At 45.8% G+C, this 72,089-nt stretch overlaps 3 protein-coding genes and 1 pseudogene across 3 annotated transcripts; 1 reads left to right on the top strand and 3 right to left on the bottom strand.

Annotated features, from left to right (window-relative positions):
- Positions 1-11,868: 11,868 nt before the first annotated feature.
- Positions 11,869-16,278, bottom strand: LOC124697957. The gene is made up of 10 exons (XM_047230485.1): positions 16,110-16,278; positions 15,922-16,017; positions 14,040-14,124; positions 13,406-13,527; positions 13,265-13,289; positions 13,107-13,190; positions 12,963-12,992; positions 12,767-12,872; positions 12,595-12,659; positions 11,869-12,121 (listed from the first exon to the last, which is right to left on the bottom strand). Exons 1-9 carry the CDS (start codon positions 16,206-16,208, stop codon positions 12,596-12,598), a joined length of 711 nt encoding a protein of 236 aa, XP_047086441.1. The 5' UTR covers positions 16,209-16,278; the 3' UTR covers positions 11,869-12,121; position 12,595.
- Positions 16,279-19,832: 3,554 nt separating this feature from the next.
- LOC124697955 (G-type lectin S-receptor-like serine/threonine-protein kinase SD2-5) lies at positions 19,833-22,384 on the top strand. Its single transcript, XM_047230483.1, has one exon. It carries the CDS (start codon positions 19,850-19,852, stop codon positions 22,262-22,264), a length of 2,415 nt encoding a protein of 804 aa, XP_047086439.1. The 5' UTR covers positions 19,833-19,849; the 3' UTR covers positions 22,265-22,384.
- Positions 22,385-27,120: 4,736 nt separating this feature from the next.
- LOC124697954 lies at positions 27,121-27,877 on the bottom strand. Its single transcript, XM_047230482.1, has 2 exons — positions 27,744-27,877; positions 27,121-27,513 (listed from the first exon to the last, which is right to left on the bottom strand). The coding sequence occupies exons 1-2, from the start codon at positions 27,783-27,785 to the stop codon at positions 27,310-27,312; spliced, it is 246 nt and encodes an 81-aa protein (XP_047086438.1). The 5' UTR covers positions 27,786-27,877; the 3' UTR covers positions 27,121-27,309.
- Positions 27,878-55,542: 27,665 nt separating this feature from the next.
- LOC124695318 lies at positions 55,543-56,618 on the bottom strand (annotated as a pseudogene).
- Positions 56,619-72,089: the final 15,471 nt, after the last annotated feature.

Raw genomic sequence — 72,089 nt, 5'->3', positions numbered from 1 at the left:
GTTGCTACCTGCTGTACTTGGTAGCTTGATCTTCTTGATGTTGAAACGAACCTCCCCTTCTGGCCTGCCTTCTCCACTCCCTGCTTCTTCTTCTTCCTAGTTACAGCTGCTGATTCCAGTGGTTGATCTGGTGTATTGTTCTAGTGGATGATGGTGTGTTCTTGCTGATATCTGATGGATAGATTGACTACTGAATGAACTGTTGGTGCAGCGGGTGTGTAGTTGTCCTAGGGAAGCTTTTGGTACGGTGTGGTCGTTGTTTATGTACTGCTGAGCGATGCACTGTGGGTTTGACGAGCACATGGCTGCGTGTGGTGACTGTCTTGCTTGTTGTGTGGCCCTTTATCCGGTGCTAGAGAACAACTTCCCTTTCTTCTCCTCCTAGCACTAGCAACGTCCGAGTGATCTTATCTCACAATTTGGCTTTACTTTTGGGTACTGCCAAGTGGAAATTACTTAAGCTGGGCTGCTACTATTACTTGACTATATTGTATGGATGCTTCTTAATTACATTAGTGGCTGGAATAACTCAAGTGGCATAATTATGTGTGCCTGTACTAAATAGATCAAGTGTGATTCAAGATTGATTAAGCTTTGCTTAATTATCAGTGGCTTATTTATATTTGGTTAGGGTCATATTGACTTTTCTATGTCAATAATGATCCATTTAAATGAATTTGTGGCTTCTAAATAGGAACTTGATTAGATTAGAGGGAAAGTAAAAATGTTGCCTTCTGTTGCCATTCCAATTGATCATAACTTGTTGCACAATATCCCTGGTTGCCTATTTGATGCCTAATTTATCATTGCTGCCTCCAATGGTACTATCTAGTAGTTCCTAAATCACAAATGTTGCCGAAGATGAATAATTCCCTCTAGTCACTTTTGGGGATTAGGACTGGTTCCTAATTTCCATTAATTGAGTTCCAATATTAAAATGCCTCATTTCATATGATGGCAACATTATAACCATAACCCAATATTTTCCTTTTTTCTTTGTTTTGTTTCTCTTATTGCAGGAAAAGAAGAATAAGAAATGTTGAGAAGATTTAGATTAGATTTAGAATTTCTTTTAGTTCCATTTTGTAATCTCACATTTCTTATGTAACTTGTAATATTTCAATAAGTGTTGTAATAATACTTATGTGAATTCTTATTAGTAATGTTTGATTCTTATTTATATTTGTTGTTACTTTGTATGTTATATAATTGTTTAGAATTCAAATTCTTATTTGAATTCATAGTATCCATATTTAATTTGAATTCAAATTTGTTCTCCCGAAAACACATGAATTCACACAGGTCATGTCGAAATTTTTCATGCCCACATCGATGACTAACTTAATTCCATCGATGTAAGAAACCTCAATCACTTTGATGGTTTTAAACAAAAACGCGAAAATTCCCCAGATTTTCTATACATGAATGCAATGCACACATCTGTGTTCCTCTATTTTGTAACCCCAATACCTGAGATATTACACCAACTGCTCCGCCCGCCTCCCCCATAGCGCCGTAAGCGCCGCCTCCCGCTGTCGACGCTCCTCCGCCGTCGCCTGCTGCTGGAGCTCGATCGACTCACGCCGCCGGCGCTCGATCGAGTCACGCCGTTCACGGAACAGCGCTGATGGCGTGTATTTCACACGTTCGTTGGGCAACCCCAAGAGGAAGGTATGATGCGCACAGCAGCAAGTTTTCCCTCAGAAAGAAACCAAGGTTTATCGAACCAGGAGGAGCCAAGAAGCACGTTGAAGGTTGATGGCGGCGGGATGTAGTGCGGCGCAACACCGGAGATTCCGGCGCCAACGTGGAACCTGCACAACACAACCAAACTACTTTGCCCCAACGAAACGAGTGAGGTTGTCAATCTCACCGGCTTGCTCGTAACAAAGGATTAACCGTATTGTGTGGAAGATGATTGTTTGCGAGAGAAAACGAGTAGAAACAAGTATTGCGAGTAGATTGTATTTCGATAAAGAGAATTGGACCGGGGTCCACAGTTCACTAGAGGTGTCTCTCCCATAAGACGAACGAGCATGTTGGGTGAACAAATTACGGTTGGGCAATTGACAAATAAAGAGAGCATGACAATGCACATACATATCATGATGAGTATAGTGAGATTTAATTGGGCATTACGACAAAGTACATAGACCGCCATCCAACTGCATCTATGCCTAAAAAGTCCACCTTCGAGTTATCATCCGAACCCCCTCCGGTATTAAGTTGCAAAACAACGGACAATTGCATTAAGTATGGTGCGTAATGTAATCAACAACTACATCCTTAGACATAGCATCAATGTTTTATCCCTAGTGGCAACAGCACAACACAACCTTAGAACTTTCGTCACATCGTCCCGGGTGTCAATGCGGCATGAACCCACTATCGAGCATAAGTACTCCCTCTTGGAGTTAAAAGCATCTACTTGGCCAGAGCATCTACTAATAACGGAGAGCATGCAAGATCATAAACAACACATAAGCATAACTTTGATAATCAACATAACAAGTATTCTCTATTCATCGGATCCCAACAAACGCAACATATAGAATTACATATAGATGATCTTGATCATGATAGGCAGCTCACAAGATCCGACAATGATAGCACAATGGGGAGAAGACAACCATCTAGCTACTGCTATGGACCCATAGTCCAGGGGTAGACTACTCACTCATCACTCCGGAGGCGACCATGGCGGTGTAGAGTCCTCCGGGAGATGAATCCCCTCTCCGGCGGGGTGCCGGAGGCGATCTCCGAGATCCCCCGAGATGGGATCGGCGGCGACGGCGTCTCGGTAATGTTTTCCGTATCGTGGCTCTCGGTGCGGGGGTTTCGTCACGGAGGCTATTTGTAGGCGGAAGGGCAAGTCAAGAGGCGGCACAGGGGGCCCAAACCACGAGGCCGGCGCGGCCGGGGGTGGGGCCGCGCCGCCCTAGGGTTTGGCGCCCCGTGGCCCCTCTTCGTCTCTCCTTCGGACTTCGGAAGCTTCGTGAGAAAATAGGCCTCCGGGCTTTTATTTCGTCCAATTCCGAGAATATTTCTTTACTAGGATTTCTGAAACCAAAAACAGCGAGAAACGACAGAATCGGCACTTCGGCATCTTGTTAATAGGTTAGTTCCGAGAAAATGCACGAATATGACATAAAGTGTGCATAAAACATGTAGATAACATCAATAATGTGGCATGGAACACAAGAAATTATCGATACGTTGGAGACGTATCAGCATCCCTAAGCTTAGTTACTGCTCGTCCCGAGCGAGTAAAACGATAACAAAGATAATTTCTGGAGTGACATGCCATCATAAACTTGATCATACTATTTGTAAAGCATATGTAGTGAATGCAGCGATCAAAACAATGTGTATGACATGAGTAAACAAGTGAATCATAAAGCAAAGACTTTTCATGAATAGCATTTCAAGACAAGCATCAATAAGTCTTGCATAAGAGTTAACTCATAAAGCAATAATTCAAAGTAAAGGTATTGAAGCAACACAAAAGAAGATTAAGTTTCAGCGGTTGCTTTCAACTTGTAACATGTATATCTCATGGATATTGTCAACATAGAGTAATATAATAAGTGCAATAAGCAAGTATGTAAGAATCAATGCACAGTTCACACAAGTGTTTGCTTCTTGAGGTGGAGAGAAATAGGTGAACTGACTCAACATTGAAAGTAAAAGAATGGTCCTCATAGAGGAAAAGCATCGATTGCTATATTTGTGCTAGAGCTTTGATTTTGAAAACATGAAACAATTTTGTCAACGGTAGTAATAAAGCATATGCATCATGTAAATTATATCTTATAAGTTGCAAGCCTCATGCATAGTGTACTAATAGTGCTCGCACCTTGTCCTAATTAGCTTGGACTACTGGATTATCACCGCAATACATATGCTTTAACCAAGTATCACAAAGGGGTACCTCTATGCCGCCTGTACAAAGGTCTAAGGAGAAAGCTCGCATTTGGATTTCTCGCTTTTGATTATTCTCAACTTAGACATCCATACCGGGACAACATAGACAACGAGATAATGGACTCCTCTTTTAATGCTTTAAGCATTTGACAACAATTAATTCTTTTCTCATTAGAGATTTGAGGATATTTGTCCAAAACTGAAACTTCCACCATGAATCATGGCTTTAGTTAGCGGCCCAATGTTCTTCTCTCACAATATGCATGCTCAAACCATTCAACTCAGTGTAGATCGCCCTTACTTCGGACAAGACGAACATGCATAGCAACTCACATGAAATTCAACAATGAGTTGATGGCGTTCCCAGATAAACATGGTTATCGCACAACAAGCAACTTAATAAGAGATAAAGTGCATAATTACATATTCAATACCACAATAGTTTTTAAGCTATTTGTCCCATGAGCTATATATTGCAAAGGTGAATGATGGAATTTTAAAGGTAGCACTCAAGCAATTTACTTTGGAATGGCGGGAAAATACCATGTAGTATAGGTAGGTATGGTGGACACAAATGGCATAGTGGTTGGCTCAAGTATTTTGGATGCATGAGAAGTATTCCCTCTCGATACAAGGTTTAGGCTAGCAAGGTTATTTGAAACAAACACAAGGATGAACTAGTACAACAAAACTCACATAAAAGACATATTGAAAGCATTATAAGACTCTACACCGTCTTCCTTGTTGTTCAAACTCAAAACTAGAAATTATCTAGACCTTAGAGAAACCAAATATGCAAACCAAATTTTAGCATGCTCTATGTATTTCTTCATTAATGGGTGCAAAGCATATGATGCAAGAGCTTAAACATGAGCACAACAATTGCCAAGTATCACATTACCCAAAACATTTATAGCAATTACTACATGTATCATTTTCCAATTCCAACCATATAACAATTTAACGAAGGAGAAACTTCGCCATGAATACTATGAGTAGAAACCAAGGACATATTTGTCCATAAGCTACAGCGGAGTGTGTATCTCTCCCATAAAGTGAATGCTAGGATCCATTTTATTCAAACAAAACAAAAACAAAAACAAAACGACGCTCCAAGAAAAAGCACATAAGATGTGGCCGAATAAAAATGTAGTTTCGGGGAGGAACCTGATAATTTGTTGATGAAGAAGGGGATGCCTTGGGCATCCCCAAGCTTAGACGCTTGAGTCTTCTTGATATATGCAGGGGTGAACCACCGGGTGCATCCCCAAGCTTAGAGCTTTCACTCTCCTTGATCATGTTGCATCATACTCCTCTCTTGATCCTTGAAAACTTCCTCCACACCAAACTCGAAACAACTCATTAGAGGGTTAGTGCACAATATAAATTGACATATTCAGAGGTGACACACTCATTCTTAACACTTCTGGACATTGCATAATGCTACTGGACATTAGTGGATCAAAGAAATTCATCCAACATAGCGAAAGAGGCAATGCGAAATAAAAGGCAGAATCTGTCAAAACAGAACAGTTCGTATTGACGAATTTTAAAATGGCACCAGACTTGCTCAAATGAAAATGCTCAAATTGAATGAAAGTTGTGTACATATCTGAGGATCATGCACGTAAATTGGCATAATTTTCTGAGCTTCCTGCAGGGCAGTGGGCTCAGATTCGTGACAGCAAAGAAATCTGGAACTGCGCAGTAATCCAAATCTAGTACTTACTTTTCTATCAACGGCTTAACTTGGCACAACAAAACTCAAAACTAAGATAAGGAGAGGTTGCTACAGTAGTAAACAACTTCCAAGACACAAAATAAAAACAAAGTACTGTAGGTAAAAACATGGGTTGTCTCCCATAAGCGCTTTTCTTTAACGCCTTTCAGCTAGGCGCGAAAGTGTGTATCAAGTATTATCAAAGGGTGGTACTTCTACAGCGGGGTGTGGGCTCTTCTCAACCAGGCATATTATATTAGATACATAAGTTTTAGCATCTCCCTTTTCATTAGTCTTAGGCGTGCTACTCTCATCAAACAAATTTTCAGGAACAAGCCAAGCATAGTTATTTTCTAGTGCATCATTCATAGCTAGGAGCTTGCATGGTATTGGTGCTTTGATCTCCCCTCCATCATCAATATTATTAGTGTATCTTATTCTATCCATATCCATCTTTTCAAGGAGACTAACAAAATTAGTAGGAGAACCAAGCATATTAAATTTAGCAAAGACCTTTCTAGCTTCTCTTGCTAGACCACCAAATTCTCTAAGAAGGGTTTCTAAAACAAAATCTTTCTTTTCCCCTTCTTCCATATCACCAAGTGTGAAAAACATATGTTGGATTATAGGATTGAGATTAACAAATTTGGTTTCCAACAAGCGAACTAAATGCGCGGCAGCAATTTCATAAGTAGGCGCAAGGTCTACCAAGTGTCTATCCTCAAAATTATCAATAGTACTAACATGGTTGAAGAATTCTTCTATATTATTTCTCCCAACTATAGACCCACGTCCTACCGGTATGTCTTTTGTGGTAAAATTAAAAGGAAACATGATGAAATAAGTAAAGTAAATGCAAGTAACTAATTTTTTTGTGTTTTTGATATAGCAAACAAGATAGCAAATAAAGTAAAACTAGCAACTAATTTTTTTGTATTTTGATTTAGTGCAGCAAACAAAGTAGTAAATAAAATAAAGCAAGACAAAAACAAAGTAAAGAGATTGAGAAGTGGAGACTCCCCTTGCAGCGTGTCTTGATCTCCCGGCAACGGCGCCGGAAAAAGAGCTTGATGGCGTGTATTTCACACGTTCGTTGGGCAACCCCAAGAGGAAGGTATGATGCGCACAGCAGCAAGTTTTCCCTCGGAAAGAAACCAAGGTTTATCGAACCAGGAGGAGCCAAGAAGCACGTTGAAGGTTGATGGCGGCGGGATGTAGTGCGGCGCAACACCGGAGATTCCGGCGCCAACGTGGAACTCCGCACAACACAACCAAACTACTTTGCCCCAACGAAACGAGTGAGGTTGTCAATCTCACCGGCTTGCTGTAACAAAGGATTAACCGTATTGTGTGGAAGATGATTGTTTGCAGAGAAAACGAGTAGAAACAAGTATTGCAGTAGATTGTATTTCAGTAAAGAGAATTGGACCGGGGTCCACAGTTCACTAGAGGTGTCTCTCCCATAAGACGAACAGCATGTTGGGTGAACAAATTACAGTTGGGCAATTGACAAATAAAGAGAGCATGACAATGCACATACATATCATGATGAGTATAGTGAGATTTAATTGGGCATTACGACAAAGTACATAGACCGCCATCCAACCGCATCTATGCCTAAAAAGTCCACCTTCGAGGTTATCATCCGAACCCCTCCGGTATTAAGTTGCAAAACAACGAGACAATTGCATTAAGTATGGTGCGTAATGTAATCAACAACTACATCCTTAGACATAGCATCAATGTTTTATCCCTAGTGGCAACGAGCACAACACAACCTTAGAACTTTCTCGTCATCGTCCCGAGTGTCAATGCGAGGCATGAACCCACTATCGAGCATAAGTACTCCCTCTTGGAGTTAAAAGCATCTACTTGGCCGGAGCATCTACTAATAACGGAGAGCATGCAAGATCATAAACAACACATAAGCATAACTTTGATAATCAACATAACAAGTATTCTCTATTCATCGGATCCCAACAAACGCAACATATAGAATTACATATAGATGATCTTGATCATGATAGGCAGCTCACAAGATCCGACAATGATAGCACAATGGGGAGAAGACAACCATCTAGCTACCGCTATGGACCCATAGTCCAGGGGTAGACTACTCACTCATCACTCCGGAGGCGACCATGGCGGTGTAGAGTCCTCCGGGAGATGAATCCCCTCTCCGGCAGGGTGCCGGAGGCGATCTCCGGGATCCCCCGAGATGGGATCGGCGGCGACGGCGTCTCGGTAATGTTTTCCGTATCGTGGCTCTCGGATGCGGGGGTTTCGTCACGGAGGCTATTTGTAGGCGGAAGGGCAAGTCAAGAGGCGGCACAGGGGGCCCAAACCACGGGCCGGCGCGGCCGGGGGTGGGGCCGCGCCGCCCTAGGGTTTGGCGCCCCGTGGCCCCTCTTCGTCTCTCCTTCGGACTTCGGAAGCTTCGTGAGAAAATAGGCCTCCGGGCTTTTATTTCGTCCAATTCCGAGAATATTTCTTTACTAGGATTTCCGAAACCAAAAACAACAGAAAACAGAAGCGGCACTTCGGCATCTTGTTAATAGGTTAGTTCCAGAAAATGCACGAATATGACATAAAGTGTGCATAAAACATGTAGATAACATCAATAATGTGGCATGGAACACAAGAAATTATCGATACGTTGGAGACGTATCAAGCGCCCGCCGCTCATCGCGCTGGCGCCGGCGCTCGTCAGCCCATCGCTGCTCCATCTCCTCCCGGTACCGGCGCCATCGCGCCTCTTGTCCCGTCGAGGCGTCGAACGCCGCAACGGTGTCGCACCGTCGCTCCCGCCACGCCGCCGCCGCCGCGGCCTCCTCGGCCGCGGAGCGAGGGGCGGAGAACGCCGCTAGATCCGCCGCCCGCTCGCGCCTCATGCCGCCGGCGGGCGTCCTCCTCGAGTGCCTCCTCGAGTGCCGCACGCCGCCGCCGGCTCGTCAATGGAGGAGACGGCGGTGGAGGAAGTGGCCATCGCCGGGCGGTTCGCCATTGCCACCGGTGATGGAGGAGACGGCCGTGGAGCGACAAAGGCTGTGTTTGTTGCCGGCGGGGTGTGGTGGCTACCATTGATGAGCCGGGAGACCTTTTATAGACGCCGGCGTCGGGAAGAAAGCGCGGGAACGGACGAGAAGAGGCGGGAAGATCGCGCGGGAACGGGCGGTGGCGTGCGAACGCCGGCGACGCGTGGAGGCCGCGCAGCGACCGACGAGACGTCTCGCCTCGCCCTCCGTCGCCATTAAGGCAAAGATGCCGCCGCGCGCGAATAACTTCCATCGCGAGGTAGGCGACGGTTAGGGTTAGTACTAACCGTGCCGCCGACGCGTCGGCCCCGCGCCTCCTCGCCTCTCATTTCGTTGTGTCCGGTGTGCCGGTGCGTCCCCGTGGGACGGGGACGGGCTCGGGGCGCCGGACACCGTATAGGGGCGCGCCGGACAAAAAAGGGCTTTGGGGGACGCGGCTGGAACGCTTATTTTGTCCGGCGCGCCCCAAATCCCTTTGGGGGACGGTTTGGGGGACGCGACTGGAGATGCTCTTATATTTTGGAACTAAATTTCGTATACATACACAAGGTACAGCATAACTCAAGTCAATCGTTTATTTCGTAATATTCGCATTCAGCACATTGTTAAACACGGCTCACGCAAATGGTTTAAGGAAACAGTTCGTATATGTACGGAGGAATGATGAAACCGTGAGGCGGGTGCAATGATCAGCGTGGGCGGCGTACGAGCGAGTGACGGGCTGGGGAAGGACAAAGAGCGGGTCTCGTTTTTACCCGAAGAAGAAAGCAAATACGAGCCGCGTAGGGCCACATCCAGTGTCGGACGTACGCTACGAACGTGCAGCGGAGGTGACGGGTGATCGTGACGAATCCAAAGTCAAGTCAGATCAATAAATTTGGAGCAGAACGGGTGACACGGCACGGACACTACTACGCATGCGGTTTCAGAAGCGCGCGGAGAGCGAGGCGGCGCGTGCCGCTGCGGAGTGGGGAGAACAGCGCCAGAGGACAAGCAGATTGACACAGAGTAGGGCAAGTAGTAGCCGGAGTCAAATCTCGGCGTGAGATCACCGTCAAACCGTGACACACCAAGTCTCCCGGGCCAGGCCATGTCCAGCCACTTGACCCGTTTACGACACTAATAATTTCGTCTGTTTCTGTCTATTTAAATCGACCGTAAATATTAAAATTTTATGAATCAGTATGCATCTCAAAACTGAGCGATGGCGATTAGCGTTTCGTCGAATCCTCTCGCTACGATTACCAATTCTCACAAGTTAGGGCATCTCCAGTGGCCTAGCTCATCTGATCCTCGCGTGTTCGAAACGTTCAGACAGGCCGTGCATGCTCCAGCGGGGTGTTCCAAACGATCGATCCATGAGATGCAATCCATAGGATCACCAAATTTGCGTAACCGATGCGTCAGCGTGAACAACGTGGAACGAGGGCCCGCATGGCAGCGGTTAACGACCTTCTTCATCTAGCCATCAATGGAAGCAGTGTGACTAGTGTTCTTGCTCTACCCGCGTCACCCGACGCTTGCGCTCGTTCTCTGGCTGCGCCGCTCGACTATTTCGATAGCCGACTACCTTCATCAATGTCAATGTTTCGTCCTACGCGTAGTCATCCACTGCCCTAGCCTTTTTAAGCTGGCCAGTGCGTGGCCATTTCTTCCACAACCTCATTTTCTTCCATTCCCCGTCACCACAAGAGGCATCCCATTAGCAACGGCTAGCCGCATAGGCTCGAGGGGTGGCTATCCAAGACGACCTCCAAGCGCTGGGCGTGGCCGAGGTCGCCAAGGAAGACGTGGTGGGAGAGGCCAGAGTCAGCCACCACCGTCGTCTCCACCAGCCTGTGGTTCGTGGAGGTGAAGTTCGACGACCAAGGGCGGATGTTCCTCCACAACGGCTAGAGGGCGTCCCGCGCGCACCCAATTGATGTCGGGCACTTCGTCGTCTTGAAGTACGACGGTCATAGCATGCTCACTGTCAAGGTATTCCACGAGACCATGTGCCGCCGCCACAACCACACCGACGAGGATGACTAGGAGAGGGCAAGATGAAGACGATGTATTATCCTACTAAGTTTTTATTAAGTTCTACCAATTTGATTCAAGCAAATTTGTCTCCAAATATGTCTGCAATTTTAAAAAGCTCTATGAAGTTGGCCAAACACTTGATCGAATGGATCATCCGATGAAGGCACAGGTTTGGCCGACCGGACCGCAGCTTAAATTCTGTCCACGGCGTGACTTAAACGGACAGAAACGAACCATTGAGCTACCATTTTAAATTGCCCAGCTGGAGATGAATCTGGTACTCAATGACTGTCAATAGCCAGTACGCTGACTAGTGACGACTCGGGAGGTCTACTGTCCTACCCTGCGTCGCCGTAGTATAACACTAGTCAGTGTGGTCACATAGTCAGTAGGGGTAAGACAAAATTAGCAATCCAATGACGCCTCGCTGCAGTTGTTGCTCCGCTCGGTCGTCTTCTCCACGGGCCCGGCTGCCCCAACTGCCCCACCAGCAGTACAGTTGATCTCAGTTGTAGTTGCAGTAGCCAGTAGGGGACTCGAGTAGCCGGGCGAGTACTCAACGCTAGATTTAGCTGGGTATATGACACATGAAAATACTGCTCGATCGTACAAATTATGTCTCCCTTTTGCGATGGCCTTTCTTCACCGGCTGGACTAGAAATGGAGTAAACAAGCGACCAGATGATAATCGTCGTGTCGAGTGGAGGGAAAACAATGATTCCGCCCAGATCCTGGACAGCGACAATTCAGCTGCACAGATGCACCGAAGTACCCAACGAGGGGCAAAGTGCCTTTCCCGCGAGGAAACGCAACAAAAGCCACCCTCACTTCACTGTGATGAGTGTGAGGCCATGTCTTTTTCGAGTATTTCCCAACAGTGCGCCAACCGCCAAGAGCAAAGCAGACCATGCCAAGACTGGGCAAAGAACCGACACTTCACTTCACACTGCCCTGTTCCATCGGCCAAAAGAGATTGGAGTAGAGCTGAGAGTGCCATGATCAGCTATCCCAGCCTCATCAACCGTTTTGACAACAACAAAAAAACTGAGACAGAATGCTAATACTAGGACACTAAATAGTATATAAGACTGTACTGTTAAATATATTTGGTTGGTCAATGAATACCACCCCGAGATGATAGAATAATATACTAACACTGAGAGCAGAATCAGCTAATATATATATAAATACGAATGGTAAAGCAAAATGCCATCATCTACAGGAGCAGTTAATGGAAGAATCGCATGAATAACCCCCTATCCAATCAACCCTATGGGCAGCACCTCCCCTTTCTATGAACTTTGTACAACCTGTTCCCCTTAGATCCTCGAACCCATCTCCCGAGCAATGAAACGGATAAGAAGCACCGCCTTGAGTTCTAAGATCGAAATGGTATTACGGCCCAGAGGAGGCGCAAGTCCTGAGCCAAGAAGAAAATCAACATGTACATCAAAGTCAGAACGATTGTATCTCGTGTGAAAGAAGAATCTGCGACTATATTTTGCCTCAAGACTGAAGCATATCAATCTTCATAGTGAAGGCGGAAAATGCACAGGAAAGACTGAACTATATACGTTGATTCTCGATACCTTATGGGTAAACTGTTCGCAACATTGAAGTGAAATACTACATGCGGAACATAGATGGCGATAAGATTTAGCCCCATGTTTTCTGTACCAATGTCTCCATCTAATTCCCAAGACAAAAAGCTATTTTGTAATGCCATAGTTCACACAGTAAACTAAATGTCTACCATGTTTTAGTCATGCACCGCTACATTAATATTTTGTTTTTCTAATAGCACAGGCAACGTCTGCTATAATCATGTATGCCATGCTACTATTCATGTAATGAGCATCAAGTAAAATATTGAAACAGAGAAAAGTAGGTCACCTCAAGACAATATGACCAGCCCAAGATATATCGACGCGCAGAGGAAAATAAATGAGATGAAGCCCCTGAAAAAGAGAATATCAATTGTTAACAAAAAAAAGCTTTAAGAGTCTGTATTAACTTCATACAACGTCATCAAAATAAGGAAAAGGCTGAAATGCAGAGCATATACCATATAACACCCCATCCAACGCCATTGCAGGGGCAAGGGCAGATTTCAGCAAATTTCTCAGCATCACTTGAGTTAACTCTTCGGGATATAGTGTCATCATAAATATCTAAATAATTTAATAACATTTAACTTAGAAATACAGTGCGCAACAACTATGATTCTAACATAAAATTATAAGGAAGAGGTTTTTCCTTACCGTAAACTGAAAACAAGCTATTCATAACACCTGTGACATATAAGAAAGCGTTAGAATGTATTTACAACAATAATTTTATGTACGAGAAACTTAGGGTGCAAAAGAAACAAAAATAATATAATTAGTGGGGGTCTAAGGTCTCACCTATGAACAGAATCACATACTTCAGAGCATGGACAGTTGTAAACTCTTGTATAACCCAGACAACAGCAATGAATATGATGAAACCTGGAAGGTTATAATGTAAGTAGTATGCAGGAGAGTAAAGTTCTGAATGAAGTTGGTGTCATATTTGTGCATACCAATGCAAAGCCAGCGTAGAAACCACTGCATAATCACACAAGATGGCAATACTTTAGAAAATTATCACAGTTACAGAGTGAAACAATCAGCAAAATACAAACAAAGAATCAAAAGTTGCAACAATAAATTAGCAAACTTACATTTTTGGCAACAAAAAGAACAATAACTAATGCAAGTATGAAGCAGCCTGATGCAATTCTTGTAGCAAGGATATTTGTGGATGAGAGTATGAACACCATTCCCCAAAATGAGGAACCCAGATCTGCAATTGGAAGAAAACAGTGGCATTAACATTATACCAAATTGTAACAACAAACACAAGTGGGACATGGCCAACAAATCTTGACACGGAAGTCCAGAACTCAAAAGAAAGATGAATTTGACTATAATAAATTATTGAAGTATTCAAATGTCATAAGAACCTAGATCTTTTTAGTAAAATTGCGCATAAGTTCCACAAGAGAGATTTAATCATTTATGTCCTCTAGAAGGTTCAACAAAATAAGCCTCTTGGATCTAATGTGTCAGTCAGGGAGGAGTTTCAGTGACAAAGGATGTGCTTGCCAATGCGGTGGATAGTAATTTGGCTTTTGCAACCAGCATTTTCTATTTTATCATTTGGCTAGCCAGCTTTTCGCTATTTTCCTACAGTATAGTATAAATAAGTTCAGCAGCCACAAACTAAGCCAAGGAACCCGTAATTTTCTCTTTTTGCTTGTGTTCATGCTGAGACTTGTATAAGGCAGGGGGGGGGGGAACGGTAAAGTGCTTTACATCCGGCAGGCAAGATTATCCAATAAATGCCACCACGAGTTTGTGTAACGCCACCCTCATTAGCATGGACCTGCATACCCTCAACCTGCGAAGCAAATCACATTAAAATTTAGTATCAACATGCGAATTTTCCTTTCATGGACAAAATTTTGAGGCAGCATGGCTAAGTAATAAAATATCTCAATCCAAATATAGCAACAGACTAGATATTTCTAAAAGGCAAACCTGAATTTCAAAATTAAAAGACAGGCCTATAACGGCTTCAGAAGATGCCTTTTAAATGTTATAAAATCAGTAATCATCATTTGTATCTTAACTATGGGGTTGTCCAAACATAGAATCAACACTCCCAGACAACAAATAAATGTTAGGTCAACCAACTGTTTAGCATGGGAAAAAGAGGAAAGAAACAAAGACAAACAGATACGTGGCACGTTATAAATCATGCAATAATTACCAGAAAAAAACCATCATTTATTCTATCCCAATGGCGATTCAACTCCGATAACCACTGATCAGAACTTACGATTCTTCCCATGCCGACATCAAAATACACTAAACAGGAGTTTCCACGTGCCCATATTTCACACGTAATCCTGCAGTAGTGCAGTTGTCTCTCAAGCTGCGCCTGCTGAAAGCAGTTGCATGTGATACTTAACATCCTGCGACAACAATCCAAGGAAGGACGGATTCAACACCTGCTATATACGAGCCAGTAATCTGAATGACCAGTTTATTTTAGCAATGTGGCACAAGAAAATGCCCAGGAGAGCATACATTCTCTTGAAAAATTACAACCTTTCACCAAAATCCCTCCTTACTTGCGAAATGGGTCTTGCGGTTCAAAGGAGGGGAGAAAAGGGTTAGCGGCCTTAGTTCTTTGAAGAAATGAAGTCCTGTTTTTTCTAGAGAGAATGGAAGGATTCATACTTCCATAGTATGTACTACTATGTGAGCAAAGCAAACACTAAAATTCCTAAATTTCAGAAGGAAGACCTAAATTTCAAAACTGAAGGACGGAGCTAGATAATGAGCGCCAGAAGGCGCCTTGTGACTGTTCTAACATCAATGATCATCATTTTTATCATAACTCTGGTGTTGTCCACACATATAGAATCAACGCTCTCCAACAACAAAAATCCAAGTGAATTGTCTAACATGGAATAAAGGAGGAAAGAAGAAACATGAACAATATCTTGCACAAGTTCTGCAATAACAAACATGAATATAGACCATCCTTTGTTATCCTAATGGTGATGCACCTCTGATGACCACTGATCAGACAACCGAATTCTGCACGTGCTGACATTTAAATAGAATAAACAGAGACGCTCATTTTACCCCTAATCATGCAGTTCTCTCTGTAGATGCATCTGCAGATGCAGATGCATGTGATACTTCACATGCTGCGCCAACAATGTAAAGCAGATATCGACTCACACGGCTGCTATCGTTGAGCCACTAAGAGAAATATATTCTTTTTTAGAGAAGGAAAAAAGGGGTAGCTGTCTTAGGTGTTTGACGGAATCCCATCTTTTAAAAAAGAATGGGAATATCCCTACTACTTTGAATGATGTGACCAAAGCAAACAGTAGAAAGACGCTATCGCATAAGGCTAGACGGAATCCATCCATGATCCCGATAGGTGAGTTGGTTGCCTTACCTACCTACCTGGCAACTTTTGGGTGAAACTACCTGCAAGTACAAATTTATCAAGAAAAGTCTGTGCCCACTTGAAGAAGCCTAAGCGGATTCGCTTCCCAGATTGCAATGCGAGCTTAAAGCGTCGGTCCGCCCGCACAAAATTAATACAGTGCGTAAATCCTAAATCGGCAACGAGATAGTAGTAGAAGCAGACCGAAAAGTGGGGAGGGGGGCTTACATCTCCGCATGTGAGCTTGCAGGCGAGGGCGTGGCTGGTCTCGTGGAGGAAGACGGTGATGAGCTTGAAGGGCGTGAGCAGGAACGTCCGCCACAGCTGCAGGGAAACCGCAATCCCCACAAAATCAGTAAGTAATACCATACATATATACAGAGACGGCGGCCCGAAGCAGCGGCGGGGGGACTCACGGCGAGGATGACGACGGTGGAGACGCCGACGGCGGCGATGAAGACGACCTGGTTGTGGCGGCAGCAGCCCTGCAGCTCCCAGTTGATGTTGAGCACCATGGCAGATGAGATCTGCGGTGGCCGACGCCGGAGGGGAACAGAACAGGGGAGCACACGGGGAAACTGGCGACTGCTGGTTCGAACTGGGTGAAATGAAACGTGCGGGCACAGTCACCGAGAGGGCCGGCCGGGTCGGGCGCCGAGTGTTTGCGCGTTTTGGGCCGAGCGTGTTTTGGTTGGTACAGCTGGGCGTGGTTGCTGGTCTCTGGCCAATGGGAGGGAGGATTTTACCACTGGGTTTTGTGTGGTGGCCCGGGCAATTATTGTGGCTAAATTACTCCGGTTAATCCCAGATCAGATTCCAGAGCTCCTTGAGATTGGTGGTGATGAGCTGGACGAAGCGACTCGGGTATGACTGGGTCGCCGGCACTGACTCACTCGGTAGCAACCGTGGTCCGACCTTTCTTCTTGTTTGCGGTTCCTTTCTGCGACATCTCTTCTGAAACAAGTCTCCAAACTGACGAGTAACCGAACTGCTGCAGGCTGCAGCCAGCGGTGAAGGGAGTGACAACTGATTTCCCCTCCGGGTGGTCACTGTCCGAGGGGTTCCATGTGAGGATTGACGGATCATGAATCGGTTAGATTGTCCTGTCAATATTATGCACCCTCGACTGAATAGGGCAGACACAAGTGATACCATCGAACGGCTTCTCCTCTGCATCCATACGGTGGAGTTATTCAGTTGTCAGTTATATATAGACCTATAACTTGGGACGTGGTATTAGAGCAGCTCCACAAGAGATCCCCTACTTGCGAAAATTATTCAGTGCCGGTTTCAGTGCGGAAATTATTCTATCCGTTTAAACCTCTACTTGCCAGTGCACCTTCCTTGCGACCACACCTTCCTTGCGACCATCGGCACGACATGCACATATCTGACTCTATCACCCAAGCCTTAGCCTCCACTAGTGTTTCTTTCTTCAAACAAAAAATGGAAATGAAATACAGCTCCCTCCATGTAATGTAGTCCATGTAGAACAGTTCAAACATTCATCAAACATAAATCTATACCTAATAATAAAGGAGCTAAGGTTTCTGCCAAAAAGTTTCGTCAACGCTTTTTTTTGGACCGTTTTGCCCTCCCACCAAAACGCATAATACGCAAACTACCATGGTACCGGTTCGGGTGTTCTGTTTCCGATTCCCCTCGCTTGCGCTAGCCTTTGCTGTCCATCACGCCGCAGGGCCATACCTACGTAAAACAATGGGCCGCAAGCCATATTCGCCCCGTCCAATTCAAATCCAAATGCCCTGTCCAATTGCTGCATTAGCTCTGACATGCCAAAATTTGTGTTTAATAGTCCCACCTCGCTCCATCGTAACAAAATCGGCTGATTTATATACGTTAACTTTCCTGAAATCAACAAGCCGCCTCACTAAAATTGGATTGGATTCAGAACGAATTAAGGCAATAACCGAGCGCGGAAGCAAAGGACGGCGAGAGATGGAAAAGAACAAATAAGAAATCAGAGTGGAGCACGGGCGGAGAGAGGCCCGAGCGATGAACTGCGGTCTCGAGCAAGAAGGCTTGAAGGGGGATGGCGGCGCTAGGCTGGGCGGAGACAGGCTCGACCGGTGAACCGCGGCGTTGCGTGATGCAGAGAAGGACAACGGTGTGGTGGTGACCGGCCGGCCGGCCGGAAGAGGAGAAGGCCAGCGCTCGGGTTGACAAGGAAGAGGATTGGAGGAAGGAGCGGACGTTTGGGACTTGATCGCGTTTAATAATTGGAGGCAGGGGGTGTGTTTGTTAAACTGACATTGGTTGCGAATTGCGATGGTGGGTCGTCTGACACTCTGATTTGGGCCGAAGGAGGTGGTGGCCGCTTGAGTACACGGTGTTCCTTCCTTATCATTTATTGTTTCTTGGCGCCGGCTTATTTATCAGTTCTCTATTTTTTAACTGATTTCAAAATAAAAAATTGTAACAAATTTAAAAACTAAACAAAAATAAAAATCCGTTAAATTCAATTTCCAAAGAAATTGAAATTCGAAAAAATTAAAATTTGAACAATATTCAAAATCCAAACAAATTTGAACGTTTTCACAACATTTTTCAAATCTAAATAGTGTTTAGTATGGACATTTTGAAAATCTAAAAAAAATTAAAAATTGAATTTTCCAGAAAACTATACTTTTAAAAAAGCTCAACATTTTAAACAAAATCAAAAACGAAAAAACCGGAAGAAACGAATGAAACAAAAACCCGGCCAAACTTTACAAAATCGGACCACACCAGAGAAAAAACCCGTATGCGAAGAAAACAAAGGGCTAACTGGGCCCAACCCAAGCGCTCGCGGCGGTGCGCGGCGCGGCGTATAGGTTTTTAACTCTCGGATTTGTCCCATTGAAGGCCATTTGGTTTGACAAAACATTTTCTATTTGTTAAAAACAAAAGAAAAAAAGGATGGATTTTTTAAATACAAATAAAAAGCAGGGGATAATATTGGCAACAAAGCATGAAAAGGCCGATAGTAGAGGAGATGGTGGCGGCGTGGCGAGCGATGGTCGGGACGATGGAGCCGAGGAAGAGAGGAATCACGCGACCTGCGGCACATCAGGAGGAACTGGCCGGTATCGCGAAGCTCAAGCTAGCGCCATGGAGCGATGAGGTGGCGGCGGGAGGAAGAATATCGCGAGAGAGAGGAAGGACGGCCTTGCGCGCGAGTCGAGAGGTATCAACACACGGATATAAACATATGAAAATACATAACCTTTGATTTAATATGACGCCGTAGCAACGCACGGGCTTTGTGCTAGTATAACAAAAAAAATGGTTATCCATCACAATACCACATAGCCAAGCAAATATCGAAGGTCTCTCTGCTTTGCAAGATTTTAAAGACACGGGAATATGAAAACTCAAAATTACAATACCATGCATACTCAAGCTTTATAGTTTTGGGGTTTTCCTATTCCATCATAGGAAAAAGTCTTTCCAAAGAGATCTGACAGTTTCTACAGGATTTAAACATATGGATCAAACAAGCGACATAGGAAAAAAATCTTAAAGCTTCAATCAAACATAAATGGAATGAATGTTACCCACTCCGAAATCAAGCATAGAATTAGGCCTTGCAAGTCCATGGAGAAATGAGAAATCGGATTGGTCCAGAGTTAGCTATTGCAGGAGGAATGAGTTCAGAGATGCCCACGGCTGAGACATCTGAAGCTGTGAGCATTTAGCAAGCTGCATCCAACAGACTTGCTTTTTTACTATGCTAAACAAAGGTTGAGACTTGTCAAGCATGGAGTTAACGTCACCGTCATACTTGCTAAATATTTTTGTTGAATGCAGCACATCATGCTCCCCTGCCTACCAGGGAAGATCAGTAGACCACACGCCCAGCCCACGGAGACCTGTAGACGTAGACTGCGTGGCCCCGCGTTGGACCGGTACAATCGCATAGCCAGCCAGTCAACGGCGCCTTGACGAGTCAGACCACCAGCCCACCTCCAAAAATCCAGAGACACTCCAAGTCTGCCAAATCTCCGGCGATCACGTCTGCCCCGTCGCCGGTCAGGTGCGATGACCATGTCAGCTTGTTTCTTCTCTGCAATCTCGTCTCCAGTTTCTTGCTGCCTTTCTCCTCGTGCTAACTGATTCTTCTTGTTTAATTGCAGGTTCCGTTGAAGCAAGTACCATGGGCCCTGCCCTTCTCTTCTTCCTTGTGCTTGCGGCAGTAGCACAGCTGCTCTTGGCGGCGCAGAACAAAACCTCGACGGTTTGGATCAACAATGACATTTTCTTCGACGGCCCCGTCTACATGCGCTACATCGTCAGCAGTTCAGTACAGTCACAAACTTCCTTTGCCGCAGGGTTCTTTTGTGTCTCCCCCTCCTCCTCCCTGTCCACGTGCAACGACGATTTCCTCTTTGCGGTATCCATTGTTGGTACTGGCGATGGCGAAGTCGGTGTGGTCGACACTCAGCCACCAGCGGTTTGGTCTGCCAACCGGGATCGCCCTGTTAGAGAGAATGCCACCCTTGAGCTTACCACAGATGGAAACTTAGTCCTCCGTGATGTCGATGGTAGCCACGTCTGGTCAAGCAACAGCTCCGGACAATCTGTACATGGCATGAAGATCACCGAGATCGGCAATCTGGTGTTGTTTGATCACAGGAATGCAACTGTGTGGCAATCATTTTATCATCCTACTGACACAATGGTCCCCGGGCAGTCACTTGTTGAAGGTATGAATCTCATAGCAACTACTTCTGCAACAAATACTGGGAATCAATTCTATATCACTGTACGCCCGGATGGATTATATGCGTCTGTTGAATCACAACTCTACTTTTCATATGCTACGAGCCAAAAAAAGACAGGAAATGCTCCAACAAGGGTCACATTGATGAATGGAGAACTCACAATCTCTGGGAGGGATGACTCTATCCCACTGCCAGAGTCTAACTCCAGTCAGTACATGAGATTAGAGACAGATGGACATCTAAGGCTGTATGAGTATGCTTTGTCAGCTGCCCGTTGGTTTGTGGCGTATGATGTAATGCAACTTGGTGACTGTGATTACCCGACAGTTTGTGGAGAGTACGGTGTATGCACCGCGGGGCAGTGCACATGTCCGCTTGAGGATAATTCAAGTTCAAGCTACTTCAAACCGGTGGACGAAAGGAAACCAAATCTTGGCTGCACACCGTTAACTCCAATCTCTTGTCAAGAAATACAACATCATCAGCTGTTGACCATTCCCAGCCTTTCCTACTTTGATTACAACCACCAGGTTGTGAATGCAACAGACGTCGATGAATGCAAGCAAGCCTGCTTGAACAGCTGCTACTGTATGGCTGTTTTGTTCAGATATGGACAGAGCGTTTCCCATGGAGAATGTGTGTGGCTGACCGAGGTCTTATCTTTGAAGGCAATACCACCTGGAACTAGTGGCTACTACTCCTCGATTTACCTCAAGGTGCAACTTAGCCCCTCTAATGAAAACAAAAAGAAGTTGATGTTAGGTGCTACACTTGGAACTATTACTACCCTTGTATTGATTGTCATTGTTGTCACTCTTTTTCTACAAAGGAGGATAAAGTATGAAGACAAAGATGAAGAATTTGATTTTGATCAATTGGCTAGAATGCCGACGAGGTATTCTTTCCAGAAGTTGACCGAATGCACTGAAGGGTTCAGTAGGAAGCTCGGAGAAGGTGGGTTTGGGTCGGTTTTTAAAGGGAGATTAGGTGAAAACAGAGTTGCAGTGAAGCGTCTGGAAGGTGCTAGACAAGGAAAGAAAGAATTCTTGGCAGAAGTCCAGACCATTGGCAGCATTGAACACATCAATCTTGTTGGGCTGATTGGCTTTTGTGTAGAGAAGTCCGAGAGGCTTCTTGTATATGAATATATGTCAGGAGGGTCGCTTGATAGGTGGATCTATTATCGCCATAACAATGCCCCCCTCGATTGGTGCACCCGATGTAGGATCATTATGGATATTGCTAAGGGCCTATGCTATCTTCACGAGGAGTGCAAGCGAAAAATTGTTCATTTGGACATCAAGCCACAAAATATTCTCTTGGACAATACCTTTAATGCCAAAGTGGCAGATTTTGGACTATGTAAGTTAATAAATAGGGATCAAAGCAAGGTAGTGACTATGATGAGAGGAACACCTGGATATCTGGCACCTGAATGGTTGACGTCTGCGATCACTGAAAAAGTGGATGTCTACAGCTTTGGAGTTGTTATAATGGAAATGATAAGTGGAAGAAAAAACATTGACAGCTCGCAGCCCGAGGAGGATGTTCATCTCATAAATATGTTACGAGAAAAAGAGCAAACCAATCAGTTGATTGATCTGATCGACAAGCATAGCGAAGATATGGTCTCACGCCATGAGGAAGTAATTCAAATGATGAAGCTTGCAGTGTGGTGCCTACAAAATGATTGCACTCGAAGGCCCTCCATGTCAACAGTGATCAAGGTATTGGAAGGTGCAACACACATAGAAACTTTTGATGCAAATTCAATCATGTTTGTTCAAGAGAGCCCATCCACAAACTCAGATCCGTCTCATGCATCCATCTTGTCTGGCCCGAGGTGAAGGCTAATGTGCATAAGAAATTTACCATGTACATTTTTGCTTTTGTATCCTATCATATTTGTGCATTGGGAGTGTGTTTGGAATGGCACCAAAGAATAATACCCAGCAAATATATATGTCTGATTCTCCATCAATCTGAATAATAACTTCTGTATCCTCTCCTATTTGTGCATTTTCTGCTTAGTGTGTTCGGCATGTCATCAAGAGAATAATTTCCAGCAAATATTATTTCGGATTGTCGGTGGATTAGTATTTCCTGCCTTAATAAAGCAGAAATGCCAGAATTCCCATGTGGTGTATGCTAGAAGATGCTAAGCGATGGTTTTGTTGATGCCGTCTGTAAGTTGCAGCTCGCAATGTGTTAATATTCAGTTAAGGCGTATCTAGTTGAAGCTTTAGTGTTTAACTTCCATTTAGTGGTGGAAATAGAACATTAGGATAGATTTACAGGAGAGCAGGTCAACACTGCCCAGGAACTAAACTATTATTGGAAAGTTGATTTACAGGAGTTGCAGGTACGTACGTTTGATTGATGGAGTAAAATATTTCATACCTTTGAGGTTGAAAAGCCACCAGTTCCATGTGCTGTATTTTCTTGATGCCCTCTGTAAGCTGCAACTCGCAATTGTTTTCCAAGGTAGTGAGAATACCACCCTGTCTGGCTCCCATCCGTTGAATCTGATGCCTTCACTGTGAGTTCAAATATACAACTTTGTAGATTCTGAATCTGAGTTCCAACCCTTTACAATCCCAAAAAGTGTCCTGTTTGGATGTCTTTCGAAATTGGGATGTAAAACAGAACTCTAATTAAGAATGCGAAATACTGAACCGAGCTCCAGAGAGTACCGCTGATGCAGAGGTGGCTTTCGGGGAGGCAGAACCTGGAGAAGCAAAGGCTCCGTGGAGTAGATCTGTGTCCTGGAGGCGGCTAGAGCTGCACGCTGCTAGCCGCCGGAGGGGCGCGCCCGTGTAGAACCGCTGCGATAGGAGGTCGAACCACGAGGAAACCATGTCGGAGTAGCGGCGAGAGGTGGGCAATCAGAGACTATTGGGTACGGGTGGCGGTGGCGCGAGAGCGGGAAGGACCCGTCGAAGGGGGGACGAGGGCTGCGACAAAAATGGGCAGAGCGCCTCGATTGCTTCTCCTTCCCCTGTAGAAACTGAACTGAACCAGCGTCCTCTCTGCTCCAGCCGCGCTGCCGTTCCACCACCCCGTCGCTCCGGCGTCCACATTGGGTTCAGCCGTTCAGAGAACAGAGATGTGGAGCCTCGACCTGGACCCCTGTTCCTCCGCCGGCCGCTTGGAGGATTTCGTCGCTTACCTCGCCTGCCCAATGAGAGCTGGAGACAAGCAGCCGCTTGCATCATATGGTTGGAAACTTGGAATCAGCATTTCTGCAATGCTTATATTATGCTTTCCCGCAGCCGCTTCTCTATTATGATCCAGCAGCCGGACTTGAAACTCCAAGTTCTTCAGACCTATACAACAATCTGATAGAACTCAACAAGTTGAACGCCAATACGCCATTCTTCAGAGGTCGAACCCAGTCAACAGCCAAGGCAACAAGCTGCTATGTTGGTACTACACCAAGATTGTCAACAGAACCTTTCCATTCACCAGGAAATTGCGAACGCACGCCGGATAACATTTATGAATGTTGCACTGATGGAATCGGCCAAACAGAATGGTACTAACTTTATCAAAATTAAAAAAATATAGTATTTGCAATCGATTCTGCTAAATGAAACTAACTGAACAAATATCAAGTTTGCAACTCATTCATTTTTCTCGAAAAAATAGCGATCTTTGAAAAAAGATCATCCAGAGCATAGTACAAAGAACATAAAAGTAATAAGAATTGAAAATAGTGTCTGCGATCCATATTAAGTCTCGCTGATTTAGTACAAAGTAGGTATTTAGACCCTAGCGACGACTGCAAACGCTAACATGAGCTAAAGATGCATCGTCGTCCTCGTCCTCGTCCCTCCATCATCGTAAAGTCCGATGGTCTAAAGTTGCTTCTTATTCCCTCTTTTTCCTTTTCTTGGCTCTGAGTGCCTTCCTAGGGTCTTGCATGTCTCTTCATACATAAGCACACCTAGGATATTTGCAAGTGTAACTAAACCAACTGATTCTTCACTATGAAAAGGTCTAACCGGAGTTATAGATGAGTTCTTAAGCTAGGCCTCTTTCAAAATAGGGATGTTAGGATTACTAGGTTTTGGTAAGATATTCGGCTAAGAGAGATGTCGCTTGCTCACCAATATCCGTTGTTATTGAAGATAGTTCAACGGAAAGATGTTTCCGTTCATGTTGTATTGTCTCAATCTCCTATAAACATTGGTTTTAGAAGAACTTTGACTATAAATAAATGGTTAGTGTGGTTGCACCTATATCAATGTTTAATGACGATTCAACTATCTAATAAGCCCGATATTTTTGTTTGGAAGCTAACACCCTCCAGGGTTTTTTCGTTGAAATCTATCTATGAGAACCTTATGAGTGCTCGCGCTAGATTTCTCTACAAATACTTATGGAAATTGAATGTACTATTAGAGATATATTTTATGTGGTTTCTAAATCGAAAGGTTTTGTGAACAAGAGAAGATTTATCAAAAATATATTGGCATGGATGTAAGAAATGTTGCTTCTCTGATTCTGATGAGACCATTGAGCATTTATTTCTTTCTTTCCCGTTTGCTTGTATTGTATGTCATATTGTGTATGACTTACAATATTCCTCCATCTACTGATATTACGAACATGTTCGGCAATTGGCTAAATAGGATTGACAAAAGACCAAGGCTAGGATTTGCATAGGAGTGTTAGCCTTATGTTGGTCTATATGGAGGTGTAGGAATAATATTGTTTTTAACAAAGCGGGTATGTTCAATTTCTTGTGAATTATTCATATGGCTTTTCATTGGATACATCTTTGATCCTTTCTTCTCTCGCAGGATCAGCTTGAAATTATGGCTACTTAATGCAACCGTTCTTCCTTCTCTCGTATGTTCAGCTTGAAGGATGGATAGATTTTCTTGCTTATGGTTTTTTGTTAGTTGATTCATGTATCGACTTTGTTTGATCCTTGCTATCGTCACCGCCGCCTTCGACGACCAGAGTTTGGTGCGCTGCTTACCTGCTTTGGGACCAAAGATGGAGCTTGAAAATAGGGGGAAATGGAGGGTTTGAAATCGGGCGGTGAGAGTGGACGGCAGAAATATGGGAGGGTATTTGGCGGGAGAGTGATAATCCTTCCCGCCCCCATTTTTGTATTCGTCCAACGCGCATCTGCTCTCGGCATCTCCAACCTTTGGCACACTCGTGCACGAAAATATGCCTTTTTGCATTGGTGGAGCGTGAGATGAGGGTAGCCCTAGAGAAACAACCATATTTAGGTATTCCTCCCGGGCCCCAAGCATGCTCTAAAAACCATACTGATCACAACGTGGTGGTCTTCCGGGCAACTAATCTAGCCAAATTCTGCTCCTCGCGGCCCTGTCAGTCATCGCAGCCTGTTGTTTCGGTTGTCTCTAAGAGTGAGCGCATTGACGAGATCCTGGCTCCGGTTCTGCAGATCACACCAAAGCTACATGACTTGTGTCGGGGTTCATCTGTGGCGTCTGAGCTCTTCGAGTTCAGTGATGGTGTGGTTATGCCTCCTTTCGTCGAGGTAGTGAGGTCCAATGTGCACGAGATCTTGGTTGTGGCTTATCCGTCGAGTCAGGCACTTAGCTTCGAGAAGAGTATTGTTGTTGACGATGTTCTCTCTCTCTCTCTCTCTCTCTCTCTCTCTCTCTCTCTATCCCTCTCTTGAGCCAACGGTGCCCGGAGGAGCCATCGCCAGAGAGGTTTGTGAGGAAGGTTTGTGATTTCCTCGCTCTTTGGCTGTTATCTACCCTGAATCCCCGGTTAATTGATAGGTGCCCCTTGATGTCATGGCATGTCTTTGCTGGTGTGGTGTTGATAGGTGCCCCTTGATGTCATGGCATGTCTTTGCTGGTGTGGTGTTGGAGTTTCGTGTTTGGAGTTCGTTCGTTTCGCCCTATGATTCGTTGTGTTGGCTACAGCGGTTGTGGATCTTTGTTAGGTTTGGATGTGAGTAGGTGTGCGGTCTGTGTGGGTTTAAAACCCTATTATATTATCGTAAGTTTTTGCCTGATTTTCTTCCGATAACCTGGTGGAGGTGAAGCGACCCACACCAAAAGCACCCCAATAGCGCCCCAATATGAAGGGAGCCAGGCGAGACCGCTGCTCGGGCCTCCAGGGACGGTCGGACGAGGGACGAAACAAGGCTGCCTATCGCGGTAGTAATCCCTACCGTCTTTCCGAGCCTGCAGCACCCGCGACGACGACAGCTGCTTTTCCCCGACGTGTCCCCGCGCGTCGCGAAGCTGCTGCCTCTACCTGTGAGCATCCAAGTCATGTCAAGGAGTGAGGGGTCCTTGTCCCGTGCAGAATCCCATCACCGATTCCACGGCACTGCACACGCCTACAAACTTTCCTTGTTTGGGTCGTTCCATGCCGGCTCCCACCAGCCCAAGACAAGACGTCCCATCTCGTCACGGAGCACGTTGGTGTACAGTACGCATGTACTTCTCGTCGAGCATTTCCTGCAATATTACCGTGATCATGCCACCCTGCGTTTCTGGTTTGTGCTCTATAGTGGGTTTTTTAAAAGTTGGTTTCCAAGGGGAAAAAATGGGAACTCAGTTACACGAGCAGAGCATTTGTTGTGGTCATAATCTGTTGCTTGCACGATTTAGGCGCACAGTGGCGTAGTAGTTGGTCTCTTCGAGGAATCTGAACCCCGATTGAGAGACTAGGATTCATGATTTGTACATATATATCAATCTGAAGAATAACGCCATGGTAGAAGATGGCCTTTTTCCCGACCCTGTACATGCACCACCACCATACATAGATCAGAATCAGATAGGCTGCTGCTGACCTCTCCATCCCTTAACTATTATTTCTTCCAAGTGCAGACTCTAACATCTAATTAAGCAGAAGAGCAGCGCGCATCTCCTGTAGAGCTAACTAACTAGGAGCTGCTGCTGCTGCTTCGGCCGTCCCTCTCCGCTCTCAGCTGCTTGTACCTGTCGAAGAAGTCCCTGTTCTCCTTCTCCAGCTCCTTCCACACCGTAGACGTGACGACGGGCTGCACGTCGGCGCGCTTGGAGAGCGCCTCCATGCACTCCTCCATGTTCATACCGAACGTCATGCACTTCTCGATCAGGTGGTGCACCTGCACAGGACAGCATACACACAAATTAAACTAAACATCCTTGATGAAATAATACTCATTCCGGCAATTCATTCTTGCGTCGCTGGCCTCAGCACGCGGGTCAGAGAAATGGATGTTTCATGCGCATGCAGGTGATCGTCGCTTCGCTGCCTCGGCAGTTTACAGACAGGGGGGAAGACGAGCTAGATAGATTGAGGGACGGGGGATCAGGGTCAGATTGCTGCACATACCATGCGGATGTAGGAAGCCGGCGAGTCGTCTCCGAGCGCCATGGATATATAAACAGCTCACGGCTTAATTTGAGCTCTTCTTCCTCTTGGAGGCTTGGACCGTAATGGCGAGCTGACTGTGTGTATGGGTTTGTGTGATGATAAGGCGTGCAGAGTCGACGGGGGAGGATCCTATTTATACATGCACCATGGATGAGGACACCGCCACCTTCCTCGCCCTCCCTGCGACCGGCCCATGGACCGCTCTCAAGTCCCATGCGGCATGGCGCCGTCGCTTGCGGAGGGTGGGCGCATGGACGCGGTGCGCGGATGCGTGCGGCGCCGAGGCGGGCGCGGGCGTTCACGTGGGCGCGGGCAGGCGATTGGAGGAGAGGCGATTCGCCGATGGAGATGTCCGTCCGTCCTGGAGATGATGCAGGTGGCAAATATCTAATCTCTATCCCAAATTCCCAATATAGGAAGCGTCCAGGTGGACACGCACCTCATGCCTTCACGTGCCACCTGGCCCCAGCCGCCCACGTCGCGACGGCAAACCTAGGGATTTCACCACTTTTCTATTCTTCTCCCCTCGCTGGCGCGCACGGCCACGCTTCCTCCCTGCCCGTGCCCCGTGGGTCTTGTTGCCTTCTTTGATCATTCTCAGGTGCATCGAAGCTGACAATGTAATACTCGTTTGGCTGTTTGAGCCGGCAGGGTTTGGTGCGCGATCAATTCAATGTGATGGTATGCTTTACGACGACGACGACGAGGAGAGGAGAGGAGCGGGCGCCAAAGGCTTACACACGAGTCCTGTCAATTGCGAGCTTCAATTCAGGCGAGAGCAGACGGTGCCTCCTGCCCTTTCCTTCGCCGGTGTGCAACACGCGGACGGGGCCAGGACCACGGGGCCAGCCGGACCCGGTGGCTGGACAAGACGCATGCGTGGTGCCAGGGCCGGAGCTCCGGGCTTCCATGGCGGGGCAGCTGTCACGCATGCACGGCGGCCCAGCGCCTTCCGGCTTGACATGGCGGCGTTGTTGTCACCCATGCACGGCGGCAGGGCGCCTTCCGGCTTGACATGACGGCGTTGTTGTCACGCATGCACGGCGGCACGCCGCCTGCCCGCGCGGCTGCACTGATCAATCCGCCGGTCCCGAAATTTCGCGTTCAAATCCACCGGTCCCAATTCAGAGCGGCTGCTGGTGCTGTCGCAATCTCGCAGTCCTGCTCGCGTGCGGAAACAGACGAAATACCGGCTGTCGTCCGACACTCATACAGCCTATACAGACGCTTATAGGAGTGACTAGTACAAATGTCCGTGCGTTGCAACGGGAACGATACAAAAATATTTGCTTTGAACACACTAATGCGTTGCATATGGAAAATACTAATTTTTAGACGAAAATCATTTATGACCTAAATTTTTTTAAAAAATCAACTCACATAATCCTAGCATCAGTTTTCCCTTTTATCCTAATCATTATTTTTTGTTATGTTTTTGTTTGAGCTGCTCCCATAATTTTTTTAAATTAGCTTTATTTAATTGTTTTATACTCTATTTAAATTTATTTCCAAATCTACCTATCACAATCTACGAGAAATTCTCGGATTCACATATATGACTGTAAAAGGTTGAATACACAAGATGAAAAAGATAATAAATAAACAAAAGCACCGATCTACTTAGATCTTACTACAAATCAGCAGCTCAAAAATTAAACGTGCTGCTCCAACCAAAAGTTAGCACATATAAAACACTGAAGACTTAACTTACCAATGCAATACCTAAACCCACAGGCTCCAGTTCAATACTGAACAAGTGTGCTACTCACATTGGCGTGGAGTGCTAATAACATGTCAGTTTATGCAGCAATCAAGCTACATAGAAATTTCATCGAATCAGAAAATCTGTCATTCTTTGCAAGTTTTCAGTTCGTCTAACAGAGAGTGCATTGTCCAACACTGATCTTGTCAAGAAAGCCGTTGGTGGTGAAATCCAGGTCCAGCCGCTTGTAGGAGTGATGAACATTGGTGCACAAAAATCCTATATAACTAAGAAGTTCATCCCCACTAACATATTTCTCTTGACATGCAGCCATGCCACCTCATCAGGCCCACCACTAAACAATTTCTCTAAGAACTTTTGCTTTTCTTTTGTTCCTTTTCTTTGAGAATTTTCCGTCCAGTCATTGGTTCATGAAATTAATACCGACTAGCCCTACAATCATACTGCCCATTACGATGGCTCATAAGTAACAGCAGCAGCCAACCCAAAATTGTTTCTCCTCTCCACCGACTACCACCTCCTCTCAATCAGTCCACGACACCTCTTCCTCTCCCCCGCGAGAAACATCCGAACCGGAAATTGATGCGAGTATATGAGAGGTTTGCGCAGGATCGCCCTCCCCCCCTATAAATTCTATTATGTGCCTCGATTGTCCGCATCGATTCCTCTCCTCTCCCAATCCACAATGACACCCCGTACATAGCTGAAATCATCATGATCCACTATCACCGCTACAAGGTCGGCGGCCGCTATGGAGTCCTCATGCGGCGAGGAGAAGAATGGTGACACCAAGGGAGCCAAGACTCATCCGTGCAGTATACCCCGTACATAGGTGAATTTTGGTGGCCAACACTCATCCATATCTCCCGTACACATGTGAGCTTCTACCACTTTGAGCAGATCGTACATGATGCTTTCCACCCAGGATCGGATAGATTCACCTCGCTCATGCTACTCACGGCCCCGAATTTATTGGCAAGTTTTAGTGCTATTTGGAATTTGGGCTAGATTTATTTTGCTTTGCATCTTATTGACATTGATGTTTTATGTCTACACAGGTTATACTGATGTATTTATGTGGTATTGTCTGTTACGAACTTGCAAGCCGAGGTTACGTTGGGAGTACTACCTTCATTCAGGCTTTTCACTTCAAGGTTGCAAATGGAATTCTCCATATTCTTTGCTCAGATTCAGGTTATCTCAAACAAGTTAAGCCATAACATTTTGTGATTTGTTTCTATCTATTTTGTCACACATTTTTCAAAAATTCGTTATTGCATCTAATTTCTATCAGTTCTTTATTTTGCATCGGTAAATCTCTGGACGCTAATATTTCCCAAGGGAAGTTCAACACGTTCTCCGAAGTGGCATATAAGGCTCTTCTTTTTCAGGCCACATATAAGATAATACTTGATGTCTCAGCCTGTAAAAGAAGGATGCTACATGTTTCTGAATTTATTCAATTTTCTGGTGACACATCAACAAGATTGTCAAACCCAAGAGGAAATAAGGAAATCTATTTGTGTCATACTTTGGGTACTAAGCTGGTGCTGAGATAATATATGCATGTCGTAATCTGAAGAGGAATGAACCGGAGTTCAAATATCTAAAGAATGGCCAAGGTCATCTCAAAATAGTTTCAGCCGCCTCAAACATGTAATCTGAAATGTTTTTCCTATATGTTGTCAGATCCATCATGCCGCTTCTCTTCAACCATACCATCACGAGTGGTATATTGGCATCAGTTAGTTTAGAACTGACATATCAGTTTCAGCATGCTTCTGTCCAAGGGGTAGAGGTTGAACGCCTTGATCATAAAAATTACAGTAGGTGTAGCTTTCTCTTGCCTGGTACTACTTTCATTTGGACGACTTTCTAAATTTTCTTGGTGATCTAAATATATGGCGTGACGTCTGAAATGCATTTGCATCCTTGAAAATCAAACTATATAGAAAGCATCGATTACTGGTTGAAGAGTCCAGATGATGTCATTCTTTGATCAATATTATGGCACATTTTTATTTAGTGCATGGTGTTAGCTAATTGTCCATCATACCGGTAGCAATAAACATTCATGCTTACTTATGTTTATATTTTTTGTAATCAAGTTGTTATGTTTAATTTGACACAAAAGTTTTACATCAGTTACATTGGTATCTATTTTTGAATATGTTCTCTGTTTTGCTATCATGGGATACCAACCTATATCTATTGATAAAATAAATTAAGAACATTGAGAAGATCACTAATATTCCCGTTTCATACTCTGAGTGAGCATAGATTTTCTGGACCAATACTCTTTCATTTGCTCCTTATTTGTCTTAATTTTTCCCGATGGGTGCATTTTTTTTATCAAAACATTCCCGCAGAAACTAAACCCGCCCCAAGGGCAGCAGCAGCGGAGGCTGCATGAAGGTACCCTGCTCTTCATCTCTACAGGTAGAGAAAACTACAGGTGTCTAAGATATACCACGCCGGGCACTCCATCCCACGGGTTTGTAAATCATGCCGAACACCTACCTCGCCATCCTTGACCGCCGTCGAGGCCACCTACTCGACCAGGATAATCCCCTTGCGCTGACGCTACTCCATCCACACAGCCGCCAGCCCATGTCGTGTCAGATCTCCGGTAACGCCGGCCGTCTCCGGTCATACCTCGCGGAATAGGTGCACCAGGAAGGGCGTCTCCCTTATGTGCCGCACGATCTCCACCATCGACTCCCGCATCCTCTCCTCCACCGTCCACCCTCCCCCACCTCCTCTTCGTTGCAGCCATCTTCCCCGGTCACAGACTCCACCTGCTTATATAGGCTGCATTAGGAAATAAGTGTATACACACAAAATCATATATTGGAAAACCTGCAACCCAAAGCTGTTCACACAGCCAAATAGCAAAGCTAGACACCACAAGTGTTGTTTCAATTGGTGTACATGAAGTAGCATTATATTATTGTTATCATAGATCGTCATCGTGTATTTGAGTTTTCTAAGTGCCCTTTCCATGTTTTTATTATAATAGTATAATACAAAAAGTAAAATAGGTCGGATTATTTTGTACAAATTCCAAGATAATTCAATAGCATGAAAGGTAAATCTAATTCTTGCTCTTATACTTAGAATTGTTGATATGTATAACTGGATTACACAACCTACACTGTATGACGTGTAGACTACATCTATATCAAAATGCAAAAGAAAATATCATCGGGAGGATACACATAGCAATAAATGATTTAAGAAATTTCAATATGAGTGCACTATTAGAGTTCGGTATGAGTTTTCAAAGTTAATTATATCGTAATTCCTTACATTTTTTTCATGAAGTGTAGCTTTCAGGAGCAATAATGTTGTCCCGTTGAGAATACAGAAGTAGCAGTACATGAAAACGATATGTAAGATACCGGGAACATCAAGTGCAAAATGTAATAAACAGGAGACATGCATTTCTGTAATCACTGTATTAATGATAAAGAATAATACAGTACCTCAGATATGTACCACATATCCGTAGTCAGAGGTGAAGAGAACCCACCTCTCTGTTCTAGTGTAATAATAGATGGCTCTGAAGATATCTTGCAATTTCATCTAAAACTCTGATAAATAAGCATCAATGGATGATGCTCCAAAACTGAAATAAATCAAACTGAATTTCGCCAGTTTTCACACACGGAAAAGTCATGGACCTATATATACGGCACAATCAAAAGCACTAAATTACTTAACTCAAATTGTATGACCCATGCATGCACCTGATAGTGAACTACTTACTTATTTCACACATAAAAATTCAAGGGCCTATATAGAGCCAGCTATTACATTTTGAAAGATGCCACTAACAGGACACGTAAGGATCATCAAGGATTGTTTGGAAGCATGGCGTTCATTAACCACTTGTCGAACAACAATTGCAAAAACATGGCACACATTATTTTCAATTAGTATGTCACATGGGATGTAATTTATGTACTAAATATTAAAGGTTTGGCAAATCACATCCTTATTTCCTACTCCCTCCGTTCTTTTTTAATTGACTCGGATTTAGTACAAGTTTGTACTAAATTCAAGTCAATTAAAAAGGAACGGAGGGAGTATATGTGACAGTAGGTTTGATTACGACATATTTGCAACACTCTTTTGTGATTTACTTTTAGATGCACCTTACTGTAATACACTGAACAAATACATTGGCTTGAAGTGAGTGGTATCCCTTCCTAGTTGGCTTATTAATACTTCCTCTCTTAACTTCAAATCCGCATATGTTTTTTTTCCCTCTTAAGTTTACTGTGTGACATCTACATAAAGAAAGAAACCAACATGTGTTCTCTACATTGCAGTTCTAGAGTGATAGCAACTGATTTGAGTAGTTAGGAAAAAGTCCCTAAAATAGCATGTAGCAACTGATTTTGAGTTATAAACAAAAGAATAACTTTCTGACAATAGCATGTTGTGATGAAGATATTTTAACTTTAGACCACTGTTGTGCTCCCTGTGAATAACGGGAAACAATAGCATGGTATTAAAATCCTTGCACCGCCCGTTACTTAACTTGCCAAACGTCCTGCAACACAAGAGCAGCCACACATGAGCAGTTTCACATCACAAATTCACAATGCAAGACCTGTAGAATGAAAAGGCTCACCACTCCGTTCATGCCTATGATTGTTGTGCTATCTGTTACCTTGCTGTATTTTATCTTGCTTGCGTCCAGATTCACTACGGGAAAAACTTTCTTTGCCGTGCAACTATTTGCATGGCAAAGGGCCTTATATGCACGGCAAAGGCTTTGCCGTGCGTTGCCGCACGGCAAAGACCGCACGGTAAAGCAATCGACAGCAAAGGCTTCTTTGCCGTGCGCCTCGCCAATGTTGCACGGCAAAGGTCTTTGCCGCAGTGACGCCGCACGACAAAGGTTGCTTCTTTGCCGTGTGCTAAATATGGTTTATCTAAAAAAAGCTCCAAACCGATCGGTCCGGGATTCGAACCTAGGACGCGAGTAGAGAAAGCGTGCAACCTTGCCACTGAGCTAAGCGTTCGTTTGTTGATAACTATGCCACGCCACATCTTTTGAGCTGAGAAGAAATCCAGTTTTTACATCTTTGCCGTGCGCTTACACTAGGCAAAGGCTTGCTTTGCCGTGTGTTTGTTAAAAACACTAGGCAAAGACTTGCTTTGCCGTGCGTTTGTTAAAAACACTAGGCAAAGGCATGCACGGCGATGCCTTTTGTGCTTTGTCTGTGTGCCGCCGTCTTTGCCGTGTAGCCTATCTTTGCCGTGCGCTATGTTGGTCCTTTGCCGTGCAACTTTCTTTGCCGTGCGCTCTCTTCCGTCGTTGCCGTGAATCAAATCTTTGCCGTGCGCTCGTGTCTGTGTTTGCCATGGCCAAAATCTTTGCCGTGCGTTTTTCTACGTGCGCACGGCAAAGAAATCTTTGCCGTGCGAAAACACACGGCAAAGATGCAATGCACGACAACTGCAGTTTTTCCGGTAGTGATTGTTCTAGGAGAGGACGGGAAACTGCTGCTTGAAGCAGAGTTCGCCGTCATGAAGCCTGCTCGCCACAAATTCTTGTCCAACTCTACCAGGTCCTTAGTAGGAAACGACTTCATTCCCACAAATATAGAGCTCAACCAAACTGATTGCTCAAAAATCGGATGGTGGACTATTTACTTACATGGATTTCTGTATATAGAAGAAGAAATGCTTACTAAATTTATAGCTAACTGCAGAAAAACTTGACATTTGAATGATATTTCCCTAAAACAAGAGCTATTTACTTATCAAGCTTAAAGATAACAAATGTGCCATGTGAATTATCAAGTTCATAATTGCACAGTAAAGGAGCTATATTGTGTTGTTTACTCCCTGGCTCAGAGGTAATAGATGTACAAGAAACTTCAGGTTCAGCATCACGTGAGTATATCAACAGAAAGATCAACCTATGTATTATTTGCCTGCTCGCATATGAGCGTCCCACCTCATTTTTTCTATTGTCACCTTACAAAGAAAAATGATTGCATTTATGTGCTACTACTATAATCCTGGCAACTCCTGCTACTAACCAACTTAATAAATAGTACGCACACCATGCAGAGACATAACAAAACTTAGGACCGCCCTAATTCTGTCATTGGAATTGAAGATGCTGGACCTATGATTTGAACATGAAGATGATGAATAAATATGATGGAGCGTAAAATCAAAAACACTATAAAAAAAAGTAAACAAGCATGTGCAAGGACCATATATCAAGGTAAAATTTTATCTCACCCCAATATTAAGTAAAGAATGCAAGCAATCTTTAGTTTGTAGCTGCTGAATCAGTAATTTCAGAAGACAAAATCCTTGATTCTAATGTAGTGAGCAGTCAACTTCAGTGTTGGACAACTGTTGGTGTGTCTGTTGGGCTGTTTTCTTGTTCTCTGTTCTGGCCCATTTGGCCCAGCCCAGTCCTGACCTATATAAGGTGCTTCTATCTCTGTAACCCTAAGAAGAGAGAGTTCCTCCCTGCAGCCTCCTTCCACCTCAGGTTAGGCCCTCACCTCTGTCCACATGGTATTAGAGCAAGGGGCGGTGAGGGCAACGACGGGAAGGACTGCCGATCTGGAAGCCTAGTCTGCTGTGGCAACTAGGAGGAAGAGGAAGAGGAAGGGAGTAGGCTGCTGCGGTGGCTGGGAGGAAGAGGAAGGGAGCAGGCTGCTGCGGTGGCAAGGAGGAGAAGGCAGTGACAAGTAAGGAGACGAAGAGGCATCCGCGCGGTAAGTCCTTTGGTGGTTCCGAGAGGTTAGTTTGGTGTCAAGCATGGGGACAACGAGGATTTGGCCAAGGCTCGGAGAAGCTGGCAAAACTTATCACTACCAAAGGAGATGGAGGAGGATCTCGCTGGAGGGGAGCAATCGTTCCCCATACCAACATCGGTCGAAACTTGAGTCGCCGGCGAACGAAATCAAGTTGGAAGGAGTGGCCAACTATCTCCGGTGGTCAAGGAGGGCGCCGCTGATTTTGAACTCGAAAGGGCTGGATGAACGTGTGAGTGGTGAAGCTGCGTAGAACCGACGAGACAAGACCAGTCCGGAATGGAAACAAGTGGAATGCCATAAATTCTCCGATTGTGGCATGGTTGCTTAACTCTTTGGTTCCTAACATTGTCTGCTTCCGTAGAGGCACTCACAAAAGCTTCAGTAGGTATGGGACACCCTATCAAATCTTTATTCTGGAAAGGGAAACATTATGTTGATTGCCGAGATTGAGGATAAAGTGCATGACTTGCAACAAGGAAACAAAACCGTGATGGCATATGTGGCTGAGTTGCAGCATCTTTTGGGAGATTTAGATCATGTTGATCCTCTGGAACTTGCCCATGGGGAATGTGTGAGTGCTGCTGCAAGCTGGATTGAACGTCGGCGAGTCATGAAGTTCTTGAAGGGTCTTAATCAAGATTTTGAGGGGAGAAGGGCTGCTTTATCGCATCAAACCACTACCCCTTCTCTCAAAGAAGCCATTGCAGCTATGTCCAGAGAGGAAGTGCGTCTGAATATGACAAAGGGAAGCGATTCTGTCCCTCATCCGACCTTCTACACTACCGAGAGACAAGAGATGAGAGACTGCTTGAAAGATCGAGATGTCGCCTAGAGGGGGGGTGAATAGGCAATTACAAACTCTTGCGGATTTGTCTTGTAAGAATGCGGAATTAAACTATCGTTTGGTTTACAAGCACAAACCCTAAATATGCTAAGCTCAACTAAGTGTAACAATAGCAACTAGAGCTAAGCAAGATAGGCACAAGATATATGTAGCATAAGTGATAGCAAGATATATGTACTTCAAGCACGATGGCTATCACAAGGAAAGAGAGCTCGGGTATAGAAATAACCGAGGCACGCGGAGACGAGGATGTATTCCCGTGTTCCCTTGCTTTGCAACAAGGCACGTCACGTTTGGAGGAGTGGAGGTCCCACGAAGGATTCCCCGCGCCACGAAGGCTCACCCTATTCTCCGAACCACACCCACGAAGGATAATGGCCCTTTCCTTATGGTTAGCTTTTCCTCCGCTCCGGAGATGGCAAGCTCCACAACCACTTCACAAGCTCCACGAAGGAGAAGCCCGGGCCTCTTCACAATCTTCTTGAAGAGATCACCGGAGCACCAATCACCAAGCCAACTAGGAGGTCACCCTCCAAGAGTAACAAGCTCACGGTCTCTCACTCGAACAAATCGTGGTGGAGAGCTCAACACTATGCAATGATGCAAAGCAAGAACACCGGAGGTGTTCAAGTCCTTCACACTCAAATCCCACCAAAGCAACGAATGCTAGGTTGAGATTGGAGAGGAAGAACAAGGGGAAAGTCAACCAAAGACTCCAAGATCTAGATCCCAAGAGATTCCCTCACTTAGAGAAGAAATGGTTTGGTGGAAGTGTAGATCTAGATCTCCTCTCTCAAATCCTCAAATATGAGCAAGAATGGTTGGAGGAATCAAGGGGGAGAGCAAGTTCTTCAAATAGCAACAATGGAGGTGAGAGAATGGGAAGAACTCCCTGGGCTCAAGGTGGAAGAAAGGTATTTATAGCCCAAGTGGAAAAATAACCGTTGGGGAAAAAGACAGAAAAACGGGCAGAAAAAGCTCCAAAAAGTGGCCCAACCGGCGGCCCAGCCGGCCGACCGGCCCGAGCGCCGAGGAGGCCGGTGGCCGGTCCGGTCGAGCCGGCCTGCCGGCCGGGCGGGCGCGTGGGCCGCTCGGAGCGGCCAGGCCCGGGCGGGGCAAGCCGGCGCCCCGGCCGCGCGTGGGCGGCGCGTAAGGGAGGCGACGCTCGGTCCGGAGGAGGCCCCGGTCGGGCCGGGTGAGCAGCTGGGCGGCCCGGTGGGGCGCCGGGCGCTGGGCCGGATGGGACGGCGGCCCGGTTACGGTCCGGTCGGACCGGAGGGCTGGCTGGGCTGGCCGGCGCATGGGCCGGTGGCCGCCCGGTCGACCGGGTGGGCCGGCATGCGGTCCGGCAGGCCGGTCGGCAACCGGCCGCCTCCCCCCTTTTTTCTTTTCTTTACCTTTTCTTTAATAACTATTGCTCCCGAACTCCGATTAACATGAAACCAATTTTGTTTGGAAGATAACAACGAATGCTATCTAATCGAAAGTGAAAAACCAAGAATCTGTAGGAGGGGATTTTATCATTAATATAAAAGGTAGAACCTTATATCATGAATAACCGGTAAAATCACCCAACATCGAAAACGCAATAGAAGATGCATGTGAACTCCGTTTTCGATGAACTTGAGCTTGTTGTAAAGCTAGCAACAAGCTCAAGAACCTCACACCGAGAAATACCAAGAAGCAATAAGAATATGCAACGCATGCAAGGATTGAGCTCCCTAAGACGATGTGATCAAGTTACCCAACCGAAAGCCCCTCTTGATAGTGCGGCTATCTATCCTATAATCCGGTCTCCCAACATCCACCTTGAGACCGGTAAAAGGAAAACCTATCAAGGTTATACCTTTGCCTTGCGCATCCCATCACTTGATCATTGTCGCTTCGTGTATACTCACAAATGCTCCCCCATACACAATGATGGGAAAGCTTCATTGATGCACATCTTCACATGTCCATTATCACCAAATGGACGGCAAGCTTCAAGCATGTGATTCACTCAAGATGCTCATCTTGAGCATGCCCAAATCAACCTTGTATCTTCTCATACTCCATCTTCATTTCTTCTTATTGATCATATCACATATATATATCTTCATAACCGATGATCTTGATGCCAATACCCAAGGTATACTTTTATCTTCATGGCATCCATACTTGAATCCAACACATGGAATACAAGTAGTACCTATGGAATATTCCTTCATATAAACTCAATGGAAACATTAGTCCATAGGGGTTGTCATTAATTACCAAAACCACACATAGGGGCAATGTACCCTTACAATCTCCCCCATTTTGGTAATTGATGACAACCACAATAAGAGGGTTTATATGATGAATATTAGAGACAAGTACGCAACTTATCCGAGAATAAGTTGTATACAAGAGGTTGTATTTGATATGGTCAAGTAACACAAAGCTACTAGCCCATATCAAAACCGGCTCTACTCACACAACTACAACAAAAGCAAGAGATGTGAGTAGAACCAATATATATAGTGAAAACTCCCCCACAATGTATGCACGTGTGATGAACATGAATTCATTGCATATATTGTCAAGATTAACCTTTGGGATAGTTTCCACTATATATATACAACCATGCAAGACATATAAATATGGAATGCATGAGAGGCAAAACACTTAAGCACAAACCAAACTTAAGTACAAAACCATTCCCTTAAACCCTCTAAACTTCTCCCCCATTGGCATCGATTGTCAAAATGGGTGAAAAATTTAGAAGGCCAATAGAATGTGAGTTCCTCCCCAAAGTGTGCACTTCTCATAATTTGAGTGGAATCAAGTGCACATATCCAATGATGAATACTTGAAGGAAGTCAAACTATATTGAGGATCAAAGATTGCATAAAGATAACATGGTGAAGTGAGCTTCAAAAAATAAAGCAAGCAATCAACGATCCAATTGGACAAACAAAGATATCATGATAAGAGAGATATAGTGCTCTAAATAAAATAAGAAAGCTCCCCAAGGTTCGTGCACAATTTATAATGTTTGCATTTGAATACAATATGCACAAACATGGAATCCTCACTCCCTCTATATCATTTAGAACACATCCAAGATAAAAAATAATATGCTTATCAAGATTAACTTGAGTCCAACAATTACGAGATATGAGTGCATGAAGAAAAACAAATAAACCAAGCACTCATAAATCTTCTTTACCAACACCACTAAAAGCAAAAGGGTAAAAGATGGTTGGCAAGGAACAAGGATATCAAGTTGATGGATTAACGCTCTCATGTATATAAGTTTCTAAAGTGGACATAGTGATCCATAAAGAAACATGCACACACAAGAGGTTAACAAAATAAATAAGACATGATATCCAAGATGAAGTCATAAAATATACCAAGGATGTTTGCTTAAAAAGCATATATAGCCTATGGCTCCAATTTACACACTTGTGGTATATGAATGAGCTTCAACCAAGAAAATCTCAAAAACATCACAACTAACAAAAAGGGAAGTAAAGCTAGTTGGAATGTTTTGAGAGAGGCAACAAGTATCACAAATACGGATTTATTTCACAATTTCATCAATATTGTACACAAGAGCTCTTTGAGGAATTGATATGCAATAAATTGCTAGAGGGCATATTTGTGATAGGTGAATCATAAATATGATATATATATATAACCTATCATATGCATCTTCTCAAATTACTCAAATGTACAATAAGAAGTTTTTCTTTTAAAAGTATTTTTCAAGAATCACAATATTTTCGAAATAAAGAATTTCATGCCAAGATGCAACCTACAAGAGGTTGGATGCTATATGAGTATGCATGAATAAGATACTTGTTACCGAGATAGCAATGGCATGATGTAGTAGATAAGATTTCATCGAACATCCTAGCTTGACTCCAATTATCATATGGTGACAACACCTTCCTTATAGATGAGACAAGCCTCCATTGCATCTCCAATGTACCTAAAACAACATTCAAGTACATCTTGGTCCCCAAACTTATTGGGTCCAACATGGTTAGTCTAACCACAATATATAGGACACACTCCATATAAACATGTGCATATTTAGATGAAGTTTGAATTTCATGCACATCTTAGCCATTTAGGATTTGATGGAGTATATCCTACATAATGGATCGAAATAAATCAAGCATGCTACAAGTATAAACAAATTACATATAAGCATGAATCAAAACTTTTAAAGATCCAAGAAAGATATACTTTGGACAAAACACCAAAGGAATTAAATAAGGCATAGAGGTGTCACAAAACAAATTTGTTGTACAAATTATATCTAAGAAGCAAATCACAAAAGATTTGTTCAACAAAGTTCAACAAGTGAACTAAGAAACCATTGAGCATAGAGGATGAAATAAAGCAAATCATGCTCAAAGATTTATCTCATTCAAGCTAATAGAATATGTAAGAAGGAATGAGATAGCAAACTCCCCAAAAGAGCAAGGTTCGAACAAATAAACCAAACCCTATACACCTTTCACAATGGCACAATGTACCATAAAGAAAAGGTTTGTCTTCCAAAACAAACACTTGATATGAATCAAGATAATTTATCAAAAGATTTTTCAAAGAGACAAGGAAGACACATGGGAGCAACAAGGATTTGTTGGAAATAAAATAAGGCAATAAGAAGCAATCCAAGGTGAAGGTAATCCATAAATTCAACCACATATAAGGTTATCAATTGTCAAAGACAATGAGTATATTGGAAATAATTTCCGGTGGTGAATTGACAAAGATAGTAAGGATCAACTTCACAATAAAAGGCATAGGATAAGTATATAGAATTAAGCACTATGCATGGATGAAGATTCTTGATAACTTCAACTAGTCACACAATCACGCACGGCAATGATTAGAATAACTTGAAGCAAACGGTGTCCCAAATAAGATATAGAGATATGTACTTGAGGAAAAACCGCACCAAGAATTTCTTATTCAAACAAGAACCAAAAGATGAGCAATAAAATCTTTTTACTACAAGTGGAGCTTGTTTGAGCAAACATGCCACCTAGGAACAAGATAATTAAGAGCATCAACTCTAAGTGGCATAACCTCATATGTTCACATTTTCTAGGCTTGTGATATGTACAAAACATATTACTCCCCCATAATGTGATAAGTCATTTCTTCCCAAACAAGAGGCAACTAAAATTCAACTAGAGATGATTAATGGATATTTAGAATTTGAATTTCTCATGAGTATGACACACCACATAGTGACTAGATAATCTTGCAATATCAATACTAAGTGGTGGTACCCACATACACACATTTTAAAGAAAGAGAGATGCACAATGCATATCACTCCCCCAAAATGGGATGTTCCATTAATCACTCAAAGAGAGCCAATAAGATATCATCAAGATGCATTAGGCTCAAAACAATACACAAGTATATGATGAGTCAAACAAGCATACTTGAATACACAAGATAGGCAAGTAAGATACAACATATACAAACACATATTTGATACAAAACCAAACATGCAAAGGGGGCAAGTAACTTACAATAAATATGATGAGTTGAAGTGTAAGTTACCGCAAGGAGGAACATTGGATATAAGATATAGATGATAATCCATATGACTTGGCTTGGTCAAAATATAATATATGAAGATCCCTTAATTCTTCATGAAGTAGCCAAATCTCCAATGACCTCCACTTGTACCTATTGATCAAGTTTGAGATTGTTGGTCCCCAACCAAGTTGGGTCCTAAGAGGTTAGTCACAATAGGCTTGGAAACCCAAATGGTTCTTTTCTTGAAACCACTTTGAGTTCCAACAAACTTGGCAAACACATTGCCATCCTTATCCTTCCCTAGAGAATAATCATTATCAACAATTATAGGGTTAGATAAGGTACCACCTAAGCAAGAAGAAGCAAAGTGCCCCTTCTTACGACATAAGTAGCAAGTGTTCCCCTTTCTCTTCTTTATTGATTTCTTCTCTTGGGGAACAATATCTTGATTCTTCTTGGGAAGTGGCCTATCTTCAACTTGAGGTCGAGCATGAGCTTGACCTTGACCTTGTGGTCGTTTCCCTTGTTGTTTCTCACTCAAGTGCTTCTTCTTCTTCAATGGGCATGATCTAACATGATGCCCTTCAACCTTGCACTTGAAGCAAACCAACTTGGCCGGATTATTGACTTTATCTTGGCCCTTCTTCTTGTTTCTCTTGCTCTTGGACTTTTTCTTGTTATTGGAGTTGAATCCAAGTCCACTCTTGTCATTGGGGGATTGTTGCACGCTTAGCATGTTGTCAAGTGCGGATTTCCCTTCATGACGTTTTTCCAAGTCTTTCTTCAAAGAAAGGACTTGGGCCTCGAGCTCTTTGATTTCCTCTACATGGTTAGTAGAAATACAAGTACTAGAGGAAGTAGAAGCTTCATTGTTAGAGCAACAAGGCAAAGAAAGTAATCCAACACAAGGTGTATCACTAGTTTGACTAGATGGATTACAAGGACTAGCACATGGTAATATAGCATTTGTAGTAGAGATTGTGCTAATGTCCACATGAGGCTCACAAGATGTTACCTTGGTGATACTAGCCTCATGAGCTAACTTTAGCCCATCATAGGAAATTAGAAGGTCATCATGAGAGCCCGAGAGCTTTTTATGACTTTCTTCCAATTCCCTATAATTGCTAGTTAGCAACTCAAGTTGAGCCCTTAACTCAACATTCTCCTTTAAGATAGATGCTTCACAAGAATTAGAGTTAGTAGCACAAGCATCAACAATAGTTTTCTCATTTTCATGCATATAGGATTCAAATTTTTGTGTAAGCATAAAATTTGTATGCTTCTCATCTTTTAGCTCATGCTTGAGGAGAGTGAATCTCATTTCCCCATTTTCAACATGGGACTCCAACTCCACTATGGTTTCCCTATATTTACTCAAGGTATCCATAGAGTGTTCGAGATTAGCACGAGCTTCTTTATTACCATGAAGAGAAGCATATACCATTGCCATATTATGCACCAAGATATTATATTCTTCATCATTATCATCATCATCACTCTCATCATTAGAGGAAGTGTTAGGAGTCAAAGTAGGAGATACCTTTGATCCATTTGCCATAAGGCACATGTGCATACCGGAGGATGAAGATGAAGAAATTCTTGAATCCTCATTTGAAAACATGTCTTGATCCATAGAGTGTTCGGTTTCCTCTACATTATTAGTCAACAAAAAACTAGAGGAAATAGAAGCATTTTGATTATGCGAGCAAGACAAGGCAAGCATATCATCATGGGATTTATGTAAGCAATTTACACATGATATGCAAGGACTATCAACACAAGCATGTAGATTATTTTCAATGCTAGATGTGTTCAAGTCCAAAGAGGAAGCATTGCAATGGGATAGAGATGAAGAATCATCACTATTGAGCACAATATAAACATTGCAATTTTCCTCACCACTCACCATATCACTACCTCGTGTCTTGCTACACGTTGGTGAAGTGGAAGAAGATGATAACTCATCACGACCGGAGGTGGAAGCAACTTGGAGCTCTTCATGATGTGAAGGGGAAGAGAGCTCCTCGGAGTCACCACCGACCAATTGAGAAGTGGATCCACCAAACATTTCCTTAAGCTTGATCCACATCTCATGAGACGATTTTCTCTTTATATATATCAAGAACCTACGAAAATCGGGTCTCAAGGAGAATAAAAGCTCATTAGATACTTGAGCTTCAAGATGTAAGTTTTTCTCATCCTCTAAAGATAGATTTTGAGAATCCATTGGAGGAGAAAAACCGACATCTATAAATTGCTCTATATGAGGACACAAGGTCCGAAGGTTACAAAGCAAGCAATTTCGCCACAAAAGATAATTTGTGCCATTAAAGACAATTGTGTCATTGTGCACTATACTAGCCGACATCTTTACTCTCAAGGCGGTGAAGCCTAAAACAAGGAGAGACCTTGCTCTGATACCAATTGAAAGATCGAGATGTCGCCTAGAGGGGGGGGGTGAATAGGCAATTACAAACTCTTGCGGATTTGTCTTGTAAGAATGCGGAATTAAACTATCGTTTGGTTTACAAGCACAAACCCTAAATATGCTAAGCTCAACTAAGTGTAACAATAGCAACTAGAGCTAAGCAAGATAGGCACAAGATATATGTAGCACAAGTGATAGCAAGATATATGTACTTCAAGCACGATGGCTATCACAAGGAAAGAGAGCTCGGGTATAGAAATAACCGAGGCACGCGGAGACGAGGATGTATTCCCGTGTTCCCTTGCTTTGCAACAAGGTACGTAACGTTTGGAGGAGTGGAGGTCCCACGAAGGATTCCCCGCGCCACGAAGGCTCACCCTATTCTCCGAACCACACCCACGAAGGATAATGGCCCTTTCCTTATGGTTAGCTTTTCCTCCGCTCCGGAGATGGCAAGCTCCACAACCACTTCACAAGCTCCACGAAGGAGAAGCCCGGGCCTCTTCACAATCTTCTTGAAGAGATCACCGGAGCACCAATCACCAAGCCAACTAGGAGGTCACCCTCCAAGAGTAACAAGCTCACGGTCTCTCACTCGAACAAATCGTGGTGGAGAGCTCAACACTATGCAATGATGCAAAGCAAGAACACCGGAGGTGTTCAAGTCCTTCACACTCAAATCCCACCAAAGCAACGAATGCTAGGATGAGATTGGAGAGGAAGAACAAGGGGGAAAGTCAACCAAAGACTCCAAGATCTAGATCCCAAGAGATTCCCTCACTTAGAGAAGAAATGGTTTGGTGGAAGTGTAGATCTAGATCTCATCTCTCAAATCCTCAAATATGAGCAAGAATGGTTGGAGGAATCAAGGGGGAGAGCAAGTTCTTCAAATAGCAACAATGGAGGTGAGAGAATGGGAAGAACTCCCTGGGCTCAAGGTGGAAGAAAGGTATTTATAGCCCAAGTGGAAAAATAACTGTTGGGGGAAAAAGACAGAAAAACGGGCAGAAAAAAGCTCCAAAAAGTGGCCCAACCGGCGGCCCAGCCGGTCGACCGTCCCGAGACCGAGGAGGCCGGTGGCCGGTCCGGTCGGGCCGGCCCGCCAGCCGGGCGGGGCGCGTGGGCCGCTCGGAGCGGCCAGGCCCGGCGGGGCAAGCCGGGCGCCCCGGCCGCGCGTGGGCGGCGCGTAAGGGAGGCGACGCTCGGTCCGGAGGAGGCCCCGGTCGGGCCGGGTGAGCAGCTGGGCGGCCCGGTGGGGCGCCGGGCGCTGGGCCGGATGGGACGGCGGCCCGGTTACGGTCCGGTCGGACCGGAGGGCTAGCTGGGCTGGCCGGCACATGGGCCGGTGGCCGCCCGGTCGACCGGGTGGGCCGGCATGCGGTCCGGCAGGCCGGTCGGCAACCGGCCGCCTCCCCCCTTTTTTTCTTTTCTTTACCTTTTCTTTAATAACTATTGCTCCCGAACTCCGATTAACATGAAACCAATTTTGTTTGAAAGATAACAACGAATGCTATCTAATAGAAAGTGAAAAACCAAGAATTTGTAGGAGGGGATTTTATCATGAATATAAAAGGTAGAACCTTATATCATGAATAACCGGTAAAATCACCCAACATCGAAAACGCAATAGAAGATGCATGTGAACTCCGTTTTCGATGAACTTGAGCTTGTTGTAAAGCTAGCAACAAGCTCAAGAACCTCACACCGAGAAATACCAAGAAGCAATAAGAATATGCAACGCATGCAAGGATTGAGCTCCCTAAGATGATGTGATCAAGTTACCCAACCGAAAGCCCCTCTTGATAGTGCGGCTATCTATCCTATAATCCGGTCTCCCAACATCCACCTTGAGACCGGTAAAAGGAAAACCTATCAAGGTTATACCTTTGCCTTGCGCATCCCATCACTTGATCATTGTCGCTTCGTGTATACTCACAAATGCTCCCCCATACACAATGATGGGAAAGCTTCATTGATGCACATCTTCACATGTCCATTATCACCAAATGGACGGCAAGCTTCAAGCATGTGATTCACTCAAGATGCTCATCTTGAGCTTGCCCAAATCAACCTTGTATCTTCTCATACTCACATAAGATAGAGCATGGCTAATATTGAGTTCCACATAAGAACTCCATCTTCATTTCTTCTTATTGATCATATCACATATATATATCTTCATAACCGATGATCTTGATGCCAATACCCAAGGTATACTTTTATCTTCATGGCATCCATACTTGAATCCAACACATGGAATACAAGTAGTACCTATGGAATATTCCTTCATATAAACACAATGGAAACATTAGTCCATAGGGGTTGTCATTAATTACCAAAACCACACATAGGGGCAATGTACCCTTACACTGCTATACTTGCGGGCAGAAGGGACACTTGAAGCATCAGTGTACCTCCTTTGCTACATCCAGTAGGGGGAGAGGAGGATACACACATGGCAGAGGAAGCTACAGAGGAAGAGGTGATGGCAGAGGTAATGGACAGCCATATGGACAGCACTATGGAAGAGGTGGTGGACAACACTATGGCAGAGGTGGTGGACAACACTATGGCAGAGGTAGTGGACAGCCATATGGATATCAGTATGGCAGGGGTGGAGGACAAGCAGCACGCTATATCACCCAAGGCACATATGGCAGCGACTTCAGAGTCAACTACCGGTACCTCTCGGGGACAATCAAAGGAAGAAGGACAAAATGAAGCAACCTTTGGGAACTTTGCTCACTATGTCTACAAAGATGAAGGTAATATTGATAGAGTTTCTATAGCCACTCATAATACTAATTCAGATTGGATTCTTGATTCTGGAGCATCCAAACATGTTACTGGAAATATTAGTGAGTTTGACTCTTATACTCAGTATCCTCCCGCACATAGAGGCACTATCCAAACAGCAGATGGCATAGCACAATCTATAAAAGGGGAGGGTCGGTTCAATGTACACCCAACATAAAATTGTCATCGGTTCTACATGTTCCTGCTTTTCCAGTAAATCTTCTATCTCTAAGTGCCCCGATTGATCGAGCAGGACTACCGTATAATAGTTGATAGATATATGTTTTTAATTCGGGAAAGGGAGAGCAGCAAGAAGATTGGGACCGCAACCGGGCATAGAGGTCTTTGGCACATAGATCGTGACAAGATGGGGCATGATGCTAGTTCGGTGCTTGTTGCGATTGTTGGAGGAAAGGAGAGTATGGCACTAGTTCATCATTGTCGAATGGGCCACATGGCGTTTGATAAAATGTTTCGAGTTTTTTCCTGATGTAATGAATGGAGTGGACAAAACCAAATTATGTTGTGATGCCTGCGAATATGCTAAGCATACGAGAACCTCTTATGTTAGTAGAGGGATCAGAAGTGTATCCCCATTTGTGTTAGTGCACTTTGATGTATGGACGTGTCCTGTTGTGTCAGTAAGTGGCATGAAGTACTTTGTGACTTTTATTGACTGCTATTCCAGAATGACTTGGATTTATCTTATGCGTCACAAAGATGAAGTGTTCACTTGTTTCCAGAGTTTTTGTGCATATGTGAAAAACCAATTCAATGTTCAGGTGCAAGTGATCAGAACTGATAATGGTACTGAATGTTAGCTTCTAATCTTGATTTTTGTTTTTAGTTCTGTATGGAGTAGTGATCAGGTAAGGCGAGATGCCAAGCTCGTGCAATGTGGGCGCAAAGCGTGATGCATCTGTGCTGTGAGATGCAACATGTCGTGAGAAGCGGCAGGTGTGTGAAGATTTGGAGCTGATCCGTTGAGTTTGAGTAGTGGTCATGTAGGACCGAGTGAATTGGTCACTTATCTAGTCGTACGTTGTTAGCTGCATGTCAGGTGCTAGGGGCCGAGAGTAAGTCTATGCATGCAGAGGTGTTGGCCGGGTCATGTGTTAGTGGTCAAGGTTAGTGGGTGAGTTAGTACGTGGTGTTAGAGGCACTGGCTGCTGGGTTGTGCGTGTGTGAGTCCTATTTAAGAGTTGTAAGCATTGTTCATTGAGTAATAAAATAGAGAGAAATGTAGTGCATGTGTATTCACCAGGAGACAAAGGCAAAGCTAGTTTTCTCCTTGGTGAAGTGTGTGTACGGGTGTGTTTCTTCCACAGCGTGTGTTCTTGTGAGAGAAACAAAGAAAGATCAGAGTCAGAGGTAGAAGAAGAGAGGGGCTGCGAGATGCAGCCCCAACATTTGGTATCAGAGCCAGGTTGATCCATGGCGGAGGCGCGACGAACTCCATGGGAGATGGAAGCCAGCTACTAGATGCGGCTGGTGGGGGGCGCTACGCTGCCGGATGGGCATGGCGTGGTGATCGGCATCGAGAAGGCATCGTCCACGTCAAGAGAAGACCGCGGTGTGATGCTGCGCGACAAGGCGATGCGGTGTGATGCCGCAGAAGCCGACAACGATGGCGTCGGCGAACTCCATGCGAGGTGGAGGTCGACGGCACGAAGCGGAGGCTGTTGGTGGTGGGATGCCGCTAAATGTCACTTGCAGTGCGATGCTGCGAGGAGGAGGTGGTGGACTGGTGGTGTGATGCCATCCGCAAGGTGAGTCGCTGCGACGGTGATGGCGGCGGCAACAGGTACGTGACCGGCGGTGCGATGCCGCTGGGAGCCAACGGCGGTGGTGCGATGCCATCGTCATCAGGGAGAGTTGGTGTGAAGCCAACACAGAAGCACCAGTGCAAAGTTGTGGCAATACGCATGGTTAGCGGCGCTGCGAGGGCGTCAAGCACGACAAGATGGTGGTGACCGGCGCTGCGATGGTGTCGTCCACATGGCGAGAGGTTGCTGCGTGCGGCAAGTGGTTGAGGGTGATCTGCATAGTGAAAAATGAAGAATCAAGATTAAGGGGAGATTGTTAGCTTCTAATCTTGATTTTCGTTTTTAGTTCTGTATGGAGTAGTGATTAGGTAAGGCGAGATGCCAAGCTCGTGCGATGTGGGCGCAAAGCGTGATGCATCTGTGCTGTGAGATGCAACAGGTCGTGAGAAGCGGCAGGTGTGTGAAGATTTGGAGCTGATCCGTTGAGTTTGAGTAGTGGTCATGTAGGACCGAGTGAATTGGTCACTTATCTAGTCGTACGTTGTTAGCTGCATGTCAGTGCTAGGGGCCGAGAGTAAGTCTATGCATGCAGAGGTGTTGGCCGGGTCATGTGTTAGTGGTCAAGGTTAGTGGGTGAGTTAGTACGTGGTGTTAGAGGCACTGGCTGCTGGGTTGTGCGTGTGTAAGTCCTATTTAAGAGTTGTAAGCATTGTTCATTGAGTAATAAAATAGAGAGAAATGTAGTGCATGTGTGTTCACCAGGAGACAAAGGCAAAGCTAGTTTTCTCCTTGGTGAAGTGTGTGTACGGGTGTGTTTCTTCCACAGCGTGTGTTCTTGTGAGAGAAACAAAGAAAGATCAGAGTCAGAGGTAGAAGAAGAGAGGGGCTGCGAGATGCAGCCCCAACACTGAATATATCAACAAACCTTTTGCTGCTTTCTTATCTTCGCAAGGTATACTGCACCAGACTTCATGTCCCGACACTCCTCCCCAGAATGGAGTTGCTGAGCGGAAGAATAGGCACATCCTTGAAGTGGCTCGATCTCTTATGTTTACCATGAATGTTCCAAAATTCTTATGGAGTGAGGCGGTTATGACTCGCTACATATTTGATCAACAGAATGCCTTCAAAGATTCTAGGTATGCAGTCTCCTTGCCAACTCCTTCTCAATAACAATGACTTTGTTGTACCACCCAAACTCTTTGGCTGTACATGTTTTGTAAGGGATCACGAGCCATCTGTTGGCAAGCTAGATCATCGGGCTATCAAATGTATCTTTATTGGCTATTCCTCCAGACATAAGGGTTACAAGTGTTGGAGTCCCACTGATAGGAGGACATTTGTAAGCATGGATGTTACGTTTCGCGAGTCAGAACCATTTTATGACGGTGAGAGTGATCTTAGTGGCTTGTTCCAGGGGCTTGACCATCTTGGTGATGCTCAAGAGGGGGAGCAACAACAAGGTGGTGATCAAGAGCAGCAAGATGGTGACCAACAACAACATCAACAAATTCCTATTGTTGCGGAGATTCCTGCAATTCCTGGTACACCTACACCACCTAGACCTGTACCACCACAAAGATGGTCTGCAGAATCCACTTGTGTACTCTAGAAGACAAGTACAAAGGGAACAAGTAGATGCACTCGGAGGAGCAACAAGATCAAGGGCGGGGAGCAACCCATTGGACCGAGAAAATCAAGGAAGCACAAGTGTAGATTCTGCAGAGGAGAATCAATCTCGGACCGAGTCCAATAATAGCCTAGACTTGCCAATTGCAATAAGGAAAGGGATAAGGAAAGTTGGGCCCCCAAAGCGACTGAGTTATGATGACTATGACATAGGAAATTATATTTCTTACGAGGCATTATCACCCACTTTTCGGGCTTTTGTTGCTTCACTGCAAACTGTATCTGTTCCTAAGGATTGGAAGGCAGCCAGGTTGGACCCGAGATGGTGCAATGCTATGATGGAAGAGTTAGAGGCCTTGAAGAAAAATAAAACATGGGAGTTGACAGATCTCCCTAAAGGAAAGAATCCAGTGAGGGCTGTAAGTGGATCTATTCTGTAAAACAAAATGCAGAAGGAAAAGTGGAGAGATATAAGGCAAGACTTGTGGCAAGAGGATATAGTCGGACTTATGGCATTGACTATGATGAGACATTTGCACCAGTGGCAAAAATGAGCACTGTCAGAATTTTGATCTCTTGTGCAGCAAATTTCGGATGGCCCTTGCATCAACTTGATGTCAAAAATGCATTTCTGCATGGTGATCTTCAAGAGGAGGTGTATATGGAGATGCCACCAGGGTTTGTCAGACCTGAAACTAAAGGGAAGGTATGTAGACTGAAGAAATCTCTATATGGTCTTAAACAATCTCCACGGGCCTGGTTTGACAGGTTCAGACAAGTGGTGTGTGGCATGGGTTATGGTCAATGCAATGGAGACCATACCTTATTTTACAGACATTCGGAGCAGAAAATCACTATCCTTACTATGTATGTTGATGATATTATCATCACGGGAGATGATGTTGTGGAAATTGCAAAACTGAAAGGATGCTTGAGTCAGGCCTTTGAGGTGAAAGATTTGGGAAAACTTAGATACTTCCTTGGAATAGAAGTTGCAAGATCGTCAAAAGGGATATCACTATCTCAAAGAAAGTATACATTGGATCTCTTAGATGATATGGGCATGCTCGGGGTGCCGAGTGGCTTCAACACCTATTGACCGAACACTAAAATCACAGCGAGTCCGGGGAACCCATAAACAAGGAGAAATATCAAAGACTTGTTGGAAGACTAATATACTTATGCCACACGAGACCGGATATATCATTTGCAGTGAGTGTAGTGAGTCGCTATATGCATGATCCGAGGGATGGACACTTGGAAGCAGCTCAAAGAATCTTGAGATACTTGAAGGGCACTCCGGGAAAAGGAGTGTTGTTTAAAAGTAATGGACACCTAAATGTAGATGGATATTGTGATGCGAGATTGGGCTAGTCGCTTAGATGATCGAAGATCCACCTCAGGGTATTGTGTTTTTGTTGGAGGAAATTTGGTGTCATGGAGAAGTAAGAAACAATCTGTTGTCTCGAAATCAACAGCCGAAGCTGAGTACAGAGCTATGTCATAGGGCCTGGGTGAAATGTTGTGGGTACGAAACCTTCTAAGAGAGCTGAAAATTTTAAGGCAAGGAAGCTTGAAAGTGTGGTGTGATAATATGTCTGCCATAAACATAGCAAATAACCCTGTCCAAGCATGAGCGAACTAAACATGTGGAGATAGACAGATTCTTTATTAAAGAAAATATTGATGCGGGGATTATCTCATTGGCTTATGTGAGATCGGGACAACAGTGGCAGACTCGTTTAACAAAGGGACTCGGGCTCAAAGGAGTGTAATCTAGCCGTTGCCAAGATGGGGATGATTGACATTTATCACCCATCTTGAGGGGGAGTGTTGGACAACTGTTGGTGTGTCTCGTTGGGCTGTTTTCTTGTTCTCTCGTTCTGGCCCATTTGGCCCAGCCCAGTCCTGACCTATATAAGGTGCTTCTATCTCTGTAACCCTAAGAAGAGAGAGTTCCTCCCTGCAGCCTCCTTCCACCTCAGGTTAGGCCCTCACCTCTGTCCACATTCAGTGATTACACCAAATTATCAAATAGTCCATTGAAAGGGCCAACACAATTTAGATCTCAGGCCAAACAAACAAAAAATTAAGTAGAACTTTTAGTCTTTTAGAATATATCAGCTTAAGTACCTATGGCTGATACAAATTATCCCTAGCACAAAGTGGAAGTAAGCTGCAGGTATGAAACAACAAACAAATCATCGTTGAGCGAATACACTCCATGTTCAAATAAATAAACCACAATACTCATTTCTTTTTCCAAATTGGTGTCTCTAACTCTATTAATCTGAGCAAGATCAAAAGGCAAAATTCTATGTCAAGCAACAAAGGGCTCTTACGCTTTCGCAATTGACAAAAGTGTGTGTCCAAAATCTATGTACAAATCAATCTTGACATCCTGGAAAAGCAAACATTGGGAAGATAAGGAGGATCAGAGGAATAATGGTACCTGGTGATACACTACCCCGTCAGCTTCCGTTGACCGCTGGTGGCGAGTAGGGGGGCGCGTGTGGAGGAAAGGTATACGCTCTGAACCATGAAACCTGCATTGTACAAACAAACAAAAAAGAGCTTCATAAACTTAACTTACAAGTTCTGATATATTCACTACATCGATATAGCCAATCTAGTAAGGTGATTGTAGGTGCTGCACCTGAGTGCTACCTCTACACATCTAGACAATCTACCAAGATAGCTGGCTTGTATGTGCGTGAGTGCGCGCTACGTTAATCTAGCGGGCTAGCTTGTAGATGCATGTTTCACAAGACAAAAGCACACATCTCCCTTTTTTCAAGAAAATAATACTAAGAGCATCCCCAAAAAGGTTAAAGATAGATCGGTTCAATTGAGGTGAGACCACTGCAGTTCTGAAATATGCAATGCACCTCTGTAGTAAGACACATGTTTCCACACTAACCAGATATCTTACTCATGTAAGCAGTATATAAAGTACATGTTTAATGCATTTTTTAGATAAAAGCACATGCTTTCACAAACCAGATAGCCTGCTCATGTAAACAACCATTGAAGTATTTACAAAACCAGATATTTCTTGGAGCTATACAGAGAATTCACATAGGTTGATCTATGTATATTGCAAAAGGAGAAGCAAAGAGGAAACAAGTAATCAGTAACTATCAAGTAAGAGCAGGTCTAACAGACCCCTTAAAAGGGCCAAACCCGTATAATAACCGCCGATATACGGGGTAGAGCTCTACCCGGTCGTCTAGCAGACCCCGTAAAATCGGCCCCCGCTTCGATTTTTGCTGTTTTCGAGTACGGGGCGGGTCGTCGCCCCTTACTTGTGCAGGGCGGGAGGGGGAATACAGGGCCAACCCCTCACCTTTGGCGGGCTGAAATTTCAGCTAGCAACTGCTTCTGTCCATTGGAGCCGGTGCGGCCATGGCGGGCATCCGGAGCGGGAGCGGGCGCGGCCGGCGTGCGGGCAGCCGGAGCGGGCGCGGACGGCGTGGGGGCACGCGGCCGGGCCGGCGGCGGCCGGGCGGGAGCGAGCGCAGCCGGTGCGGGCGTGGCCGGCCGTGGCTCGCGCGCAGCCGTGGCGGGCGGCGGCGGCACGAGGTAGGCAGGGCGCGGGGCGGGTGCGGGCGCGCGGCGCAGGGCGAGCGCGCGCGGCGCGGCCTTGGCGGGCGGGGGCGGGCGGCCGTGGGCCAGCGGGGCGCGGGGCGAGCTCCGGGCGGCGGCGGGCGCGCGGCGCAGGGCGAGCGCGCGGGCGGGGCCTTGGCGGGCGGCGGCGGGCGGCCGTGGTCCGGCGGCAGGCGCGACGGCGGGGGCCGGCCGGGACGGGGCGGAGCAGGGGCTGGGCAGGGGCTGTGGCTGTGGCCAGAGGAGGAAGAAGGAGAGGATGAAGAAGATGAATTTTTTTTGGCATATTTGGGAATATTCCCTTTTACAGTTTAGTTATACGGGGTCTGCTAGCTTGGACGAATTTTCGGCCGGCGAAAAGTGAATACAGGGCCCTCTACTCGCGTTTTAAGGGGCGAAAATATACGGGGCCTGTTAGACATGCTCTAAGAACAGCTCAAAAACAAAAACTATCAAGTAAGAAGCTGACGCTAGTCAGGAAATGGTTCCCATACCTGTAACCAATGCTGAAAGGCTTGTACAGTTTGGATCATAAGAACAAATCTCTCATGCAACGAGGAGTCCATCAAAGATTAGCTATCTCAATTTTGACCTTCTGCACACAAACACCACCTATTTTATTTAAAATATGTCTTAATGCAAAGCTTGTTCCCCAAGCTCAGCATTACCATGGGTGTGAGCGGAAGCAAGAAGAGCTCCCCATATTGCTGCGTTTGCCATGAAAGGAATGCCCTTAACCAAGTCTTGAGCAGCACGGCCAAGTAAATCGACCATGCATCCATAATGCTCGACTCGCAGCTTAATCCCTTACTGGGATATCATGATATTGAAATGTCAGCGACCCAAATCATTCAGTCCAATGTGGCTACACGCCGACAGGATCGCAAGAAAAGTGACATCATTTGGCGCCACATTCTCCCTCCCCATCCGGCAAAACATCTCAACAGCTTTCAAGCCAAGGCCATGCAACGTGAATCCAGCGATCACCGTTGTCCAGTTCACAACGCTCTTCTTCTCCATGCCCTCAAACACCTCCACCGCCGACGCACCCGCATTTGAGGTACGTGTCGATGACTGCATTCATCAGCGGTATATGCCAGCATAAGCCCCACTTCAACACGGACCTGTGCACCCATTCGCCCAAATCAACCGCGCCAAGATCCCCGCAGGCCTACAGCAACACTATCCCATCAGGCTCGATCCCCTCCCCCACCCTGCATCCTCCGGAACACCTCGATCACCTCCACTGGCCGCTTCATCTGTGCATACGCCCCAACGTCCAGGACACTGCGTTCCTCTGCGGCATAGCATCAAACAGTTCGCAGCCCGCGCGCACGCCAAGTTCCCAGACTTCACATACCCCGAGATCGTGACGTTCCAGCAGAAGATGTCCTTGTGGACCGTTTCATCAAACACGCTACATGTAGAGGCTATGCTACCGCACGATAAGTAGGTCTGAATGAGGCTTGTGGAGACGTGCGCGTAGGACGAGGGAATGGAGCTGCGGACGAGGGTGCCACCTGCCACGTAGATGGGGGATCCGGGCGGCGGCGTTGAGGGATACGGAGGGCGTGGGGGCGGAGCAGGAGACGGAGAGAGGTGCGCGGAGAGGAGGCGAGCGTCGTGGTGGCCGCCGCGGGGGAGGAGGAAGGCGCGGGTGAGGAGGGAGAACGCGCGGTGGAGCGCCAGGGGCAGAGGGGCGGCGGCATGAGGGGAGTTTCAGCCGCAGGGCTTAGTTGGGCTTGGCCCAGTTAGTTCGGCGTGCAGGGCGAGCGAGGAAGGACGACCAAAATTGACATATTGGCAGAATAAGGAACATGTTCCTCATTTTTAAGTAGTGTAGAAATTAGTGCCAAAAATGTAGGAGCTTAAGGAAAACGTTTAAGCAAAGGAAAGTGTTGGGCGTCCTCCGGGGGATCTGATTTCCCAGCTCCGGGTCCCCAGCCGTCGGATCGACATCATGTACGGTCAGATTTGCATGTAGCAAAAGAACACCTCCGGTAGCAAAAATAACACCCCGGCAGCAATCGCATGTAGCAAAAAACGGTTCGCCTATGAAATAAAAGAAAAGAGTTGAGTTCGCCGGAGTTTCGCCGGAGACCTCGCCGGAGTTTCGCCGGAGACCTCGCCGGATACCGCGTAGCAAAAAAAATTGTGACATTGTAGCAAAAAGCAATCTCGCCCGAGACATCAACCTATATCTCACCGGAGACCTTGCCGAAGATTTCGCCGGAGACCTAGTAGCAAAAAAAGTTATGCTATTGTAGCAAACCCAACCTCGTCGGAGACATCATAGCATAATTTTGTACTAAAAGTAGCAAAACAGTATAATAATTGTAGCAGAAAAATACACTATTGTAGCATCGCGGCTTCGTAGCACTTCGAGGTAGCAAAATAGCAGAAAGTATATATCTATCTAGCTAGCGGAGCAAAGTCCCCAAATCAGGACCCCATACAGTAGCAACGCGCAATACATGTGTAGCTTCCCCGGCTGGCGTTGGTAGCACACAAGTTGGCCAATAGTAGCACTATGGTTGGGACATCCAGGAGCCAGACTCCCACGCGACGGCGCAAAGGCAGTCTACCAGGAATCATTGCGGGAGGCACGGATGACCATGGCGTGGGCCCTAACGGAGCTCCTTCGGCGGCCGGACGCCGCAGCTGCCGCCACTGAGAAGCTGGACCGCATCGTAGGTCCGACCGGCAGCGGCGAGGCGGGCGACGCTGGTCGCGATGCGCAACGGCGGCCGGCCCCGATGTTGGTAGCGCACGCAGCAGCGACGCCGTGGCCCGCGAAGCGCGGCGGTAGGATCTTCGGCGCCCGATATCCCATCAAGGTGGCCCTGGCGGTGTGGTCGCCCGCCTCGCCGTGCAGCGGTAGCCGGCCCCGACGTCGGTTACGCCCGCAGCAGCGTCGCCGTGGGCCGCGAAGCGCGGTGGCAGCCAGCCAACAGCGGCAGGATCTCCGGCGCCGGCGCTCGATCTCCAATCATAGTGGGCAGGTAGAGTTGGAGAGAGAGAAAGAGAAAAAAAAGGGGGATTAAACGGAACTGTGCGGACTACGGAGGAGGAAGAAAGCGTGGAAGGTAAGCGGTCTTGGTGGGTCCCACGGGACGTGGCGAGGACACGCGGCACACAGGCAAGGTGGAGGTTGCAAACGCCGTATCCCCCAGGGGAATCTGATCATTTCCCTTAAGCAAAGGACGAACTTGAATGTACGCTACCGACGGTGGTCTACGTACGTGCTAATGATAAGGGCATCTCCAATACAACCATCCATTTAGAGCATCTCCACTCGTCCCCCGACGAGGCCCCCGAGCGACGTTTTCCCATCCGGACGGCGAAATTCAGCCCAGTCGCGCCCCCGGTTCCTCGTTTTCGTCCGGATTTGGGCCTAAATCCATCCGGCGATCCCACGCCATCCCCGGCCCCCCGAGGACCTATCGGGGACTCCGGACGAGTGAAAAGTGGGGAAGGGCCCGTCTGTCGGTGACTGGACACACGAACCCCACCGCCACCTCGCTCAAAATCTCCCCCACCCCTCGTATCTCTCTCGCCGCCGGCACCACCCCGCCGGCTTGTTGCCCAGATTCCATCACCCCTCCTTCCCCACCTGCTTATATTCCGCCGTCTTTCGATGACGGCCTATCTGGCTGCTCTTCCGCCGGCCTGTTTTCCGACTTTGGCCTGCTCCTCGTCGCTCGCGGCTCGGGTTGCCTCGACCACGCCCGTCAGGTGTTCGTCCATTTGCCTCGCCGGCCATGGACTCGGACGAAGAGGAGGAGCAGATGTTCGTCGAGCTTATGCAAGAAGAGATGGCAGCAGCCGCCCAAGACGACGAGCACATGATGATCCTCGGTTGCTTGGCAAGCATGTACGCCGGACTGGCAACTGGTCGACGTGGTGGGTTGGCACCAGGTCGCCGGAAGTGCAAGCCGAGACGGCGAATGGAGGGCTACTGCATGTTGTACGCCGACTACTTCGCCGACAATCCATTGCACGGTGAGAGTGTTTTCCGGCGTCGTTTCGAGATGAGCGAAAGCTATTTCTGCAAATTGTGTATGCCATCCGAGACTTTGATCCCTACTTCGGATGCAAGGCGGATTGCACTCGGTTTGGTTGGATTTTCGTCACCGCGGAAGTGCACAGTGGCTATGAGGATGCTGGCTTATGGAGCTCCCGGTGATGGTGCAGATGACTATCTTCGGATGGCGGAGTCCACCGCCCTTGATTGTTTCTACCGGTTCTGCAGGGCCGTTATAGCAGTGTTCGGGGACTATTACTTGAGATCACCCACTGTCGAAGACACTCAGAGGATCCTTGCAACAAATGAAGCTAGGGGTTTTCGAGGGATGCTTGGAAGCATTGACTGCATGCATTGGCAATGGAAGAACTGTCCGTTTGCGTGGCAGGGAATGTACAAGGGTCACAAAAAAGGCTGCACTGTGATACTTGAAGCAGATTTGGCACTCTTTCTTTGGTATGCCTGGATCCAACAATGACATCAACGTCCTAAACTGCTCCCCGGTCTTTTCCAAGCTTGTTGAGGGTCATGCTCCCCCGGTGGACTATGTGATCAATGGTCGGCACTATAACAAAGGATACTACCTTGCGGACGGTATCTATCCAAAGTGGGCAACATTTGTGAAGACTATCTCGAACCCTAGCACCCCCAAACTTTGCGAGTTTGTCAAGAAACAAGAAGCTTGCCGAAAAGACGTCGAGCGTGCATTTGGTGTCCTCCAGCAGAGATTTGTTGTCGTCCGGTTTCCCGCTATGACTTGGTCCAAAGATCAGATGTGGGAGGTGATGAACTGCTGTGTGTGCCTACACAATATGATTATTGAAAATGAGCGAAAGCATCCGGTTCCTCTGGCTGAGCAAGAAGCACCATATGAGAGAGAGGGTCCTCTTGCACAGCCTAATCACCAGGTGCCTCCATCATGGGCCGCCTTCATTGCTATGCGTCAGGAGATTCGAGACTCTACAATGCATCAGCTGCTGCAAGATGATCTGGTGGAGCACGTATGGAGGCTCCGAAGCAACGCCAACGCCGACGCCAACTAGTCTGTCTGTTTGTAAAATTGTGAAATTGTGTGCTTCATTTGTTTCAGCACTTGTTAAACATTGTACTGATTATCGCCGAATTTGTTTCAGCAATTTTCGTACTCTTGGTCGCCGAACTTGTTAAATTTTATGTTAAATTTGTTTGAAATATGTCAAATGGTCGAGGTTGGGGGTTTCCTGCCGGGGGGACGGCTGGAACTTCGGCGCTCCCCAGGCCAAATCTTCCTCCAATCCGGACGAAAATTTCGCCGAATTTGGGCGTGGGGAGCGCCAACGAGTGGGGATGCTCTTAGACCGCGCATATCTGCAGAGAATCCTCCGGAGGTTGCAAATCCACCAAACTCCAGATTTTCTACGGTCGGATTGAATTGTTCTCTACTGTTAGATCGATTTTAATGTCAAGGTTTGCCTCAACTCCCACCTTTACTTCACCGAAGCAAAAAAAAAATGCCCCATTCTGGCGACAACTGCGAAGCTGCTGACGGAGGGAGGTCTCGCGACGGCGAGAGGACAACAGCGTCGATGACGGCGTCCTCCGACTCTGCAATGAGGACGCGAAAGCAGCGCGGGGCACGTTCTATGCTTCCGCACCGCTTGCCGGCGTCTCGACGATGGTGGCCGGCGTCGACAGCGCTCCCAATCTTCGATCCTGAGGTGGCGGCGGAGCGGTGGAAGATGTGTGCGAGGAGGCTGTGTTTTGGGAGGTAGACATGCGGGCTAGGGGAGGACAAGGGGAGGACACGAGCGGCCAGCGGTAGGAGTCCGCGGCCACGCAAACGCGGCCTAGATTTGGGCCGGCTTTGGATCGTCCCGAACGCCGCGTCCATCCGCTTTAGGGGCGCTGGATCGGGTTTTTGTCCGATTCGACCCATCCGGTCTCTCAAATCCATGCATGTCATCTCAAATATCCAGTCAGGTATGCACACTATATTCAAACCTGGATTTCATTTTCTTTTGGTTGGTGCTTTTAGTTTTTTTTTTGCGAGAAGAAGGCGATTTCATTGCAACAACGATCTTACAGATGAACTCAGGAAACACAAGAAAAAGCAAGAAGGACCTTCTAAGCTCCGACATCGCCGGCGACCAGCACGAGAGAGAGACGCGCCGCTGCCGATGTTCGTCCACACGCCAAGGATCGATGAACTCCCCGAGGCAACCAGGAAGTCCCAACTCACCGCCCCCGGAGGGGTAACGCCCTGGCCCTTCGATGCCGTCGCGAAGCACACCACCGCCGTCTTCAGATTCATCAACATCCAGATCCTCCAGCACTCAGGATCTGGTCGGGGAACACCACAACACACGAATCCGCAGATTCGCGCGAGTGGATCAAGCAGGCACGCCACCGGGTCGCTCTTCGTAAATATTTGTCATAAGGTTTCTTAAATCTAGATTGTTAGATGTATATATTTGTCTATTGTAGTTTCCCCATATGTTAGGGGGCTTTCTGCATATGTGCACCTGTACATGTACTATATATTGTGGCCTTTGGCCCCCTGGTAATACAACAAGCATATTATTCTAACATGGTATCAGAGCAAGGTTAGCTCCTCCTCCTCCATCGCAGCCGCAGCCGTCCCCCGCCCCGGCATCTTGCCGCCGCGACCCGGCCGCCGCCGCTGCCTTTTCCCGTCGTCATCGCTGCCGATCCGTTTTCTCTTTCGCGTGCTCCCGTCGCGCCGATCCGTCCCGAGCCGGCCGCCCCTGCCTGCATCCCGAGCCGGCCGTGTGAGGCCGCCGCCGCCCCCTGGTCTCCCCTGCCTGCATCGCGAGCCGGCCGTGTGAGGCCGCCGCCCCCTGGTCCGCCGCCCCCTGGTCTCCCCTGCCTGCAACCCGAGCTGGTCCGCCGCCCCCTGGTCCGATCTCCAGGCTCGCCCGTGTGAGGCCGGCTGCTCTGCCCGTCTCCCCGATCCGAGCCGCTCTGCTCAGCTCTTGATTTGATCTGCCACCGCCAGCCTCTGCTCCCGATCTGAGCCCTCTCCTGTTCCGAGCCGCTCGCTCCCGATCTGAGCCGCTCTGCTCAGCTCCGTTTCTCGTCTAGTTGGATTTGCGGTAAAAAAAAAAAAACGAAAAATAAATCAAAAAAAAAAAACTGTCAGCAGCTATGTCTTCTTCCGCTGATCCCGCCTTCTCTTTGGGTCTCCCTTCGATACTTGGTATTTGTCCGCTGCCTCTGTGTATGACGGGTAGCCATTCTTCGTCGTCGTTTGCAGCCTCTTCACGCGGCTCTGCCCGCGCTTCACCGACTCCGTATACGTCGGCTCGCCGCTCTACATCGACTTTTGCGGCCTCTTCCCGCGGTTATGACCGCGCTTCGTCGACTCCGTCTGCGTCGGCTTGCCGCTCTACATCGACTCTCGCGGCCTCTTCACGTGGTTATGACCGCGCTTTGCCGACTCTGTCTTCATCGGCGTGTTGCTCTCTGTCGCCCCCTTTGGTGGCCTCTGTGCGTGTGGATGATAGCTCCTCGTCGGTACCTGATTGTACGTCAACCTCTCCAGTCGCGCCCCTCTCTGCGCATGAGATAGCGCAGCTTCACTGCCTGCTTGATGCTTGGGATTCCAGTTTACGTCAGCAGCCTCGCGGTCCGAGTCTCCGCCCTCGTCCTCATTACACCTACTGTGGCCAGGTTGGCCACACTTCCTCCACCTGCTGGACGCGGGATCCCAGTTTACGTCCGCAGTTCTAGGATCGTCAGCAGACTGGCTCTTCAGGATCTTCTGCTGTTGCATTCTCTGATCAGGACATTCTCAGGGGTCTTCGTGGTCTGCTCGCTACTCCAGACTCTTCCTCGCCGGGCGCTGCTGGTTCTGTGACTGTCTCTTCTGGCACTGCGCGACCACCACTTTCTACACGGTCGAGTACGTCCCCGTGGTATCCGGATTACGGAGCTTCCTTTCATATGACTTCGAGTCTTCTATTCATGTCCGCTCTTCGGTCTCTTATTTCTCCTGTCCGTGTTGTCACGGCTGATGGTACCTCTATTCCTGTTTCTAGTACAGGCACCCTTTCTACTCCCTCTTTCTCTCGTCCACGATGTTTCTCATGTTCCTCGCCTTCGAGATGAACCTTTTCTCTCGCTAGTCAGCTCACCGATTCTGGTTGTCGCGTCATTCTTGACGCTGAGTCTTGTGCGGTTCAGGATCGTCGCACACATGCCCTGGTTGGAGCTGGTCCTCGTAGCCATCAGTCTCCGGGCCTTTGGGAGTTAGACTGGCTTCGTGTTCCTTCCGCTGCCACTTCATCTGCCAGTTCTCCTCCGGTTGTTGCCTCTGTCACCGGCTCTTTTCAGCAGTGGCATCATCGTCTTGGTCACCTTTGTGACTCTCGCCTGTCTTCTTTGGTTCATCGTGGCCTTCGGGGTCCGTCTCGGAGATGGGTCGTTACCTCTGTCGGGGTTGTAGGTTAGGCAAACAGATTCGGCTTCCCTATCCTACTAGTGTGTCTGTCTCTCGGCGACCGTTCGATTTAGTCCATTCGAGATGTTTGGGGTCCGGCTCCCTTCGCTTCGAAAGGGGGCCATCGATACTATATCTTATTCATTGATGATTTTTCACGGTACACCCGGGTATTTTTCATGCGCTCTCGCAGTGAGGTGCTCTCTATTTATCGGCGTTTTGCGGCCATGGTCCGCACTCGGTATTCCTCACCCATTCGCGTGTTCCGTGCTGATTCTCGCTGGTGAGTATATCTCTCGGCACCTTCGTGGTGTCCTTGTCTGAGGAGGGCACCCTCGCTCGGTTTTCTTGTCCCGGCGCGCATGCTCAAAATGGAGTCGCCGAGCGTAAGCATCGTCATCTTCTTGAGACCACCCGTGCTATGATGATTGCCTCTTCTCTTCCGCCACATTTACGGGCTGAGGCTGTCGCTACGTCGGCCCACCTCATTAACATTCAGCCTTCCGCTGCTCTACAGGGTGGCATTCCTCTCGAGCGTCTCTCTGGTGTTTCTCCAGACTACTCGACTCTCCGTTCATTTGGTTGCGTCTGCTATGTCCTTCTGTCTCCTCGCGAACGCACTAAACTGACCGCTCGGTACGGTGAGTGTGTTTTTCTCGGATACGATGATGAGCATAAGGGCTATCGCTGTTGGGACCCCGTTGGTCGTCGGATGCGCATCTCTCGTGACGTCACATTTGATGAGACGCGTCCCTTCTATCCTCGCCCCACCTCGGGTACTTACCCGGTGGATGATATCTCTTTTCTTCTTTTTCCGGATGCACCCCCTGCTATCCCGTCTCCTCCCCCTCCTAGTCCTGATGCGCCCCCTTTGGCGCCATCCTCTCCTCCGTCTAGTCCCCCTAGTACTCCTCGTTCTCCGGTTTCGGATCCTTCTGATGTTGTCCCTTCTTCCTCTTCTTCTGATGAGTTGTCCTCCGCTGATGACCTTCCCCCTTCACGGCTCTGTTCGTCGGCGGCGTGCTCCAGCTCGTTACTCTCCTAGTCGGTATGGTCTTTACGTCGTTTCCGAGCCGACTTCTTATCGGGATGCCGAGCGTCATCCCGAATGGCGAGGTTGCCATGGCTGAGGAGATCGGCTGCGCTTGAGCGCACCGGCACTTGGGATCTTGTTTCTCCCCCTTCGGTGTTCGTCCTATCACGTGTAAGTGGGTCTATAAAATTAAGACTCGCTCCGATGGATCTCTTGAGCGCTATAAAGCGCGTCTTGTGGCTCGTGGCTTTCGGCGGGAGCACGGCCGTGACTATGATGAGACTTTTGCCCCTGTGGCTCATATGACTACTTGTGCGTACCCTTCTTGCTTGTTGCTTACGTTCGCCGCTGGTTTGTCTCCCGGCTTGATGTTCAGAATGCTTTTCTTAATGGCAAGTTGAGTGAGGAGGTTTACATGCAGCCTCCTCACGGGTATTCTGTTCCCGATGGGATGGTTTGTCGTCTTCGACGTTCTCTCTATGGTCTCAAACAGGCCCCTCGTGCACTGGTTTGAGCGCTTCGCCTCTGTGGTGACTGCTGCTGGTTTCTCTCCTAGTCTTCATGATCCCGCACTTTTCGTTCACACTTCTCCTCGTGGACGTACTCTTCTTCTTCTCTATGTTGATGATATGATCATTACGGTGATGATCTCGAGTATATTGCCTTTGTCAAGGCTCGTCTTCGTGATCGGTTTCTTATGACCGATCTTGGTCCTCTTCGCTATTTTCTTGGCATTGAGGTTTCCTCCACTTCGATGGCTTTTCTATCTCTCGGGAGAAGTACATTCGGGATCTTCTTGCTCGTGTCTGCTCTTGGGGATGAGCGCACGGTCGATACTCCTATGGAGCTTAATGTTAAGCTTCGTCCCTACCGATGGTGATCCTCTTCCTGATCCCACCCGTTATCGCCATCTTGTTGGGAGTCTTGTTTATCTTGCTGTCACTCGTCCTGATATTTCTTATCCTGTTCATATTCTGAGTCAGTTTGTCTCAGCTCCTATGAAAGTGCATGGAGCCCCCATGTGTGGTTTTGGTAATTAATGACAATCCCTATGGACTAATGTTTGCATTGAGTTATATTTGTAGGAGATGTCCATAGGCAATTCTTGAACCATATGTTGGCTTCAAGGTTGCAATAAGAAGAATTTGATGAAGGATATCAAGTGTCAAGTATGTCTTGAAGATGAAGATGAAGTGAGCCATCAAGTTACTTCAGGACATCAACATGTTTGTATTAGGTTGCAATAAGAAGAAATTGATGAAGGATATCAAGTGTCAAGTATGTCTTGAAGATGAAGATGAAGTGAGCCCTCAAGTTACTTCAAGACATCAACATGATGAAGTATGAAGAAATGAAGTGCAAGTTCAAGATGAGCCATCTTGAAGAGATCCTTTGATTGAAGCTTGCCATCCATATGGTGATCATGGATATATGAAGTTACACCGAAGAAGAAGCTCTCCCATGGTGGTTTATGGGGGAGCAATCTACAATACTTCGTCAAGCAAGCACAAGCAAGAAAGGCGTTCCATCTTGTTGCGGTCAAGATCGTCATCATCGAGCTCAAGTGGAATGCGCAAGTATAAGGTTTGCTCTTGATAGGGTTTCTTTCTCACCGGTCTCATAGTGTAGTTGGAGACCGGTTTATAGTTTAGTTGCCGTACTATCAAGAGGGCTCTCGAGTGAGTAACTCGATCGTATCCTTCGGAGAGCTCAAACCTTTGCATCCTTGCATCATCTTTCTTGGTTGTTATTTGTATATTGTCCATATGGTGTTTTAGAGCTTGTGCTTATTCTCATGACAAGCTCTAGTTCATCGAAAACGGATTCCGCATGAATCACTTGTTGCGTTTTCGATATTGGAGTTTTTCTCGGTTTCTCGTATTGAGAGGTTTCACTCTGAAATACATAGAAAAACCTACCCCACTTGTTCTTAAGCTTTTCACTCTTTGTGGGGTAGCTCTTGTCATCTTCTTTACAACAAAATTGGTTTCACCCAAATCCGAGTTTCCTAACTCAAGTTGTTGCATTTTCGAGGTTGGAGGTTTTACCGGCATGTCTTTTTTAGATAGGTCAAACCTTTCATCATTTATTTATATCCTACCTTATTGGACTATGATGGTTCCCTGCATGATCTTGTAGAGCTTGTTACTAGCTTCGAAACGAGCCCAAGATCATCAAAATCGGAGTCCGGATGCAAAAGTTATTCAAGTTTCCGTGAAGCCATTTTTTGGTCGGAAGTTGGCCGGAAGTTCCGCCCCAAACGACCGGAAGTTCCGGTGGGCCGGAACTTCCGCCCTACTTCCGGTGAACTTCCGGAAATGACGAATCTGCACGCAAAAGTATACTGTAAGCTTTCCGGGGACGCCCGACTTCACCCGGAACTTGGCCGGTACTTCCGGGGGGCGGAAGTTCCGCCCCAAATGACCGGAAGTTCCGGTTTTCACGAGTTTTGTGCATAACGGGCAGATTTCTCTTGCCCTATTTAAGGGGTCTTCTTCCCCAAAGTTTCCCATCCGTTTGAGCTCGTTTTTGCCCCCATTGTTGACCTTCTTTGAGCTTGCTATCTCCCTCTCCCTCCCATGAATCTTGCATCTATTTGAGAGAAAGATAGAGGAGATCTAGATCTACATATTCACCAATCAAATCCCTCTCTTTGTGAGGGGAATCCACTAGATCTAGATCTTGGAGAAATTTGGTGTTTCTCCTCCTATTTGTTCTTCCTCTCTTATTCCCCCAATAGCTTTTGTAGCTTTGTTGGAATTTGAGAGAGAAGTTCTTGAGCATCTTTGTGGTGTTCTTGCCATTGCATTTGGTGCATCGGTTTGAGTTCTCCACGGTGATTCGTGGAAGTGAAAGCAAGAAAGTTGTTACTCTTGGGTTCTTGGAACCCTAGACGGATTTGAGGCCTTTGTGGCGATTTCTTGGGAGCCTCCAATTAAGTTGTGGATGCGTGCCCCAAGCTTTGTGTAAGGCCCGGTTTCCGCCTCGAAGGAAATCCCTTAGTGGAACCGTGACCTAGGCCTTTGTGGCGAGGGTCACCGGAGATTTAGGTGAGGCGCCTTCGTGGCGTTCGGTGTGTGGTGTGAGTACCGCATCTTGGGGTGAGGCCTTTGTGGCGTTGGTGTGCATCGAGCAACCACACCTCAAGGTGAGCCTCTTGTGGCGTTCGGGAGCACTAAGCAACCGCACCTCTCCACCGGAGATTAGCACTCGCAAGAGTGTGAACTCCGGGATAAATCATCGTCTCCCGCGTGCCTCGGTTATCTCTATACCCGAGCTCTTTACTTATGCACTTTACCTTGTGATAGCCTTCGTGCTTGAAGTTATATATATCTTGCTATCACATACTTGCTTGTATTTCTTAGCATAAGTTGTTGGTGCACATAGGTGAACCATTGCTTAGAATAAGTTGTTGGTGCACATAGGTGAACAATAGCATATAGGCTTTGGGCTTGACAAAGTAAACGCTAGTTTTATTCCGCATTTGTTAAGCCCATCTCGTAAAAGTTTTAAATCGCCTATTCACCCCCCCTCTAGGCGACATCCGTGTCCTTTCAATTGGTATCAGAGCAAGGTCTCTCATTCTTAGGCTTCACCGCCTTGAGAGTAAAGATGTCGGTTAGGGGATTAGCGCACAATAACTTGTTTATATTTGATGGCACAAATTATGATCTATGGAAAATTTATGTGCTTAATATTTTGCGGCGTATGTCCCCGGACATGGAGCGATTTCTTGACATGGGTTTTTCTTCTCCTAAGGATCCTCAAAATTTATCTCTTGAGGAGGAGAAAAACTCTTGCCTCGATGCTCTTGCTTCTCATGTGTTTTCCATTGTTGTGAGCAATGTAGTTACTTCTTCAATCATGCCTTTTGGGAGCGCTCATGAATTATGGACAAAGCTTCAAGATAAATATGATGTGTCCAATATCATTGAGGATGATTGTTTTGCTTCCACTTCCGGCCGTGATGAGTTCTCATCTTCATCCACTTCACCAAAGTGTGGTAAGACACAAGGTAATGATATGGTGAGTGGTGATGAAAATTGCAATGTTGATATTGAGCTTACTATTGATGATTCTTCATCTCTATCTCATTGCAATGCTTCATATTTGGACTTAAACACATCTAGCACTAGAAATGATTTACATGCTTGTGTTGATAGTCCTTGCATATCATGTGTAAGTTGCTTGAATAAATCTCATGATGATATGCTTGATTTGTCTTGTGGCCATGATAAAAATGCTTATATTTCCTCTAGTTGTTGTGTGGCTAACAATGTAGAGGAAACCAAAGATTCTATTGGTCAAGACAAGATCTTGAAAGGAGCCTCAAGTAACTCCTCATTTTTATCTCACGGTCCTCATATATGCCTTATGGCCAAGGGTTCCACGGTACCTCCTACCATAGAACCTAATATTTCTCGTGGTGATAAGGATGAGGATGAATATGAAGAAGAGGATTGGGTTGTCTCTCTACGCGATAAAGGTGAGAGTGTATTCAAGGTTATTTGCAAAGATAAAATTGCTAGCACTCACTTCTTTGAAATCTTGACTACCGCTATTGAGAGCCAAAAACTTATTTGGATGCATGAGAACACCATTGATAAAAAGGGTGCTCTTGAACGAGAGTATGCCGATGATGTAGCATCACTAAAGAATGATCTTGAAGAAGAACAAGAGACCGTAGCCTCTCTTGAAGAGCAACTTGAAACCCTTGAAGTGTCTCAAAATGAAATAGTTTCTAAACTCACTAAGGAAAGAGACCATGCTAAAGCTCAAGTAAAATTGCTTAAAAAGGAAAATTCCAAAGTAGGTGTTGGTCATGATAAACTTGTTAAGGATCTAGATGATCTAGACAAGGCCCACAAGGTCTTGGAGAGCGAACACTCTATCCTCACCAAGTCCCATGAGCAACTTCAAGCGTCCTATTTAAAAGAGCATGCTATGTTACCTTCTATTCTTAATATGTCTTGTGATGATGCTTGTGCTACTAACTCGACTTCTTGTGAAGCATCTATCTTGAAGGAGAATGTTGAGCTAAGGGCTCAACTTGATTTGCTAACTAGCAATTATGGGAAATTGGAAGAAAATCATGGAAAGCTTTCTAGCTCCCATGAGGATCTTCTAGCCTCTCATGATAGGCTAAAGTTAGCTCATGAGGCTATAATATCTAAGGCAACACCTTGTGAGCCTCATGTGGGTACTAGCACTACTACTCAAAATGTTATATTTCCATGTGCTAGTCCTAGTAATTCATCCACTCATAATATTGCTAAATCTTGTGATGAATTATCTTCCTTGCCTTTTTGCTCTAACAATGAAGGTTCTACTTCCTCTAGTGCTTGTGTTGTTACTAACCATGTAGAGGAAATCAAAGAGCTCAAGGCCCAAGTCTCTTCTTTGAAGAACGACTTGGTAAAGAGTCATGAAGGGAAATGCAAACTTGACACGATGTTAAGTGTGCAACAATCCCCCAATGACAAGAGTGGACTTGGATTCAAATCCAACAACAAGAACAAGTCCAACAACAACAACAACAACAACAACAACAACAACAACAACAACAACAACAACAACAACAACAACAACAACAACAACAACAAGAAGAAGGGCCAAGTACAAGTCAAAGACCCGGCCAAGATTGTTTGCTTCAAGTGCAAAATTGAAGGGCACCATGTTAGATCTTGCCCTTTGAAGAAGAAGCAAAAAGGGAAGCGGCCTCAAGCTCAAACTCATATTCAACCTCAAGTTGAAGAAATTCCACTTCCCAAGAAGAATCAAGCCAATGCTCCCATTGTGGAGAAATCTAGTGAGAAGAAGGAGAAGAAAAGAACTTGCTACATATGTCGTGAGAAGGGCCACATCTCCTCCTTTTGCACTATTGGTACCTCATCCAACTCTATCACCATTGATGATGTTTATTCTCTTCGTAAGGATGAGGGTGGCAATGTGTTTGCCAAATTTGTTGGTGCCCAAAGTGGTGTCAAGAAAAGAACCATTTGGGTTGCCAAGCCTATTGTGACTAACCTCTTAGGACCCAACTTAGTTGGGGACCAACAATCCAAAACTTGATCAATAGGTGCGTGTTGGAGGGCATTGGAGACTTGGCTACATCATGAAGAATTAAGGGATCTTCATCATTTATATTATCAAGCCAAGTCTTGGTTATCTTGCTTCTATCATATGATCAATGTTCCTCCTTGCGGTAACATGTGCTAAACTCATTTATATTGAAAGTTACTCGCCCCTTTGCATGTGTTAGTTTTTGTTCCTAACATGTGTTTGTATATGTTGTACTTCCTACTTGCTTTTCTTGAGAAATCAAGTCTATGCATGTTGGGTTGCACACCATGTATTTGTGTTTGTGTTGGAGCCACTTTGCATCTTGTTGTATCTTATATGGCTCTTTTGAGCGATTAATGGACTATCCCATTTTGGGGGAGTGATATTTCTTTGAGAAGTTCATGATCCTAACAATGTGTGTACATGAGGAATATCACTTAGAATTGATATTGCAAGATTATCTAGTCTCTATGTGGTATGTCATCTTCATGAGAAATTCAAATTCTAATGTCCATTAATATCTCTAGTTGAATCTTATTTGCCTCTTGTGAAAATAAATTCCTTATCACATTATGGGGGAGTAATAAGCTTTGTGCATATTACAAGCCTAGAAAATGTGAACATTTGAGGTTGTGTCACATAGAATTGATATCGTAAATTATCTCTCTCCCATGTGGCATGTTTGCTCAAACAAGCTCCAATTTGCTTAAATAGCTTCATTGCTAATATCTTTGTGGATCTTATTTGTGAAAGTTTTTCTTGGCATGGTTTTTCACAACATGTCCCTCAATACATTTTTGGGAAACCATGTGCTTCAAGTCATACTATTAATTGCTTTGCATGTACTATTAATTGCCTTGCATGTTGGTATGACTAAATGAAGCTATCAAGAAACTATATTTGCATGATGGTTAACTCTTATCTTTTACCATATGCTTTATTCGTTGTAAATATGATCTTATGTATACTTACAAACTACCACCGGGAAATATTTCCTAATACCTCTTGTCCTAGGACAAGTGGTAATAAATTATGAGGTAGATATTTTTTTTTTGATCATATCTACATTGGCTCTTGTATTTATATTGCCTTATTTATTGCCATGAATTTGTTGTGCTTTGACTCCCATGTGTCTTCCTTGCATCTTATGGATCTAAGTTGTCTATTCAAACTTTCTTAGCATTGTTAGAAGATATAGGTAGCGTGATGATCCTAGTTTTGTGCATTTTGTATTCATATAAAAATCCTAGATAACGCACCAAACTTGGGGAGCTCTTCTATATTATTAGAATGCTTAACCTCTCTTGATCTTTATCAAAAATTTGGTTTTGGGAGACATAAAATTTTCTTTTTGGTACTTTGTGCCATCATAAAAAGTTTCGAGGGTTTCGTTTATTTGTTGGAACCTTGCTCTCTTGGGAGTTGGTTATCTCATTCCTTTGTGTTTCGGTTTAATTAGCTTCTTATAATGAGATAAGTCTTTGGAGTCAATCTTGTGTTGATTTGATTCTTTGATATAATTTGGGCAACCATTGTCTAGTGATTTATTTGGTGTTTTGTCCAAATTGTATCTTCCTTTGGTTCTTGAAAGTATTGTGCATGCATATTTAATATATGTATAT

The sequence above is a fragment of the Lolium rigidum genome, chromosome 3 (genome assembly GCF_022539505.1).
Source record: "Lolium rigidum isolate FL_2022 chromosome 3, APGP_CSIRO_Lrig_0.1, whole genome shotgun sequence".
Taxonomy (NCBI): Eukaryota; Viridiplantae; Streptophyta; class Magnoliopsida; order Poales; family Poaceae; genus Lolium; species Lolium rigidum.
The sequence above is the reverse complement of the archived record's forward strand: the minus strand, read 5'-3'. Positions and strand labels throughout refer to the sequence as shown.

Bases quoted from the DNA above. Each gene is read 5' to 3' on its own strand.
- LOC124697957 (XM_047230485.1), bottom strand. From the start codon at position 16,208: ATGGTGCTCAACATCAACTGGGAGCTGCAGGGCTGCTGCCGCCACAAC. The intron at 13,290-13,405 runs GTAAGTTTGCTA...GTGATTATGCAG, and splicing joins TTCTTTTTGTTGCCAAAAAT to TGGTTTCTACGCTGGCTTTG. The intron at 12,993-13,106 runs GTGAGACCTTAG...TATATGTCACAG, and splicing joins GTATGTGATTCTGTTCATAG to GTGTTATGAATAGCTTGTTT.
- LOC124697955 (XM_047230483.1), top strand. From the start codon at position 19,850: ATGGGCCCTGCCCTTCTCTTCTTCCTTGTGCTTGCGGCAGTAGCACAG.
- LOC124697954 (XM_047230482.1), bottom strand. From the start codon at position 27,785: ATGGCGCTCGGAGACGACTCGCCGGCTTCCTACATCCGCATG. The intron at 27,514-27,743 runs GTATGTGCAGCA...TGTCCTGTGCAG, and splicing joins CGGCTTCCTACATCCGCATG to GTGCACCACCTGATCGAGAA.